Raw genomic sequence first — 65,000 nt, forward strand, 5'->3', positions numbered from 1 at the left:
TGGACAATTGAGGACTTTATGTTCCTTCCTGCCTTTGATCTGAGAATTCTGACGTCTGGTAACCACGGCAACCGCGGCTAGCAAACAGTTAGGCGCGGTTACCACAATTACCTGGGCACATGCACCTTCCGTTTTTTTGGTCTTTGATGGACAAAGAAAGCAAGACGTGCATAAAATCCACCATAATTGAGGACTTTATGTTCCTTCCTGCCTTCGATCTGAGAATTCTGACGTCTGGTAACCACGGTAACCGCGGCTAACAAACAGCTAGGCGCGGTTACCACAATTACCTGGGCACATGCACCTTCCGCTTTTTGCTCTTTGATGGACAAAGAAAGCAAGACGTGCATAAAATACACCATAACTGATACCAAAGCAGGTGACAAAAACTACACAAGGCAGGCCACAAAAGTGGTTTACTGGCTACAACAGATGTTTAGTGGACACACACACGTGCGAGAAAAGAGGCAAAGTGTCTTTTCTTTTTGTAAACATCTGCTCAGCACTGCAGCGCAGCGCCTTCACGGCACCAGGGGCACGAGGACTTTCCCGGCGCGGTTTGCTTGGTTTAGCCCGGGGAGGGGGGATTAAGAGTGGGTGAACAGGTTGTAGCGGTGCGCAAGGTGGCGGTAAGGTCAGCGGGAGGATGCGTGGGTGAGCAGGAGAGCGTGGGCATTGTTGGACGGCAGCGCGCAGGGCAGAGCTGACAGAGAGCGTCTCTACATCTGCTCATCACAGCAACACAACCACATGTCAGAGTCACAGCGTGACTACGCAAGCATGACACGCGTCAAGACACGCCGCAGCTGACGAGAAAGCAGCTCACGGCCACACTACTCCAGAAGCGCCCGATCTCGGAAGCTAAGCAGAGTCGGGCCTGGTTGGTTAGTACTTGGATGGGAGAGCGCCTGGGAGCACCGGGTGCTGTGAGCTTTTCTGTCTTTGGACAATTGAGGACTTTATGTTCCTTCCTGCCTTTGATCTGAGAATTCTGACGTCTGGTAACCACGGCAACCGCGGCTAGCAAACAGTTAGGCGCGGTTACCACAATTACCTGGGCACATGCACCTTCCGTTTTTTGGTCTTTGATGGACAAAGAAAGCAAGACGTGCATAAAATCCACCATAATTGAGGACTTTATGTTCCTTCCTGCCTTCGATCTGAGAATTCTGACGTCTGGTAACCACGGTAACCGCGGCTAACAAACAGCTAGGCGCGGTTACCACAATTACCTGGGCACATGCACCTTCCGCTTTTTGCTCTTTGATGGACAAAGAAAGCAAGACGTGCATAAAATACACCATAACTGATACCAAAGCAGGTGACAAAAACTACACAAGGCAGGCCACAAAAGTGGTTTACTGGCTACAAAGGCTACAACAGATGTTTAGTGGACACACACACGTGCGAGAAAAGAGGCAAAGTGTCTTTTCTTTTTGTAAACATCTGCTCAGCACTGCAGCGCAGCGCCTTCACGGCACCAGGGGCACGAGGACTTTCCCGGCGCGGTTTGCTTGGTTTAGCCCGGGGAGGGGGGATTAAGAGTGGGTGAACAGGTTGTAGCGGTGCGCAAGGTGGCGGTAAGGTCAGCGGGAGGATGCGTGGGTGAGCAGGAGAGCGTGGGCATTGTTGGACGGCAGCGCGCAGGGCAGAGCTGACAGAGAGCGTCTCTACATCTGCTCATCACAGCAACTGTCAGGGTTGCGTGTCAGTGCGGACACAGATGCAGAAAGCAGAGCATGTATAGCAAAAGCGTCTTTTATTTTACGCCCGCAGGGAAAAAAAAACCCAAAATCAACAACAAACTAAGGGTAACACTAAGCGTGGCAAAAACGAAGTTCTAGCACAGATTCATAACAGTCAAAAAAAACCAAAGCAAGGCTTAGTCACCGGGAGATCACTGGAGTCAATGCTGGCAAGGCACACGCACAATCCCAAAGCGACGAGACGAACTAGCACCGAGTGCAGGGAGGACAGAGACTAAATACAAAAGGATCAGGGTGGACAATTGGACACAGGTGGGACACATGAGGGAGGAGCAGGTAATCACCGGGAGGAGGAGGGAGAACACAAGGAGGGGGAAGTCAAGACGCCTGCAACGAGAGGAGAGTCAGTGAACAACAAAACAGGAAATGCCAAAATAAAACAGGAAATAACACAGGCAAAACCAAAACACAAAACAAAAGCCCTGGCTCAAACCTGAAACCCTGACAGCAACACAACCACATGTCAGAGTCACAGCGTGACTACGCAAGCATGACACGCGTCAAGACACGCCGCAGCTGACGAGAAAGCAGCTCACGGCCACACTACTCCAGAAGCGCCCGATCTCGGAAGCTAAGCAGAGTCGGGCCTGGTTGGTTAGTACTTGGATGGGAGAGCGCCTGGGAGCACCGGGTGCTGTGAGCTTTTCTGTCTTTGGACAATTGAGGACTTTATGTTCCTTCCTGCCTTTGATCTGAGAATTCTGACGTCTGGTAACCACGGCAACCGCGGCTAGCAAACAGTTAGGCGCGGTTACCACAATTACCTGGGCACATGCACCTTCCGTTTTTTGGTCTTTGATGGACAAAGAAAGCAAGACGTGCATAAAATCCACCATAATTGAGGACTTTATGTTCCTTCCTGCCTTCGATCTGAGAATTCTGACGTCTGGTAACCACGGTAACCGCGGCTAACAAACAGCTAGGCGCGGTTACCACAATTACCTGGGCACATGCACCTTCCGCTTTTTGCTCTTTGATGGACAAAGAAAGCAAGACGTGCATAAAATACACCATAACTGATACCAAAGCAGGTGACAAAAACTACACAAGGCAGGCCACAAAAGTGGTTTACTGGCTACAACAGATGTTTAGTGGACACACACACGTGCGAGAAAAGAGGCAAAGTGTCTTTTCTTTTTGTAAACATCTGCTCAGCACTGCAGCGCAGCGCCTTCACGGCACCAGGGGCACGAGGACTTTCCCGGCGCGGTTTGCTTGGTTTAGCCCGGGGAGGGGGGATTAAGAGTGGGTGAACAGGTTGTAGCGGTGCGCAAGGTGGCGGTAAGGTCAGCGGGAGGATGCGTGGGTGAGCAGGAGAGCGTGGGCATTGTTGGACGGCAGCGCGCAGGGCAGAGCTGACAGAGAGCGTCTCTACATCTGCTCATCACAGCAACACAACCACATGTCAGAGTCACAGCGTGACTACGCAAGCATGACACGCGTCAAGACACGCCGCAGCTGACGAGAAAGCAGCTCACGGCCACACTACTCCAGAAGCGCCCGATCTCGGAAGCTAAGCAGAGTCGGGCCTGGTTGGTTAGTACTTGGATGGGAGAGCGCCTGGGAGCACCGGGTGCTGTGAGCTTTTCTGTCTTTGGACAATTGAGGACTTTATGTTCCTTCCTGCCTTTGATCTGAGAATTCTGACGTCTGGTAACCACGGCAACCGCGGCTAGCAAACAGTTAGGCGCGGTTACCACAATTACCTGGGCACATGCACCTTCCGTTTTTTGGTCTTTGATGGACAAAGAAAGCAAGACGTGCATAAAATCCACCATAATTGAGGACTTTATGTTCCTTCCTGCCTTCGATCTGAGAATTCTGACGTCTGGTAACCACGGTAACCGCGGCTAACAAACAGCTAGGCGCGGTTACCACAATTACCTGGGCACATGCACCTTCCGCTTTTTGCTCTTTGATGGACAAAGAAAGCAAGACGTGCATAAAATACACCATAACTGATACCAAAGCAGGTGACAAAAACTACACAAGGCAGGCCACAAAAGTGGTTTACTGGCTACAAAGGCTACAACAGATGTTTAGTGGACACACACACGTGCGAGAAAAGAGGCAAAGTGTCTTTTCTTTTTGTAAACATCTGCTCAGCACTGCAGCGCAGCGCCTTCACGGCACCAGGGGCACGAGGACTTTCCCGGCGCGGTTTGCTTGGTTTAGCCCGGGGAGGGGGGATTAAGAGTGGGTGAACAGGTTGTAGCGGTGCGCAAGGTGGCGGTAAGGTCAGCGGGAGGATGCGTGGGTGAGCAGGAGAGCGTGGGCATTGTTGGACGGCAGCGCGCAGGGCAGAGCTGACAGAGAGCGTCTCTACATCTGCTCATCACAGCAACTGTCAGGGTTGCGTGTCAGTGCGGACACAGATGCAGAAAGCAGAGCAGGTATAGCAAAAGCGTCTTTTATTTTACGCCCGCAGGGCAAAAAAAACCCAAAATCAACAACAAACTAAGGGTCACACTAAGCGTGGCAAAAACGAAGTTCTAGCACAGATTCATAACAGTCAAAAAAAACCAAAGCAAGGCTTAGTCACCGGGAGATCACTGGAGTCAAGGCTGGCAAGGCACAGGCACAATCCCAAAGCGACGAGACGAACTAGCACCGAGTGCAGGGAGGACAGAGACTAAATACAAAAGGATCAGGGTGGACAATTGGACACAGGTGGGACACATGAGGGAGGAGCAGGTAATCACCGGGAGGAGGAGGGAGAACACAAGGAGGGGGAAGTCAAGACGCCTGCAACGAGAGGAGAGTCAGTGAACAACAAAACAGGAAATGCCAAAATAAAACAGGAAATAACACAGGCAAAACCAAAACACAAAACAAAAGCCCTGGCTCAAACCTGAAACCCTGACAGCAACACAACCACATGTCAGAGTCACAGCGTGACTACGCAAGCATGACACGCGTCAAGACACGCCGCAGCTGACGAGAAAGCAGCTCACGGCCACACTACTCCAGAAGCGCCCGATCTCGGAAGCTAAGCAGAGTCGGGCCTGGTTGGTTAGTACTTGGATGGGAGAGCGCCTGGGAGCACCGGGTGCTGTGAGCTTTTCTGTCTTTGGACAATTGAGGACTTTATGTTCCTTCCTGCCTTTGATCTGAGAATTCTGACGTCTGGTAACCACGGCAACCGCGGCTAGCAAACAGTTAGGCGCGGTTACCACAATTACCTGGGCACATGCACCTTCCGTTTTTTGGTCTTTGATGGACAAAGAAAGCAAGACGTGCATAAAATCCACCATAATTGAGGACTTTATGTTCCTTCCTGCCTTCGATCTGAGAATTCTGACGTCTGGTAACCACGGTAACCGCGGCTAACAAACAGCTAGGCGCGGTTACCACAATTACCTGGGCACATGCACCTTCCGCTTTTTGCTCTTTGATGGACAAAGAAAGCAAGACGTGCATAAAATACACCATAACTGATACCAAAGCAGGTGACAAAAACTACACAAGGCAGGCCACAAAAGTGGTTTACTGGCTACAACAGATGTTTAGTGGACACACACACGTGCGAGAAAAGAGGCAAAGTGTCTTTTCTTTTTGTAAACATCTGCTCAGCACTGCAGCGCAGCGCCTTCACGGCACCAGGGGCACGAGGACTTTCCCGGCGCGGTTTGCTTGGTTTAGCCCGGGGAGGGGGGATTAAGAGTGGGTGAACAGGTTGTAGCGGTGCGCAAGGTGGCGGTAAGGTCAGCGGGAGGATGCGTGGGTGAGCAGGAGAGCGTGGGCATTGTTGGACGGCAGCGCGCAGGGCAGAGCTGACAGAGAGCGTCTCTACATCTGCTCATCACAGCAACACAACCACATGTCAGAGTCACAGCGTGACTACGCAAGCATGACACGCGTCAAGACACGCCGCAGCTGACGAGAAAGCAGCTCACGGCCACACTACTCCAGAAGCGCCCGATCTCGGAAGCTAAGCAGAGTCGGGCCTGGTTGGTTAGTACTTGGATGGGAGAGCGCCTGGGAGCACCGGGTGCTGTGAGCTTTTCTGTCTTTGGACAATTGAGGACTTTATGTTCCTTCCTGCCTTTGATCTGAGAATTCTGACGTCTGGTAACCACGGCAACCGCGGCTAGCAAACAGTTAGGCGCGGTTACCACAATTACCTGGGCACATGCACCTTCCGTTTTTTGGTCTTTGATGGACAAAGAAAGCAAGACGTGCATAAAATCCACCATAATTGAGGACTTTATGTTCCTTCCTGCCTTCGATCTGAGAATTCTGACGTCTGGTAACCACGGTAACCGCGGCTAACAAACAGCTAGGCGCGGTTACCACAATTACCTGGGCACATGCACCTTCCGCTTTTTGCTCTTTGATGGACAAAGAAAGCAAGACGTGCATAAAATACACCATAACTGATACCAAAGCAGGTGACAAAAACTACACAAGGCAGGCCACAAAAGTGGTTTACTGGCTACAAAGGCTACAACAGATGTTTAGTGGACACACACACGTGCGAGAAAAGAGGCAAAGTGTCTTTTCTTTTTGTAAACATCTGCTCAGCACTGCAGCGCAGCGCCTTCACGGCACCAGGGGCACGAGGACTTTCCCGGCGCGGTTTGCTTGGTTTAGCCCGGGGAGGGGGGATTAAGAGTGGGTGAACAGGTTGTAGCGGTGCGCAAGGTGGCGGTAAGGTCAGCGGGAGGATGCGTGGGTGAGCAGGAGAGCGTGGGCATTGTTGGACGGCAGCGCGCAGGGCAGAGCTGACAGAGAGCGTCTCTACATCTGCTCATCACAGCAACTGTCAGGGTTGCGTGTCAGTGCGGACACAGATGCAGAAAGCAGAGCAGGTATAGCAAAAGCGTCTTTTATTTTACGCCCGCAGGGCAAAAAAACCCAAAATCAACAACAAACTAAGGGTCACACTAAGCGTGGCAAAAACGAAGTTCTAGCACAGATTCATAACAGTCAAAAAAAACCAAAGCAAGGCTTAGTCACCGGGAGATCACTGGAGTCAAGGCTGGCAAGGCACAGGCACAATCCCAAAGCGACGAGACGAACTAGCACCGAGTGCAGGGAGGACAGAGACTAAATACAAAAGGATCAGGGTGGACAATTGGACACAGGTGGGACACATGAGGGAGGAGCAGGTAATCACCGGGAGGAGGAGGGAGAACACAAGGAGGGGGAAGTCAAGACGCCTGCAACGAGAGAAGAGTCAGTGAACAACAAAACAGGAAATGCCAAAATAAAACAGGAAATAACACAGGCAAAACCAAAACACAAAACAAAAGCCCTGGCTCAAACCTGAAACCCTGACAGCAACACAACCACATGTCAGAGTCACAGCGTGACTACGCAAGCATGACACGCGTCAAGACACGCCGCAGCTGACGAGAAAGCAGCTCACGGCCACACTACTCCAGAAGCGCCCGATCTCGGAAGCTAAGCAGAGTCGGGCCTGGTTGGTTAGTACTTGGATGGGAGAGCGCCTGGGAGCACCGGGTGCTGTGAGCTTTTCTGTCTTTGGACAATTGAGGACTTTATGTTCCTTCCTGCCTTTGATCTGAGAATTCTGACGTCTGGTAACCACGGCAACCGCGGCTAGCAAACAGTTAGGCGCGGTTACCACAATTACCTGGGCACATGCACCTTCCGTTTTTTGGTCTTTGATGGACAAAGAAAGCAAGACGTGCATAAAATCCACCATAATTGAGGACTTTATGTTCCTTCCTGCCTTCGATCTGAGAATTCTGACGTCTGGTAACCACGGTAACCGCGGCTAACAAACAGCTAGGCGCGGTTACCACAATTACCTGGGCACATGCACCTTCCGCTTTTTGCTCTTTGATGGACAAAGAAAGCAAGACGTGCATAAAATACACCATAACTGATACCAAAGCAGGTGACAAAAACTACACAAGGCAGGCCACAAAAGTGGTTTACTGGCTACAACAGATGTTTAGTGGACACACACACGTGCGAGAAAAGAGGCAAAGTGTCTTTTCTTTTTGTAAACATCTGCTCAGCACTGCAGCGCAGCGCCTTCACGGCACCAGGGGCACGAGGACTTTCCCGGCGCGGTTTGCTTGGTTTAGCCCGGGGAGGGGGGATTAAGAGTGGGTGAACAGGTTGTAGCGGTGCGCAAGGTGGCGGTAAGGTCAGCGGGAGGATGCGTGGGTGAGCAGGAGAGCGTGGGCATTGTTGGACGGCAGCGCGCAGGGCAGAGCTGACAGAGAGCGTCTCTACATCTGCTCATCACAGCAACACAACCACATGTCAGAGTCACAGCGTGACTACGCAAGCATGACACGCGTCAAGACACGCTGCAGCTGACGAGAAAGCAGCTCACGGCCACACTACTCCAGAAGCGCCCGATCTCGGAAGCTAAGCAGAGTCGGGCCTGGTTGGTTAGTACTTGGATGGGAGAGCGCCTGGGAGCACCGGGTGCTGTGAGCTTTTCTGTCTTTGGACAATTGAGGACTTTATGTTCCTTCCTGCCTTCGATCTGAGAATTCTGACGTCTGGTAACCACGGCAACCGCGGCTAGCAAACAGTTAGGCGCGGTTACCACAATTACCTGGGCACATGCACCTTCCGTTTTTTGGTCTTTGATGGACAAAGAAAGCAAGACGTGCATAAAATCCACCATAATTGAGGACTTTATGTTCCTTCCTGCCTTCGATCTGAGAATTCTGACGTCTGGTAACCACGGTAACCGCGGCTAACAAACAGCTAGGCGCGGTTACCACAATTACCTGGGCACATGCACCTTCCGCTTTTTGCTCTTTGATGGACAAAGAAAGCAAGACGTGCATAAAATACACCATAACTGATACCAAAGCAGGTGACAAAAACTACACAAGGCAGGCCACAAAAGTGGTTTACTGGCTACAAAGGCTACAACAGATGTTTAGTGGACACACACACGTGCGAGAAAAGAGGCAAAGTGTCTTTTCTTTTTGTAAACATCTGCTCAGCACTGCAGCGCAGCGCCTTCACGGCACCAGGGGCACGAGGACTTTCCCGGCGCGGTTTGCTTGGTTTAGCCCGGGGAGGGGGGATTAAGAGTGGGTGAACAGGTTGTAGCGGTGCGCAAGGTGGCGGTAAGGTCAGCGGGAGGATGCGTGGGTGAGCAGGAGAGCGTGGGCATTGTTGGACGGCAGCGCGCAGGGTAGAGCTGACAGAGAGCGTCTCTACATCTGCTCATCACAGCAACTGTCAGGGTTGCGTGTCAGTGCGGACACAGATGCAGAAAGCAGAGCATGTATAGCAAAAGCGTCTTTTATTTTACGCCCGCAGGGAAAAAAAAACCCAAAATCAACAACAAACTAAGGGTCACACTAAGCGTGGCAAAAACGAAGTTCTAGCACAGATTCATAACAGTCAAAAAAAACCAAAGCAAGGCTTAGTCACCGGGAGATCACTGGAGTCAAGGCTGGCAAGGCACAGGCACAATCCCAAAGCGATGAGACGAACTAGCACCGAGTGCAGGGAGGACAGAGACTAAATACAAAAGGATCAGGGTGGACAATTGGACACAGGTGGGACACATGAGGGAGGAGCAGGTAATCACCGGGAGGAGGAGGGAGAACACAAGGAGGGGGAAGTCAAGACGCCTGCAACGAGAGAAGAGTCAGTGAACAACAAAACAGGAAATGCCAAAATAAAACAGGAAATAACACAGGCAAAACCAAAACACAAAACAAAAGCCCTGGCTCAAACCTGAAACCCTGACAGCAACACAACCACATGTCAGAGTCACAGCGTGACTACGCAAGCATGACACGCGTCAAGACACGCCGCAGCTGACGAGAAAGCAGCTCACGGCCACACTACTCCAGAAGCGCCCGATCTCGGAAGCTAAGCAGAGTCGGGCCTGGTTGGTTAGTACTTGGATGGGAGAGCGCCTGGGAGCACCGGGTGCTGTGAGCTTTTCTGTCTTTGGACAATTGAGGACTTTATGTTCCTTCCTGCCTTTGATCTGAGAATTCTGACGTCTGGTAACCACGGCAACCGCGGCTAGCAAACAGTTAGGCGCGGTTACCACAATTACCTGGGCACATGCACCTTCCGTTTTTTGGTCTTTGATGGACAAAGAAAGCAAGACGTGCATAAAATCCACCATAATTGAGGACTTTATGTTCCTTCCTGCCTTCGATCTGAGAATTCTGACGTCTGGTAACCACGGTAACCGCGGCTAACAAACAGCTAGGCGCGGTTACCACAATTACCTGGGCACATGCACCTTCCGCTTTTTGCTCTTTGATGGACAAAGAAAGCAAGACGTGCATAAAATACACCATAACTGATACCAAAGCAGGTGACAAAAACTACACAAGGCAGGCCACAAAAGTGGTTTACTGGCTACAACAGATGTTTAGTGGACACACACACGTGCGAGAAAAGAGGCAAAGTGTCTTTTCTTTTTGTAAACATCTGCTCAGCACTGCAGCGCAGCGCCTTCACGGCACCAGGGGCACGAGGACTTTCCCGGCGCGGTTTGCTTGGTTTAGCCCGGGGAGGGGGGATTAAGAGTGGGTGAACAGGTTGTAGCGGTGCGCAAGGTGGCGGTAAGGTCAGCGGGAGGATGCGTGGGTGAGCAGGAGAGCGTGGGCATTGTTGGACGGCAGCGCGCAGGGCAGAGCTGACAGAGAGCGTCTCTACATCTGCTCATCACAGCAACACAACCACATGTCAGAGTCACAGCGTGACTACGCAAGCATGACACGCGTCAAGACACGCCGCAGCTGACGAGAAAGCAGCTCACGGCCACACTACTCCAGAAGCGCCCGATCTCGGAAGCTAAGCAGAGTCGGGCCTGGTTGGTTAGTACTTGGATGGGAGAGCGCCTGGGAGCACCGGGTGCTGTGAGCTTTTCTGTCTTTGGACAATTGAGGACTTTATGTTCCTTCCTGCCTTTGATCTGAGAATTCTGACGTCTGGTAACCACGGCAACCGCGGCTAGCAAACAGTTAGGCGCGGTTACCACAATTACCTGGGCACATGCACCTTCCGTTTTTTGGTCTTTGATGGACAAAGAAAGCAAGACGTGCATAAAATCCACCATAATTGAGGACTTTATGTTCCTTCCTGCCTTCGATCTGAGAATTCTGACGTCTGGTAACCACGGTAACCGCGGCTAACAAACAGCTAGGCGCGGTTACCACAATTACCTGGGCACATGCACCTTCCGCTTTTTGCTCTTTGATGGACAAAGAAAGCAAGACGTGCATAAAATACACCATAACTGATACCAAAGCAGGTGACAAAAACTACACAAGGCAGGCCACAAAAGTGGTTTACTGGCTACAAAGGCTACAACAGATGTTTAGTGGACACACACACGTGCGAGAAAAGAGGCAAAGTGTCTTTTCTTTTTGTAAACATCTGCTCAGCACTGCAGCGCAGCGCCTTCACGGCACCAGGGGCACGAGGACTTTCCCGGCGCGGTTTGCTTGGTTTAGCCCGGGGAGGGGGGATTAAGAGTGGGTGAACAGGTTGTAGCGGTGCGCAAGGTGGCGGTAAGGTCAGCGGGAGGATGCGTGGGTGAGCAGGAGAGCGTGGGCATTGTTGGACGGCAGCGCGCAGGGCAGAGCTGACAGAGAGCGTCTCTACATCTGCTCATCACAGCAACTGTCAGGGTTGCGTGTCAGTGCGGACACAGATGCAGAAAGCAGAGCAGGTATAGCAAAAGCGTCTTTTATTTTACGCCCGCAGGGAAAAAAAACCCAAAATCAACAACAAACTAAGGGTCACACTAAGCGTGGCAAAAACGAAGTTCTAGCACAGATTCATAACAGTCAAAAAAAACCAAAGCAAGGCTTAGTCACCGGGAGATCACTGGAGTCAAGGCTGGCAAGGCACAGGCACAATCCCAAAGCGACGAGACGAACTAGCACCGAGTGCAGGGAGGACAGAGACTAAATACAAAAGGATCAGGGTGGACAATTGGACACAGGTGGGACACATGAGGGAGGAGCAGGTAATCACCGGGAGGAGGAGGGAGAACACAAGGAGGGGGAAGTCAAGACGCCTGCAACGAGAGAAGAGTCAGTGAACAACAAAACAGGAAATGCCAAAATAAAACAGGAAATAACACAGGCAAAACCAAAACACAAAACAAAAGCCCTGGCTCAAACCTGAAACCCTGACAGCAACACAACCACATGTCAGAGTCACAGCGTGACTACGCAAGCATGACACGCGTCAAGACACGCCGCAGCTGACGAGAAAGCAGCTCACGGCCACACTACTCCAGAAGCGCCCGATCTCGGAAGCTAAGCAGAGTCGGGCCTGGTTGGTTAGTACTTGGATGGGAGAGCGCCTGGGAGCACCGGGTGCTGTGAGCTTTTCTGTCTTTGGACAATTGAGGACTTTATGTTCCTTCCTGCCTTTGATCTGAGAATTCTGACGTCTGGTAACCACGGCAACCGCGGCTAGCAAACAGTTAGGCGCGGTTACCACAATTACCTGGGCACATGCACCTTCCGTTTTTTGGTCTTTGATGGACAAAGAAAGCAAGACGTGCATAAAATCCACCATAATTGAGGACTTTATGTTCCTTCCTGCCTTCGATCTGAGAATTCTGACGTCTGGTAACCACGGTAACCGCGGCTAACAAACAGCTAGGCGCGGTTACCACAATTACCTGGGCACATGCACCTTCCGCTTTTTGCTCTTTGATGGACAAAGAAAGCAAGACGTGCATAAAATACACCATAACTGATACCAAAGCAGGTGACAAAAACTACACAAGGCAGGCCACAAAAGTGGTTTACTGGCTACAACAGATGTTTAGTGGACACACACACGTGCGAGAAAAGAGGCAAAGTGTCTTTTCTTTTTGTAAACATCTGCTCAGCACTGCAGCGCAGCGCCTTCACGGCACCAGGTAAACACACACGCACACAGAGAGCTGCTTGTTCATTTTCATTAAACACGTTATGAGGGGAGAGCGCGAACGCAGTCCCCCACTACCAGAAATTATGCAGTCGAGATTCCCACATTTGGGGAATTCGCAGGGGTCAGCACAACCTAGAGTGCAATGGCTGAGCCTCGCCCTGGGTGAACCACCTTCTTGATCATGGTATCTCCCCTGCCAGGTAAGTATGAGTTGGGCACGTCACAAACAGGGGAGCCTTTCACACAGATGCCCCCCTGAACAATGGTACCTGACAATCTACAAACCATCAAAACCACACACACACAGCTCAGGCTGCATCTTCATAGACTGTCATTATAGAGTAACTAGGTTTTGGCACAAATGCCAGTCAAGATTAACTGTTTATTTGGAGCACACACCCTGCACTTTCCATCATACTTTAACATTCTGATTACCCCTACAAGTCTTTCTATCCTTACAAAAAAAAGACGAAAGAAATCTGCCAGCAAATCCAGGTGAAACAAAGCTGTATGACAATATCAAGACAGAAGACTATCTGATATACATGTGACATTCAGAGGAAGGAATATAACAGCTAATTGTTTTCTCCTCACAGTACAATCACTTCCTTTTTTTTGTCTAAATCTTGCTTAGCCATCTGGCTTTTCTGCTGCTGCCACCTGCTGGTGCGGAGTGTGAACTACGCTTCATACACAATACAGTTCCATAACAGGGAAGATTTCTTGCAGGTCTGTCATGTTTATCATACTACTTTGTACAGTAAGGTACACATTTTGTTCCCTAAAAGGTTGCTTATTGTTCATTTCCTAATTTCTATTTTATTTATTAAGTATTTATATGTTTGCACACGCCCCAGAGCTCATCCTGAAGCCACATCTCCCTTTCACACAGAAGCTCATTTTTCCTGGTCACTGAAGATGAGAGTTGGGTGCTTCGTGTTTCAAGGAGAGCAGCATCCACGCATGTCAAACTACTACGGTAAATCTTCTCCGTGTATTTTTCTACAGCAAAAGGAGGGGGTGCACCATTCCTGGAAGTACTGCAATACCAGGTTGATGCGTGGAGTGTACGGAGCAAGCACCAATTCCATCTCCCTTGTCCAAAAAGCAATCTAATATATGGTCCCCGGGTAGGGGACGTATCAGATATTAAACTGATAAGAACAGATACTACACTTGATCTTAGCCAAAAGGCCGAGAAGCGATGCCACGCTGGGGCCAGAGGAAAGCGAGCCATGCACGGCGCCGTCTCTCTCACTGATGGTTCCGAAGACGAACAGCGACTCCGATTTTAGCTTTCAGCTAGAAACTGCCCTTCTACAACTTGACTAAAGGGCCCAACACAAATCAAAGTGAAAAACTAAATTATAATGCAGTCAGCAAATCTTTAATCCACACATGAGGCCTAGAGAAAAGAATAGGAGTGCAAATTTCATGCTGAACAAACCACTGGAAGGTGCTGAGAGAGAGCACCAGGTAAACACTCACATCCTTGTTCATTTTCATTAAATTCAGCTGCTGCCACCTGCTGGTGTGGAGTGTGAACAACTTTTTCAAACAACCAGGAGAAACAGGAGGCCATTATCGAGCACATCATCAAAAGGAACCTGTGCATGTCAGCCATACTGGGGTGGAGGCAGAGGCACACAACTAGACACAGTTTAACTCTGAAAGTGTTGAAATTACACTTTCGGAGTTGAAATCAACTTAAAATCAACTCCTTAACCTTTAACTATGAAATTTCAACTGTCCAATTTTGCTGTGTATAGAGCAGACGGACTACTGCAAAACATATTATTGTATTGCTCTGTTGTATGTAGTATTTGGTTCACACTGAAATGTGCTTACTGGACACTGATGGACATATAAAATATTGTTAAGTACAGTGGGGAAAAAAAGTATTTAGTCAGCCACCAATTGTGCAAGTTCTCCTATTTAAAAAGATGAGAGAGCCCTGTAATTTTCATCACAGGTATATCTCAACTATGAGAGACAAAATGAGAAACAAAAATCCAGAAAATCACATTGTAGGATTTTTAAAGAATTTATTTGCAAATTATGGTGGAAAATAAGTATTTGGTCAATAACAAAATGTCATCTCAATACTTTGTTATATACCCTTTGTTGGCAATGACAGAGGTCAAACGTTTTCTGTAAGTCTTCACAAGGTTTTCACACACTTTTGCTGGTATTTTGGCCCATTCCTCCATGCAGATCTCCTCTAGAGCAGTAATGTTTTGGGGCTGATGCTGGGTAACACGGACTTTCAACTCCCTCCAAAGATTTTCTATGGGGTTGAGATCTGGAGACTGGCTAGGCCACTCCAGGACCTTGCAATGCTTCTTACGAAGCCACTCCTTTGTTGCCCGGGCGGTGTGTTTGGGATCATTGTCATGTTAAAAGACCCAGCCACGTTTCATCTTCAATGCCCTTGCTGATGGAAGGAGGTTTTCACTCAAAATCTCACGATACATGGCCCCATTCATTCTTTCATTTACACGGATCAGTCGTCCAGGTCCCTTTGCAGAAAAACAGCCCCAAAGCATGATGTTTCCACCCCCATGCTTCACAGTAGGTATGGTGTTCTTCGGATGCAACTCAGCATTCTTTCTCCTCCAAACACGACAAGTTGAGTTTTTACCAAAAAGTTCTATTTTGGTTTCATCTGACCATATGACATTCTCCCAATCCTCTTCTGGATCATCCAAATGCTCTCTAGCAAACTTCAAACGGGCCTGGATATGTACTGGTTTAAGCAGGGGGACACGTCTGGCACTGCAGGATTTGAGTCCCTGGCGGCGCAGTGTGTTACTGATGGTAGCTTTTGTTACTTTGGTCCCAGCTCTCCGGAGGTCATTCACTAGGTCCCCCCGTGTGGTTCTGGGATTTTTGCTCACAGTTCTGGTGATCATTTTGACCCCACGGGGTGAGATCTTGCGTGGAGCCCCAGATCGAGGGAGATTATCAGTGGTCTTGTATGTCTTCCATTTTCTAATAATTGCTCCCACAGTTGATTTCTTCACACCAAGCTCCTTACCTATTGCAGATTCAGTCTTCCCAGCCTGGTGCAGGTCTACAATTTTGTTTCTGGTGTCCTTTGACAGCTCTTTGGTCTTGGCCATAGTGGAGTTTGGAGTGTGACTGTTTGAGGTTGTGGACAGGTGTCTTTTATACTGATAAAGACTCCAAACAGATGCCATTAATACAGGTAACGAGTGGAGGACAGAGGAGCCTCTTAAAGAAAAAGTTACAGGTCTGTGAGAGCCAGAAATCTTGCTTGTTTGTAGGTGACCAAATACTTCTTTTACTGAGGAATTTACCAATTAATTCATTAAAAATCCTACAATGTGATTTTCTACATTTTCTTTTCTTATTTTGTCTCTCATAGTTCAGGTATACATATGATGAAAATTACAGGCCTCTCTCATCTTTTTAAGTGGGAGAACTTGCACAATTGGTGGCTGACTAAATACTTTTTTTCCCCACTGTATATTGACTTCTGTCACCTAGCTGATACTCATTTCGACTTTTAATTCTTCTCATTAGACCTGTGGATATGCATCGCCTTTGTCTGGCACAGAAAAAAGGACGGGCCAATCAGCTTCCGGGAAGAGACTGATTTACATTTTAAGCACATTCTAAGAGCACCGTGACTTACAGGTTCCGGTGACAGAGAAGCTGTACATAAACACACCTGTACGAAGGTACAAATGTGTTATTTCGGTAGCACATATACTAAAATTGGAACGATACAGAGAAGATTAGCATGGCCCCTGCGCAAGGATGACACGCAAATTCGTGAAGCGTTCCTCATTTTTTACATTTTTTAATTTTTTTTTTATAAAGAATTTCAGTTTTCTGATGTAGCTACGACTACTACTGCACCTACAGATTCTGTCAACACTCCGTTGACTGGAAACTTAAAAATACTAACTACTGGAGAGGCCTGGGTGTGGAGCTTCTCACAGACAAGAGACAGACACCACTGATCTCCACACAAAGAGGCTGTCAATCATGTATTTCAATGGCGATGTCTCTGGTCAGATTCAGAATTCCTTTATCTATCCTTGTTCATTGTTTTCTCCTTACTTGCTTAGTTCAAGAGTTGAGGAGCTAGGTCAGAATGACCAGGCTTGTCCTCGGTTGAACTGGCTATGTGCTTAAAAACAAGTCAGTTGATAGGAAACAGATGTGGAAGCACACACAATGCCAGAATTAGTTGCCTAATTTAGACACACACCTTCACCCACACACACACAGACAGGCTTGACTATAAAAGATCTTCAGTTTGAGGTTCGGGGGATTTTATCTGAATTGGCTGGCTGATACGTGTCAACAATTGATCTGAACAAAATCCTGCTGAAGGCTGACTTCTGGCTCTTGAATTTTTGTTCGATTCAAATTGACAATAGTCTGTCATGTATATCACACTTCTTTGTACAGTAATGTACACATTTTGTTCCCTAAAAGGTTGCTTATTGTTCATTTCCTAATTTCTATTTTATTTATGAAGTATTTATATGTTTGCACACGCCCCAGAGCTCATCCTGAAGCCACATCTCCCTTTCACACAGAAGCTCATTTTTCCTGGTCACTGAAGATGAGAGTTGGGTGCTTCGTGTTTCAAGGAGAGCAGCATCCACGCATGTCAAACTACTACGGTAAAACTTCTCCGTGTATTTTTCTACAGCAATAGGAGGGGGTGCACCATTCCTGGAAGTACTGCAATACCAGGTTGATGCTTGGAGCGGACGGAGCAAGCCCCTATTCCATCTCCCTGGTCCAACAGCCAATTTAACATATGGTCCACGGGTAGGGGACGTATCAGATATTAAACTGATAAGAACAGATACTACACTTGATCTTAGCCAAAAGGCCGAGAAGCGATGCCACGCTGGGGCCAGAGGAAAGCGAGCCATGCACGGCGCCGTCTCTCTCACTGATGGTTCCGAAGACGAACAGCGACTCCGTTTTTAGCTTTCAGCTAGAAACTGCCCTTCTACAACTTGACTAAAGGGCCCAACACAAATCAAAGTGAAAAACTAAATTATAATGCAGTCAGCAAATCTTTAATCCACACATGAGGCCTAGAGAAAAGAATAGGAGTGCAAATTTCATGCTGAACAAACCACTAGGAGTGCAAATTTCATGCTAAACAAACCACTGGAAGGTGCTGCGAGAGAGCACCAGGTAAACACACACGCACACAGAGAGCTGCTTGTTCATTTTCATTAAACACGTTATGAGGGGAGAGCGCGAACGCAGTCCCCCACTACCAGAAATTATGCAGTCGAGATTCCCACATTTGGGGAATTCGCAGGGGTCAGCACAACCTAGAGTGCAATGGCTGAGCCTCGCCCTGGGTGAACCACCTTCTTGATCATGGTATCTCCCCTGCCAGGTAAGTATGAGTTGGGCACGTCACAAACAGGGGAGCCTTTCACACAGATGCCCCCCTGAACAATGGTACCTGACAATCTACAAACCATCAAAACCACACACACACAGCTCAGGCTGCATCTTCATAGACTGCCATTATAGAGTAACTAGGTTTTGGCACAAATGCCAGTCAAGATTAACTGTTTATTTGGAGCACACACCCTGCACTTTCCATCATACTTTAACATTCAGATTACCCCTACAAGTCTTTCTATCCTTACAAAAAAAGACTAAAGAAATCTGCCAGCAAATCCAGGTGAAACAAAGCTGTATGACAATATCAAGACAGAAGACTATCTGATATACATGTGACATTCAGAGGAAGGAATATAACAGCTAATTGTTTTCTCCTCACAGTATAATCACTTCCATTTTTTGTCTAAATCTTGCTTAGCCATCTGGCTTTTCTGCTGCTTCCACCTGCTGGTGCGGAGTGTGAACTACGCTTCATACACAATACAGTTCCATAACAGGGAAGATTTCTTGCAGGTCTGTCATGTTTATCATACTTCTTTGTACAGTAATGTACACATTTTGTTCCCTAAAAGGTTGCTTATTGTTCATTTCCTAATTTCTATTTTATTTATTAAGTATTTATATGTTTGCACACGCCCCAGAGCTCATCCTGAAGCCACATCTCCCTTTCACACAGAAGCTCATTTTTCCTGGTCACTGAAGATGAGAGTTGGGTGCTTCGTGTTTCAAGGAGAGCAGCATCCACGCATGTCAAACTACTACGGTAAATCTTCTCCGTGTATTTTTCTACAGCAAAAGGAGGGGGTGCACCATTCCTGGAAGTACTGCAATACCAGGTTGATGCGTGGAGTGTACGGAGCAAGCCCCAATTCCATCTCCCTTGTCCAAAAAGCAATCTAATATATGGTCCCCGGGTAGGGGACGTATCAGATATTAAACTGATAAGAACAGATACTACACTTGATCTTAGCCAAAAGGCCGAAAAGCGATGCCACGCTGGGGCCAGAGGAAAGCGAGCCATGCACGGCGCCGTCTCTCTCACTGATGGTTCCGAAGACGAACAGCGACTCCGATTTTAGCTTTCAGCTAGAAACTGCCCTTCTACAACTTGACTAAAGGGCCCAACACAAATCAAAGTGAAAAACTAAATTATAATGCAGTCAGCAAATCTTTAATCCACACATGAGGCCTAGAGAAAAGAATAGGAGTGCAAATTTCATGCTGAACAAACCACTAGGAGTGCAAATTTCATGCTAAACAAACCACTGGAAGGTGCTGCAAGAGAGCACCAGGTAAACACACACGCACACAGAGAGCTGCTTGTTCATTTTCATTAAACACGTTATGAGGGGAGAGCGCGAACGCAGTCCCCCACTACCAGAAATTATGCAGTCGAGTTTCCCCCATTTGGGGAATTCGCAGGGGTCAGCACAACCTAGAGTGCAATGGCTGAGCCTCGCCCTGGGTGAACCACCTTCTTGATCATGGTATCTCCCCTGCCAGGTAAGTATGAGTTGGGCACGTCACAAACAGGGGAGCCTTTCACACAGATGCCCCCCTGAACAATGGTACCTGACAATCTACAAACCATCAAAACCACACACACACAGCTCAGGCTGCATCTTCATAGACTGCCATTATAGAGTAACTAGGTTTTGGCACAAATGCCAGTCAAGATTAACTGTTTATTTGGAGCACACACCCTGCACTTTCCATCATACTTTAACATTCAGATTACCCCTACAAGTCTTTCTATCCTTACAAAAAAAAGACTAAAGAAATCTGCCAGCAAATCCAGGTGAAACAAAGCTGTATGACAATATCAAGACAGAAGACTATCTGATATACATGTGACATTCAGAGGAAGGAATATAACAGCAAATTGTTTTCTCCTCACAGTACAATCACTTCCTTTTTTTGTCTAAATCTTGCTTAGCCATCTGGCTTTTCTGCTGCTGCCACCTGCTGGTGCGGAGTGTGAACTACGCTTCATACACAATACAGTTCCATAACAGGGAAGATTTCTTGCAGGTCTGTCATGTTTATCATACTTCTTTGTACAGTAATGTACACATTTTGTTCCCTAAAAGGTTGCTTATTGTTCATTTCCTAATTTCTATTTTATTTATGAAGTATTTATATGTTTGCACACGCCCCAGAGCTCATCCTGAAGCCACATCTCCCTTTCACACAGAAGCTCATTTTTCCTGGTCACTGAAGATGAGAGTTGGGTGCTTCGTGTTTCAAGGAGAGCAGCATCCACACATGTCAAACTACTACGGTAAATCTTCTCCGTGTATTTTTCTACAGCAAAAGGAGGGGGTGCACCATTCCTGGAAGTACTGCAATACCAGGTTGATGCGTGGAGTGGACGGAGCAAGCCCCAATTCCATCTCCCTTGTCCAAAAAGCAATTTAATATATGGTCCCCGGGTAGGGGACGTATCAGATATTAAACTGATAAGAACAGATACTACACTTGATCTTAGCCAAAAGGCCGAGAAGCGATGCCACGCTGGGGCCAGAGGAAAGCGAGCCATGCACGGCGCCGTCTCTCTCACTGATGGTTCCGAAGACGAACAGCGACTCCGATTTTAGCTTTCAGCTAAAAACTGCCCTTCTACAACTTGACTAAAGGGCCCAACACAAATCAAAGTGAAAAACTAAATTATAATGCAGTCAGCAAATCTTTAATCCACACATGAGGCCTAGAGAAAAGAATAGGAGTGCAAATTTCATGCTGAACAAACCACTAGGAGTGCAAATTTCATGCTAAACAAACCACTGGAAGGTGCTGCGAGAGAGCACCAGGTAAACACACACGCACACAGAGAGCTGCTTGTTCATTTTCATTAAACACGTTATGAGGGGAGAGCGCGAACGCAGTCCCCCACTACCAGAAATTATGCAGTCGAGATTCCCACATTTGGGGAATTCGCAGGGGTCAGCACAACCTAGAGTGCAATGGCTGAGCCTCGCCCTGGGTGAACCACCTTCTTGATCATGGTATCTCCCCTGCCAGGTAAGTATGAGTTGGGCACGTCACAAACAGGGGAGCCTTTCACACAGATGCCCCCCTGAACAATGGTACCTGACAATCTACAAACCATCAAAACCACACACACACAGCTCAGGCTGCATCTTCATAGACTGCCATTATAGAGTAACTAGGTTTTGGCACAAATGCCAGTCAAGATTAACTGTTTATTTGGAGCACACACCCTGCACTTTCCATCATACTTTAACATTCAGATTACCCCTACAAGTCTTTCTATCCTTACAAAAAAAGACTAAAGAAATCTGCCAGCAAATCCAGGTGAAACAAAGCTGTATGACAATATCAAGACAGAAGACTATCTGATATACATGTGACATTCAGAGGAAGGAATATAACAGCAAATTGTTTTCTCCTCACAGTACAATCACTTCCTTTTTTTGTCTAAATCTTGCTTAGCCATCTGGCTTTTCTGCTGCTGCCACCTGCTGGTGCGGAGTGTGAACTACGCTTCATACACAATACAGTTCCATAACAGGGAAGATTTCTTGCAGGTCTGTCATGTTTATCATACTTCTTTGTACAGTAATGTACACATTTTGTTCCCTAAAAGGTTGCTTATTGTTCATTTCCTAATTTCTATTTTATTTATTAAGTATTTATATGTTTGCACACGCCCCAGAGCTCATCCTGAAGCCACATCTCCCTTTCACACAGAAGCTCATTTTTCCTGGTCACTGAAGATGAGAGTTGGGTGCTTCGTGTTTCAAGGAGAGCAGCATCCACGCATGTCAAACTACTACGGTAAATCTTCTCCGTGTATTTTTCTACAGCAAAAGGAGGGGGTGCACCATTCCTGGAAGTACTGCAGTACCAGGTTGATGCGTGGAGTGGACCGAGCAAGCCCCAATTCCATCTCCCTTGTCCAAAAAGCAATTTAATATATGGTCACCGGGTAGGGGACGTAGCAGATATTAAACTGATAAGAACAGATACTACACTTGATCTTAGCCAAAAGGCCGAGAAGCGATGCCACGCTGGGGCCAGAGGAAAGCGAGCCATGCACGGCGCCGTCTCTCTCACTGATGGTTCCGAAGACGAACAGCGACTCCCGATTTTAGCTTTCAGCTAGAAACTGCCCTTCTACAACTTGACTAAAGGGCCCAACACAAATCAAAGTGAAAAACTAAATTATAATGCAGTCAGCAAATCTTTAATCCACACATGAGGCCTAGAGAAAAGAATAGGAGTGCAAATTTCATGCTGAACAAACCACTGGAAGGTGCTGAGAGAGAGCACCAGGTAAACACTCACATCCTTGTTCATTTTCATTAAATTCAGCTGCTGCCACCTGCTGGTGTGGAGTGTGAACAACTTTTTCAAACAACCAGGAGAAACAGGAGGCCATTATCGAGCACATCATCAAAAGGAACCTGTGCATGTCAGCCATACTGGGGTGGAGGCAGAGGCACACAACTAGACACAGTTTAACTCTGAAAGTGTTGAAATTACACTTTCGGAGTTGAAATCAACTTAAAATCAACTCCTTAACCTTTAACTATGAAATTTCAACTGTCCAATTTTGCTGTGTATAGAGCAGACGGACTACTGCAAAACATATTATTGTATTGCTCTGTTGTATGTAGTATTTGGTTCACACTGAAATGTGCTTACTGGACACTGATGGACATATAAAATATTGTTAAGTACAGTGGGGAAAAAAAGTATTTAGTCAGCCACCAATTGTGCAAGTTCTCCTATTTAAAAAGATGAGAGAGCCCTGTAATTTTCATCACAGGTATATCTCAACTATGAGAGACAAAATGAGAAACAAAAATCCAGAAAATCACATTGTAGGATTTTTAAAGAATTTATTTGCAAATTATGGTGGAAAATAAGTATTTGGTCAATAACAAAATGTCATCTCAATACTTTGTTATATACCCTTTGTTGGCAATGACAGAGGTCAAACGTTTTCTGTAAGTCTTCACAAGGTTTTCACACACTTTTGCTGGTATTTTGGCCCATTCCTCCATGCAGATCTCCTCTAGAGCAGTAATGTTTTGGGGCTGATGCTGGGTAACACGGACTTTCAACTCCCTCCAAAGATTTTCTATGGGGTTGAGATCTGGAGACTGGCTAGGCCACTCCAGGACCTTGCAATGCTTCTTACGAAGCCACTCCTTTGTTGCCCGGGCGGTGTGTTTGGGATCATTGTCATGTTAAAAGACCCAGCCACGTTTCATCTTCAATGCCCTTGCTGATGGAAGGAGGTTTTCACTCAAAATCTCACGATACATGGCCCCATTCATTCTTTCATTTACACGGATCAGTCGTCCAGGTCCCTTTGCAGAAAAACAGCCCCAAAGCATGATGTTTCCACCCCCATGCTTCACAGTAGGTATGGTGTTCTTCGGATGCAACTCAGCATTCTTTCTCCTCCAAACACGACAAGTTGAGTTTTTACCAAAAAGTTCTATTTTGGTTTCATCTGACCATATGACATTCTCCCAATCCTCTTCTGGATCATCCAAATGCTCTCTAGCAAACTTCAAACGGGCCTGGATATGTACTGGTTTAAGCAGGGGGACACGTCTGGCACTGCAGGATTTGAGTCCCTGGCGGCGCAGTGTGTTACTGATGGTAGCTTTTGTTACTTTGGTCCCAGCTCTCCGGAGGTCATTCACTAGGTCCCCCCGTGTGGTTCTGGGATTTTTGCTCACAGTTCTGGTGATCATTTTGACCCCACGGGGTGAGATCTTGCGTGGAGCCCCAGATCGAGGGAGATTATCAGTGGTCTTGTATGTCTTCCATTTTCTAATAATTGCTCCCACAGTTGATTTCTTCACACCAAGCTCCTTACCTATTGCAGATTCAGTCTTCCCAGCCTGGTGCAGGTCTACAATTTTGTTTCTGGTGTCCTTTGACAGCTCTTTGGTCTTGGCCATAGTGGAGTTTGGAGTGTGACTGTTTGAGGTTGTGGACAGGTGTCTTTTATACTGATAAAGACTCCAAACAGATGCCATTAATACAGGTAACGAGTGGAGGACAGAGGAGCCTCTTAAAGAAAAAGTTACAGGTCTGTGAGAGCCAGAAATCTTGCTTGTTTGTAGGTGACCAAATACTTCTTTTACTGAGGAATTTACCAATTAATTCATTAAAAATCCTACAATGTGATTTTCTACATTTTCTTTTCTTATTTTGTCTCTCATAGTTCAGGTATACATATGATGAAAATTACAGGCCTCTCTCATCTTTTTAAGTGGGAGAACTTGCAATTGGTGGCTGACTAAATACTTTTTTTCCCCACTGTATATTGACTTCTGTCACCTAGCTGATACTCATTTCGACTTTTAATTCTTCTCATTAGACCTGTGGATATGCATCGCCTTTGTCTGGCACAGAAAAAAGGACGGGCCAATCAGCTTCCGGGAAGAGACTGATTTACATTTTAAGCACATTCTAAGAGCACCGTGACTTACAGGTTCCGGTGACAGAGAAGCTGTACATAAACACACCTGTACGAAGGTACAAATGTGTTATTTCGGTAGCACATATACTAAAATTGGAACGATACAGAGAAGATTAGCATGGCCCCTGCGCAAGGATGACACGCAAATTCGTGAAGCGTTCCTCATTTTTTACATTTTTTAATTTTTTTTTTTATAAAGAATTTCAGTTTTCTGATGTAGCTACGACTACTACTGCACCTACAGATTCTGTCAACACTCCGTTGACTGGAAACTTAAAAATACTAACTACTGGAGAGGCCTGGGTGTGGAGCTTCTCACAGACAAGAGACAGACACCACTGATCTCCACACAAAGAGGCTGTCAATCATGTATTTCAATGGCGATGTCTCTGGTCAGATTCAGAATTCCTTTATCTATCCTTGTTCATTGTTTTCTCCTTACTTGCTTAGTTCAAGAGTTGAGGAGCTAGGTCAGAATGACCAGGCTTGTCCTCGGTTGAACTGGCTATGTGCTTAAAAACAAGTCAGTTGATAGGAAACAGATGTGGAAGCACACACAATGCCAGAATTAGTTGCCTAATTTAGACACACACCTTCACCCACACACACACAGACAGGCTTGACTATAAAAGATCTTCAGTTTGAGGTTCGGGGGATTTTATCTGAATTGGCTGGCTGATACGTGTCAACAATTGATCTGAACAAAATCCTGCTGAAGGCTGACTTCTGGCTCTTGAATTTTTGTTCGATTCAAATTGACAATAGTCTGTCATGTATATCACACTTCTTTGTACAGTAATGTACACATTTTGTTCCCTAAAAGGTTGCTTATTGTTCATTTCCTAATTTCTATTTTATTTATGAAGTATTTATATGTTTGCACACGCCCCAGAGCTCATCCTGAAGCCACATCTCCCTTTCACACAGAAGCTCATTTTTCCTGGTCACTGAAGATGAGAGTTGGGTGCTTCGTGTTTCAAGGAGAGCAGCATCCACGCATGTCAAACTACTACGGTAAAACTTCTCCGTGTATTTTTCTACAGCAATAGGAGGGGGTGCACCATTCCTGGAAGTACTGCAATACCAGGTTGATGCGTGGAGCGGACGGAGCAAGCCCCTATTCCATCTCCCTGGTCCAACAGCCAATTTAACATATGGTCCACGGGTAGGGGACGTATCAGATATTAAACTGATAAGAACAGATACTACACTTGATCTTAGCCAAAAGGCCGAGAAGCGATGCCACGCTGGGGCCAGAGGAAAGCGAGCCATGCACGGCGCCGTCTCTCTCACTGATGGTTCCAAAGACGAACAGCGACTCCGTTTTTAGCTTTCAGCTAGAAACTGCCCTTCTACAAATTGACTAAAGGGCCCAACACAAATCAAAGTGAAAAACTAAATTATAATGCAGTCAGCAAATCTTTAATCCACACATGAGGCCTAGAGAAAAGAATAGGAGTGCAAATTTCATGCTGAACAAACCACTAGGAGTGCAAATTTTATGCTAAACAAACCACTGGAAGGTGCTGCGAGAGAGCACCAGGTAAACACACACGCACACAGAGAGCTGCTTGTTCATTTTCATTAAACACGTTATGAGGGGAGAGCGCGAACGCAGTCCCCCACTACCAGAAATTATGCAGTCGAGATTCCCACATTTGGGGAATTCGCAGGGGTCAGCACAACCTAGAGTGCAATGGCTGAGCCTCGCCCTGGGTGAACCACCTTCTTGATCATGGTATCTCCCCTGCCAGGTAAGTATGAGTTGGGCACGTCACAAACAGGGGAGCCTTTCACACAGATGCCCCCCTGAACAATGGTACCTGACAATCTACAAACCATCAAAACCACACACACACAGCTCAGGCTGCATCTTCATAGACTGCCATTATAGAGTAACTAGGTTTTGGCACAAATGCCAGTCAAGATTAACTGTTTATTTGGAGCACACACCCTGCACTTTCCATCATACTTTAACATTCAGATTACCCCTACAAGTCTTTCTATCCTTACAAAAAAAGACTAAAGAAATCTGCCAGCAAATCCAGGTGAAACAAAGCTGTATGACAATATCAAGACAGAAGACTATCTGATATACATGTGACATTCAGAGGAAGGAATATAACAGCTAATTGTTTTCTCCTCACAGTATAATCACTTCCTTTTTTTGTCTAAATCTTGCTTAGCCATCTGGCTTTTCTGCTGCTGCCACCTGCTGGTGCGGAGTGTGAACTACGCTTCATACACAATACAGTTCCATAACAGGGAAGATTTCTTGCAGGTCTGTCATGTTTATCATACTTCTTTGTACAGTAATGTACACATTTTGTTCCCTAAAAGGTTGCTTATTGTTCATTTCCTAATTTCTATTTTATTTATTAAGTATTTATATGTTTGCACACGCCCCAGAGCTCATCCTGAAGCCACATCTCCCTTTCACACAGAAGCTCATTTTTCCTGGTCACTGAAGATGAGAGTTGGGTGCTTCGTGTTTCAAGGAGAGCAGCATCCACGCGTGTCAAACTACTACGGTAAATCTTCTCCGTGTATTTTTCTACAGCAAAAGGAGGGGGTGCACCATTCCTGGAAGTACTGCAATACCAGGTTGATGCGTGGAGTGGACGGAGCAAGCCCCAATTCCATCTCCCTTGTCCAAAAAGCAATTTAATATATGGTCCCCGGGTAGGGGACGTATCAGATATTAAACTGATAAGAACAGATACTACACTTGATCTTAGCCAAAAGGCCGAGAAGCGATGCCACGCTGGGGCCAGAGGAAAGCGAGCCATGCACGGCGCCGTCTCTCTCACTGATGGTTCCGAAGACGAACAGCGACTCCGATTTTAGCTTTCAGCTAGAAACTGCCCTTCTACAACTTGACTAAAGGGCCCAACACAAATCAAAGTGAAAAACTAAATTATAATGCAGTCAGCAAATCTTTAATCCACACATGAGGCCTAGAGAAAAGAATAGGAGTGCAAATTTCATGCTGAACAAACCACTAGGAGTGCAAATTTCATGCTAAACAAACCACTGGAAGGTGCTGCGAGAGAGCACCAGGTAAACACACACGCACACAGAGAGCTGCTTGTTCATTTTCATTAAACACGTTATGAGGGGAGAGCGCGAACGCAGTCCCCCACTACCAGAAATTATGCAGTCGAGATTCCCACATTTGGGGAATTCGCAGGGGTCAGCACAACCTAGAGTGCAATGGCTGAGCCTCGCCCTGGGTGAACCACCTTCTTGATCATGGTATCTCCCCTGCCAGGTAAGTATGAGTTGGGCACGTCACAAACAGGGGAGCCTTTCACACAGATGCCCCCCTGAACAATGGTACCTGACAATCTACAAACCATCAAAACCACACACACACAGCTCAGGCTGCATCTTCATAGACTGCCATTATAGAGTAACTAGGTTTTGGCACAAATGCCAGTCAAGATTAACTGTTTATTTGGAGCACACACCCTGCACTTTCCATCATACTTTAACATTCAGATTACCCCTACAAGTCTTTCTATCCTTACAAAAAAAAGACTAAAGAAATCTGCCAGCAAATCCAGGTGAAACAAAGCTGTATGACAATATCAAGACAGAAGACTATCTGATATACATGTGACATTCAGAGGAAGGAATATAACAGCAAATTGTTTTCTCCTCACAGTACAATCACTTCCTTTTTTTGTCTAAATCTTGCTTAGCCATCTGGCTTTTCTGCTGCTGCCACCTGCTGGTGCGGAGTGTGAACTACGCTTCATACACAATACAGTTCCATAACAGGGAAGATTTCTTGCAGGTCTGTCATGTTTATCATACTTCTTTGTACAGTAATGTACACATTTTGTTCCCTAAAAGGTTGCTTATTGTTCATTTCCTAATTTCTATTTTATTTATTAAGTATTTATATGTTTGCACACGCCCCAGAGCTCATCCTGAAGCCACATCTCCCTTTCACACAGAAGCTCATTTTTCCTGGTCACTGAAGATGAGAGTTGGGTGCTTCGTGTTTCAAGGAGAGCAGCATCCACGCATGTCAAACTACTACGGTAAATCTTCTCCGTGTATTTTTCTACAGCAAAAGGAGGGGGTGCACCATTCCTGGAAGTACTGCAATACCAGGTTGATGCGTGGAGTGGACGGTAGGGGTGGGCGAATCGATCTAAATATCGATAGTATCGATACCAAAGTTAGGATCAGTAATTACTCTAAGACATGCAATTTAAGCAGAATGACTGAACCGTCATCATATCACCAGCGGAAATGAATCTCGTTTTTCTCAAATTCCAAAATATATCTAATAATGTAATTTTTTTTTTTTTTAGATGTATAAAATTGTATTAATCCCAGAGGGAAATTCGTTACGGCTGCTGCACAAGCAGTGTCATACAATGACTAGCAAGGCGCGCCACAGGCTAGGGTGAAGTGTCTTGCCCAAGAACACACAACAGTGACTAGAATTTATTACAAAATTTATTATATAAGTTTATATAACGATATGTATTACAGTATGATTAATATAATTATGCTTTGGTGATAACTGTTGAAGGATCTTTATTCTTCATATTTAGGCTACATTATTAGCTTCCGGCTCGGCCTCGCGGTAGCAGCCAGCCAGAGAAGCTCCGCACACCGCGGGTGTATTAAGTTGTTTTTCGTAATTTATTTCTACTCTAAACACTCTACTTTGTACTAAATCGAAGTATAAGCGGTCAGGCACTTCAATAATGCGTCTTTTTCGGACTTTCTTCGTGGTCTTCATCGCTTTTGGAGCACTTTTATCATGCCGCGTCTCGGCCGTGACGGAAACACGCCAGGGCTCCATTGTTTACACCAGGGATCAGCTGATGAGTCTCCAGCACAGCGGGATGTATGGCCAGCGACACGAAATCCCCAAAGAACTAAGAAGGAAACAACGTGGAAGCAGAGGGGGCAAAAGAAGACAGCTGAGGAAAAGAAGATACAAGCCGTATCTTCCTTCTATCGTCATGGGTAATGTTAGATCACTGGGTAATAAGATGGAAGAGTTAACATCTCTCACAAAGAGCGAGTGTGTGTTTCGTGAGGCGTCTGTAATGTGCTTTACAGAGACGTGGCTGCACGCAAACATACCGGACTCTACCGTGAGTTTAGCCGGCTTTCAGTTGGTACGGGCGGACAGGAACTGCACCGAGAGCGGCAGGAAGAAAGGAGGGGGACTTGCGCTCTACGTGAACAACCGGTGGTGCAGCCCTGGACACGTTACGGTAAAGGAGCGTGTGTGCAGCCCGGACATTGAACTGCTAGCGGTGAGTCTACGTCCGTATTATTTGCCCAGAGAGTTCTCTCACGCCATTGTACTCGTTGTTTACATTGCTCCCTCGGCTGAGGCGTCGCGGGCTACTGACGTCATCAGCTCTGTGACCGCGAGGCTTCAGACCCAGCACCCTAATGCCTTCATAGCGATTTCTGGCGATTTTAACCATGTTAATCTGAAATCAACTCTGCCCACTTTCAAGCAGTTTGTGGACTGTAAAACAAGAGAAAATAAAACTCTAGATTTACTGTATGCTAATGTTAAAGAGGCATACAGCTCCATAGCTCTCCCTCCCTTGGGCAGATCAGACCATAGCCTAGTCCACCTCAAACCCCAGTATATACCAGCAGTACAGCGGCAGCCGGTGACCACCAAAACTGTACGGAGGTGGACACCGGAAGCCCTGGAGACCCTGCAGGGATGTTTTGAGGTGACTGACTGGGATGTGTTCTGTGACACTCACGGTGAGGATGTAGACACACTCACAGACTGTATCACAGAATATGTTAATTTTTGTACAGATTCTCTAATCCCCACCAGGTCAATACGCTGCTTTCCAAACAATAAACCATGGGTGACAAAGGACATCAAGGCATCACTCAACAGAAAGAAGACAGCCTTCTTGAGTGGAGACAGAGAGGAGATGAGGAGGGCCCAGGCAGAGGTGAAGGAGAAGATTGGAGAGGGCAAGGAGAGCTACAGGAGGAAGCTGGAGAGCCAACTTGCCCGGAACAACTTGAGGGAGGTATGGAGTGGCATGCGAACCATCACCGGCCACAATAGGATCTCCGACCAGCTGATGGATGGAGATCTGCAGGAGGCCAACCAGCTGAACCTGTTTTTCAACAGGTTTGATAGTCCACTCCCTGACCACCCTCCCCCTCCCCCTCCCTGTGATGCACCATTAACACCTGTCAATAACAACAATGTACCTCCTCCTCCCCCTCCCCCTAACCATACTAACCAGTTTCACCTTCCCATCAATAACATCACCCTGCCCCCCTTACCCCAACTTCCATTAACAACCCCCCACCCTCCCCCATCAGATCTCTCTCTCTCTGCTCTTCTGTGTCCACAGTTGCCATCACCACAGAAGATGTGAGGAGGGAGTTCAGTCGACTACGACCGGGAAAAGCTGCAGGACCGGACGGACTCAGCCCCAGAGTACTCAGGGACTGCGCCACACAGCTGTGTGGGGTCTTCCAGCACATCTTCTCCCTGAGTCTGAGCCTGATGACTGTCCCATCCCTGTGGAAGACAACATGCCTTGTTCCTGTGCCCAAGACCAAACATCCAAGCACACACAGCGACTACAGACCAGTTGCTCTGACTTCACATGTGATGAAGTCTCTGGAGAGGCTGGTCCTGAAACACCTGCGTGCTGTTGTGGAACCATCGCTGGACCCCCTGCAGTTTGCTTACCAGCCCCGTATTGGAGTGGAGGACGCCATCATCTACCTGCTGCACAGAGCACACACCTACTTGGAGGAGGCAGGTAACACTGTTAGAATCATGTTCTTTGATTTTTCCAGTGCGTTTAACACCGTGCAGCCTGCCCTTTTGAATAGGAAGCTCCTGGACATGCAGGTAGAGACCCCACTGGTCACCTGGATCACTAACTATCTTACAGGTCGACCACAATTTGTGAGGCTGAGGAACACCGTCTCGGACACGATAGTGAGCAGCACGGGGGCACCCCAGGGCACGGTACTGTCTCCATTCCTGTTCACACTCTATACATCGGACTTCAGACACTGCTCACAGTCCTGCCACCTGCAGAAGTTCTCGGATGACTCTGCCATTGTGGGCTGTACCAGCAGAGGTCGGGAGGTGGAGTATATGAGTGTGGTGGACAGCTTTGCGGAGTGGTGCGGACAGAACCACCTGCAGCTGAATGTCACAAAGACAAGAGAGCTGGTGGTGGACTTCAGGAAGCACCAGACACTCCCTAACCCGGTCAGCATCAAGGGTACCAATGTGGACATTGTGGACAGCTACAAATACCTGGGTGTCCACATTGACCACAAACTGGACTGGTCCACAAACGCAGAGGCAATATACAGGAAGGGACAGAGTCGCCTGTATCTACTGAGGAGACTCAGGTCCTTTAACGTCTGCCAGACCATGCTGCAGATGTTTTACCACTCGGTGGTCTCCAGCGTCATCTTCTACGCTGTAGTGTGCTGGGGCAGCAGGATGAAGGCGGCCGACACCAACAGATTCAACAAGCTCATTAGGAAGGCTGGCTCGGTGCTGGGAGTGGAGCTGGAGTCTGTGGTGGAGGTGACGGAGAGGAGGATACTGAGGAAACTCCTCAGTATTCGTAACAACACGTCTCACCCCCTGCACGACACACTGCTGTCCTACAGGAGCACATTCAGTGGTAGACTGAGACTACCGAGGAGCAGCACAGAACGCCACAGGAGGTCCTTCCTGCCAGTGGCCATCAGACTGTATAACTCCTCCCCTTTCTGTAGGGAGAAGCGCTAGATAATCATGTCAGGCATCACTGTCATTCCTATATTATGTTTACTTAGCACCTTACATCTCCATATTGTATCCATGTATCATATATTGTGCTCATACCGCGTACTGTACTCTTTTTGGATTATAGTGACACTTATACTCTGTACTTAACTGCATTTAATGTAACTTAATACCTCTGGCACAAGAATTTCCTTCGGGATTAATAAAGTTTTATCTTTTTTTCTTATTTTTTTTTATCTCTTATGATCATGAAATTTCAAAGTAAACGTATCGGTATTGGTATTGGTATTGGCGATACTGGCCACAAATAACAGTTAACATTACATATACACCTACCTATATACCTGGAGAGGCTCTTGCTCTTACAGTTCTTCAAGACCCTCGTAGGTATTCCCATATTGGGACATGTTGCCCCTTTATCTCCACCTACTAATTATCATAATTGGTCTAACATATTTATGACTATGAAACCCTTTGTCCCTTCTATGTTGGATGATTTATCTTAGTCCATGCCTCCTAGTGCTTCGGCCTTCACCGCATCAAAGAGTTCCTCCCTAACTCTCTGTAAGAGTTATAGATGTGTTTTTCTCAAAGTGTAAGCTTATATAATCAAATACATACGTGGTCTGTATCATGTCATTGCGTAAATAACCTTGTATACTTCACAGTATATATGTATATGTATATATATATACACTCAACAAAAATATAAACGCAACACTTTTGTTTTTGCTCCCATGTTTCATGAGATGGACTTGAAGATCTAAACTTCATTCCAGATACACAATATTACCATTCCTCTCAAACATTGTTCACAAATCTGTCTAAATGTGTGATAGTGAGCACTTCTGCTTTGCTGAGATAATCCATCCCACCTCACAGGTGTGCCACATCAAGATGCTGATCTGACATCATGATTAGTGCACAGGTGTACCTCAAACTGCCCACAATAAAAGGCCACCCTGAAATGTGCAGTTTTGTCTCACAGCAAAATGCCACAGATGCCACAAGCATTGAGGGAGCGTGCAATTGGCATGCTGACAGCAGGAATGTCAACCAGATCTGTTGCTCGTGCATTGAATGTTCATTTCTCCACCATAAGCCGTCTCCAAAGGCGTTTCAGAGAATATGGCAGTACATCCAACCGGCCTCACAACCGCAGACCACGAGTAACCACACCAGCCCAGGACCTCCACATCCAGCAGGTTCACCTCCGAGATCGTCTGAGACCAGCCACTCAGACAGCTGCTGAAACAATTGGTTTGCATAACCAAACAATTTCTGCACAAACTGTCAGAAACCGTCTCAGGGAAGCTCAACTGCATGCTCGTCGTCCTCATCGGGGTCTTAACCTGACTCCAGATCGTCGCCGTAACAGACTTGAGTGGGCAAATGCTCACATTCGATGGCGCCTAGCACGTTGGAGAGGTGTTCTCTTCACGGATGAATCTCGGTTTACATTGTTCAGGGCAGATGGCAGACAGCGTGTGAGCGTCGTGTGGGTGAGCGCTTTGCTGATGTCAATGTTGTGGATCGAGTGGCCCATGGTGGTGGTGGGGTCATGGTATGGGCAGGCATCTGTTATGGACGAAGAACACAGGTGCATTTTATTGATGGCATTTTGAATGCACAGAGATACCGTGATGAGATCCTGAGGCCCATTGTTGTGCCATCCATGAACATCACCTCATGTTTCAGCAAGATAATGCACGGCCCCATGTTGCAAGGATCTGTACACAATTCTTGGAAGCTGAAAATGTCCCAGTTCTTGCATGGCCAGCATACTCACCGGACATGTCACCCATTGAACATGTTTGGGATGTGCTTGACCGGCGTATACGACAGCGTGCACCAGTTCCCACTAATATCCAGCAACTTCGCACAGCCATTGAAGAGGAGTGGACCAACATTCCACAGGCCACAATAGACAATCTGATAAACTCTATGCGAAGAAGATGTGTTGCACTGCATGAGGCAAATGGTGGTCACACCAGATACTGACTGGTTCTGAGTCCCCAGACCGCCAATAAAGCAGAAACAAAATGCACATTTCAGGGTGGCCTTTTATTGTGGGCAGTTTGAGGTACACCTGTGCACTAATCATGATGTCAGATCAGCATCTTGATGTGGCACACCTGTGAGGTGGGATGGATTATCTCAGCAAAGCAGAAGTGCTCACTATCACACATTTAGACAGATTTGTGAACAATGTTTGAGAGGAATGGTAATATTGTGTATCTGGAATGAAGTTTAGATCTTCAAGTCCATCTCATGAAACATGGGAGCAAAAACAAAAGTGTTGCGTTTATATTTTTGTTGAGTGTATATATATATGTATATATATGTATATATTTGTATATGTATATATTTGTTTTCCCCATTGTGGGACTAATAAAGGTTTCTTAATCTTAATCTTCGCAGGGGGGGGGGGGGGGGGGGGGGGTGTGATGCAGCTGGGAAACTTTTCTCCATAAAATAAATGTAAGAAACACAAAGCTAGTCAGGGTCAGACTTAATCTTGTCTAAGCAACCATCTTTGATGGTCACACCAGAGCAAAAGGCTCTTACAATTGGATATTTGAGTCCCTCATGATATCGCTTGATGGTCCGATTGGACACTGACTTGCCCATCAAATGTTACAAGGAAAAAAAATGAACGTTTCTAGCTTTCGCGGTTTGCTTGGTTTAGCCCGGGGAGGTGGTGCTTAAGAGTGGGTGAGCAGGCTGCAGCGGTGCGCAAGCTTGCGGTAGGGTCATCGGGAGGATGCGTGGGTGAGCAGGAGAGTGTGGCCATTGTTGGAAGGCAGTGTGCAGGGGCAAAGCTGACAGAGAGCGTTTCTACATCTGCTCATCACAGCAAAACAACCACATGTCAGAGTCACAGCGTGACTACGCCAGTATGACGTGCATAAAAGCACATCATAGCTGATGAGAAAGCAGCTCACGGCCATACTACTCTAGAAACACACAGAGGAGGAGGTCGCACAGCGGAGCAGAGCGTCGGAGAGAACAGCAGAAAAATTGCAAAAGGATTATTGTGCCTTTTTTGTTGGTTTTTGGACTATTGAAATTATTTTTCGTTAAAAGACAATTTTTACCTCGCTCCCCGCAGTCTGTCGGGGAGTAGTTTTTTGTTTGGGATTTATTTTTTTTTGAAAGACTTTTTCCGGAGTGGAAAAAGCACGCAAACATTATGGGTGATACCGGTGACAAAACAAGGACTGGGAAAATGACAAGACAATCGGACAACGGACAAAAAGAAAGGGAAAACGAACAGGTAAGTATGGAAAACGAAACGAGACAAATAAGTTGAGAAATTAACGAAAAAGGAGAGATGGCCAGGAAGGGGACAGGCAGCCATGTTGCCAGCAGGTCGGAGTCACGGAAAGAGGGAGAAAATGAAAAATGATAAAGAACTGACTGTGCAGGTTGAACTAAAAGGAGAAGAAGTTGTTTCACCTATCGAATTAATCAGGGTGGTTCGATTGATGTGTGGGAACATTTGTGCGTGTACAAATACAGGGCCAAACAAATACGAAATTACAATGGGGAGTCGGGCAGGGAAAACGAAGCTCATTGACGGTTTTAAAATTGGCAACACAGTCGTAGAGGGAAAAGAAATTAATAATGATGAGCTGGTGGTGTCCTTCCTAGGTCTGCCAGCCTATATCAGTGATGAAGAGATTCTGGAGAAGCTGGAGTCTTGGCGTGTGTCTGCGGTGTCCCCGATAAAGCGCCAAATGTGGCCGGGGGACTAAGGTAGCTGACGGAACTCGCTTTGTTAAAGTAAAGTTTAATGAAGAGGTACAATCGCTGCCATATTCTGCAAAATTCAACACAGCAGGTGGATCAGAATTTTTTGAGTCATCCACGATCGGCAGGTCCGAGTCTGCATTCAGCCGGGTCACATCGTGAGGGATTGCCCGGAATTTCTATGCAACAAGTGTGGGGCCCAGGGGCATTATGCCAGAGAATGCACAAAAAAATACAAAAATGCAAAATATGTTATAACAAAATGGAAAATTGTATGTGTGGAGGATAGCGAGGGAGAAATGGAAACTGGTGAAAGGGATGATGAGTTTATCATGGAGGAGAGTGAAGATCAGGAGGTGGAGTCAGAGGCGATAGCCAAGCAGCCGGCAGTAAGATTGACAGGCAGTGACACAGAGGCGCTTCTGGCAAAGGAGGGAGCTCCGTGTGTGGGCTCTGCTCTGGAGGGGGTAAGGGGAGCTCCAAAAACGGGCTCTGCCTTAGGTCCCGAAAACGTTAATGTCGTCGGCATGCCTGAGCCAGGTAGTGCTGGGATCAGCGCGGCGACAGCTGTGGATGCGGGGGTGAAGTTCCCTACCTGGAGGCTGTCGCGGAGAAGGCAGGAGCTGGTGCTGGGCTCGAGTTTGGATGACGCGGACTTCAGCACCGGCTCCCAGATAAACGCCACTCCAACTGATGTGGATGCCGCCTGTCGATCTAGCGCTTTTCTGCTGGCGGAAAAGGCTAGGGAAAAAGAAGCAGCCTCTGTTTCCACACACCTAGGTCGAAGAGAGCTCTCCTCTGACTCTGACCTGGAAAGGGAAGCAGGGAAAAAACTACATCGAAAGAAATTACAGGAAAACAAACAGGGGAAACAAAGAGGGAGGAAAAAATAGGGGATTCAATAAAACACCGTTTCCACCTTACTTCTTGTAATGTTTTCTATCACGTCATTAAACATAGCAGGAACACGAACAATAGACAGGATTCTGGACATAATTAACAATATTCACACTGACATAATTTGTTTGCAAGAAGTAAGGTGGAAACAAACAATAATAGATCAAGTACGGAAAACATGGGGTGGGGATTTTTTCTTTACCCCTGGGCCCCAGCTGAGGGCGGGTACAGCAACCCTTGTAAGGCCGGGCCTCCCTCATGATATGACCTGTGTGCACGCGGGGGACGAGGGCCGGCTGGTCGTGGTTGACTCGAAAACTAATTAAAAAAAAGTAAGAATAATTAATATATGTAATAGTAATAGTGAACTAGAAAGAAAAGATTTTTATAAGAATAAATTAATTAAATGGTGACGGATTATAGTATAATAATAGGAGATTTTAATACATATATATAAACTAGTAATGATATAGCAAATAGAAATATAAGAAATGATACTAGTAGACATGAATTATTTAATATAATGGCAAAGTTGTCATGGTTTCAACCAGAGATGGACAATTTCCATTCTCCAGTGGCTCCGGTGCTCCCTGCCTGGGCCGTTCGTACAGCACCCGCTCCCTTCACGGCTTCACCACGGATAACACCACTCACTTCCGGTTCCGCCCGGAGGCGGGCTCCCGACAACGTCGCTCCTCCCGTCTCGGCCTTTCCTCAACACTAGAGGGTCTTCGACCCTGGGTTCCAGCCCAGGCCCTGATGAACCCTCAGCTCCGGGTCCCAGTCCTGACCCTGGTAGGGTTCTGTCCCCAGTTCCCTGTCCAAGTCCTGGTGGGGTTCCGTCCCCAGTTCCCTGTCCTCAGCCTGGTGGTGTTCCGTCCCCGAGCTCCAGTCCTCAGCCTGGTGGGGTTCCGTCCCCGAGCTCCAGTCCTCAGCCTGGTGGGGTTCCGTCCCCGAGCTCCAGTCCTCAGCCTGGTGGGGTTACGTCCCCGGCTTCCTGTCCTGACCTTAGTGGTCCACCGCTCTCCAGTTTGGACCCTGGAGGGTCTCCTGCCTCGTCTTCAGCTCGGGCTTCCTGTCCGGACCCTGGAGGGTCTTCTGCCTCGTCCTCGGCTCTGGTTTCCTTTCCGGACCCTGGAGGGTCTTCTGCCTCATCCTCGCCGGCGTTCTGCCCGGACCCTGGAGGGTCCGCAGCCTAGTCTCCGCCGACCTTCTGCCCCGACCCTGGTGGGTCAGCCTCATCGTCTCCGCCAACCTTCTGCCCTGACCCTGGAGGGTCAGCCTCCTCGTCTGGTGGGTCAGCCTCCTCGTCTCCGCCGACCTTCTGCCCTGAACCTGGTGGGTCAGCCCCATCGTCTTCGCCAGTCTTCTGCCCGGACCCAGGAGGGTCCGTCTCACCTTCCATCTCTGTTGTTTTCCCGCCCGTCTCTATCTCTGCTGTTCTTCCGCCCAGACCCTGGAGGGTCTGCAACCTCGTCTCTGGTGTTCCCCTGCTGTTTCTCTCGACCCTGGGAAATCTCGGCCTTCTCAGCCTCTGGCCTTGCTCTCTGAGCCCCCCCAGACTTCGTCACGCTGAGTTTTCGTTTTCTGGACCCTTATTAGACTGATTTTTTGCTCCCTGTATTTTTGTTCAGACTTGTGGTTTCTAGTGGAACGTCTGGGAGCCGTTCCTTGAGGGGAGGAGGGGTACTGTCATGGTTTCAACCAGGTCTTTTATTTTGTAGTTCATTTTCTGTTTGTATTAGTTTTAGTTTTACTAGTCACTTCCTGTTTTATTTTGAAACTTGATCTCCCCCTTGTGTTTCAGTTCTTCATGTGTGCTCCCTTCCCCCTCCTGTGATTACCTGCTCCGCCCTAATGTGCTTCACCTGTGTCCAATTGTCTTCCCGCCCTCCTGTGTACAAAGCCTGTGTGTTTCCTGCCCCTTGTTGCCAGTTCGTTTTGTGAGTTATCCATGCGACACAGCCGTCCAAGTAGCCTTCTGCTCTTGTGATTTCCCCAGTGAGTTTTCGAGTAAGTTTTTTCGATTTTCCTGTGTATCACCTGTTTTGATCGGACTACTGTTTTTGCCTTGCCCTTTGTGTTACCTCTGCCTCGCGGACTGAACTTCTGTGTACCGAACCTAGCCTGCAATAAAACACTGAGTTTGCTTTCACCTCTGGCTAAGTCTGCATTTGTGTCTCCCATCTTACAATTCCTCTGACAAAAGTATAATATAGTGGACATGTGGCGAGTCCTCAACCCTGGTGTGTGCGACTACTCCAGGAGACAACTAGTTAAAGGAACACTGAAACAAACAAGAATTGACCTGGCGCTGGTGTCTCCTGGGGTGGTCGCAGATGTGGACACCGTCAGATTCTTCTTCCGGCTTCCGGCGCTGTAGGAGACGGCTGCCTTACCAGTGTCTCCTACGCACCCAAGTGTTTCTTACTTTCTTTAAACGTTTTTCTCTACTTATTTTACGTATCCTGTGGATATATTTTATTTCTAATATGGCACCACCATGCGACAGTCGTCTTGTTTATTCAAGAGAAGAACTTTTTGCACTGCAGACTGACATCGGAATGCAGCACAATGTCCCAGCAGAGCTGAGGAGGAAGTACAGGGGCTGCAAGGCAGGAGTAAAAGTAAAGGCTGCACATAGACGTTTTAAGCCAGCGATCCCCTCAGTAATAATGGGGAACGTGAACTCACTACCGAATAAGATGGACGAGCTGTCTGCGCTGAACAATCAACGGAGTTACCGTGAGTGCAGCTTATACATCTTTACCGAGACGTGGCTCACTGATGTGATACCGGATGCTAACGTGGATCTACCGGGCTTTACTGCTGTGAGAGCCGGCAGAGACACGAATTCTTGCAGGAAGAGCAGAGGTGGGGGGGGCTCATCATATACGTGAACAGGCGTTGGTGTTGCCCAGGACATGTCTCGGTGAAAAAGGTACTGTGTTGTTAGGACTTGGAACTGTTAGCGGTTAGCCTGCGGCCATATTACTTGCCGAGGGAGCTAAGTCACATGATCGTGCTCTGTGTTTACGCCCCACTGAGCACGGACGCATCAGCTGCCTGTGAGAAGATGCACAGAGTAACAGCAAAGCTGCAGACAAAGCACCCCGAGGCGTTTATGGTCATATCTGGGGACTTTAACCATGCTTCCCTGGACTCCACCTTGACCTCCTTCCACCAGGCTGTAGACTGTCCCACAAGGCAGAACATAACAATAGACCTGCTGTACACCAACGTGAAGGACGCCTACAGAGCCACCCCCCTACCCCCACTTGGAAAGTCTGACCATAACCTGGTCCACCTGCAGCCACAGTACACTCCCCCTGGTCAAAAGGATGTCCAAAACCACTTGTTTAATCAGGAAGTGGTCACCTGAAGCAGAGGATGCTCTGAGGGACTGCTTTGACACCACTGACTGGGATGTACTGCTGAAAACACATGGCGAGGACATAGAGGAGCAGACTCACTGTCTGACAGACTACCTTAACTTCTGCCTGGACGTAGTCTCCCCAAACAAGTCTGTCCGCTGTTACCCAAATAACAAACCTTGGGTAACACAAGATGTTAAAGCTGCCCTCAACAGGAAGAAGGTGGCCTTCATGAACAGAGACAGAGAGGCTATTCAATCAGCACAGCGGGAGGTGAAACAACGCCTGAAAGAGGCAAAAGACAGCTACAGGAGGAAGGTTGAGAAGAAACTGAGTGAGAGACGCATGAAGGAGGTCTGGGATGGTGTCAACACCATCACAGGCTACAGATCAAAGGCCAAAACAGAAGGGGGGACAGTGGAGGAAGCAAACAGGCTGAACAACTTCTTCAACCGCTTTGACCAGCCCACTATCCCCCCCTCCTCACTGCAGTGTATGACCCCCCTGACTCCACCCCCTGTGCAGCCCTCTCCCCACCTATCACCCCCTCCCCCCATCTCAACACCCTTCACCCCCCCCCCCCCCCATCTCAACATCCATCCATTACAGCAGACCAGGTGAGGAGAGAACTGAGGAGGCTCGACCCAAGGAAAGCGGCGGGCCCAGACAGGGTGCCTTCTCGTCTGCTGAGGACCTGCGCTGCTGAACTGGAGGAACCAACTCCAGCATGTCTTCAATCTCAGTCTCAGTCTGGGGAGAGTGCCTACCCTGTGGAAAACATCCTGTGTTGTTCCAGTTCCAAAGAGAATCTGCCCTCAGGAGCTGAACGACTACAGACCGGTGGCACTCACATCACAGCTGATGAAGACAATGGAGCGGCTCATCCTCGACCTCAAGCCCCAAGTGCATCAGGCTCAGGACCCCCTATAGTTTGCCTACCGGGCAGGTGTGGGTGTGGAGGACGCCATTCTCTACCTCCTACACCGTGTTCAAGCACATCTGGACAAAGGGAGGGGCACAGTGAGGATTATTTTCTTGGACTTCTCAAGTGCCTTCAACACCATCCAGCCCCTGCTGCTACTGGACAAACTGAGGGAGATGTCAGTGGACCACTACTTGGTGTCCTGGATTGCTGACTACCTCAAAGAGAGACCGCAGTACGTCAGACTAAAGGACACCACATCAGACGCTGTCATCAGCAGCACTGGAGCTCCCCAGGGGACGGTGCTGGCCCCCCTCCTCTTCACCCTTTACACCTCAGATTTCTGCTACAACTCAGAACTGTGTCACATCCAGAAGTTTGCAGATGACACAGCCATCGTGGGGTGTATCAGGGATGATGGAGAGGATGAGTACAGAAGTGTAGTCAGCGACTTTGTCACCTGGAGTCAGGTGAACCATCTCCAGCTTAACACCTCAAACACTAAGGAGCTGGTCCTCGACTTCAGGAAGTCCAGCCCACAGCCACGTCCAGTGACCGTCAGGGACGACGAGGTGGAGATCGTAGGCAACTACAAGTATCTCGGGTTGTGGCTGGACAACAAGCTGGACTGGACATGCTGTACAGATCACCTGTACAAGAAGGGCCAGAGCCGTCTGTACTTCCTGCGAAGACTGGGAGCCTTCAACATCTGCAGGAAACTCCTGTGGATGTTCTACCAGTCTGTGGTGGCCAGTACACTTTTTATGCTGTTGTCTGTTGGGGGGGTAACATAAACAAAAGTTGTGCTAACAGGCTGGACAGACTTATCAGGCGGGCTGGCTCTGTGGTCGGCATGAAGCTGGACTCCCTGGTGACAGTGGCAGAGAGGAGAACACTAAGAAAACTCCTGGCTATTGTGGACGATGCCAGTCATCCTCTGCACACTGTCATCAGCGCAACAGTGAGTGACCACTCGCTTCTCCGGGTGATTCTGAGAGGGGCAAGCAGGCTCAGGAACGGAGGATTATGGATATTAAATAATGAAATATTAGAAATATTAGAAAATGAAATAAAATAAATAATTATATAGAAATGATTAAAAACGAAATAGATGAAGTAGAGGATCCACTAGTATGGTGGGAGGACGTTAAAAATCAATTGAAAAAATGTGCATCAGAGAGTGCAAAAGAAAGAAATGGGAAGAGAACGAGGAGGAAAAAGAATTATTGGAAATCATTAAAACAGAAACGGAAAAAATAATGAAAGATCCGGGGAGGGATACGGGAATTTTAGCAGGTGCGCAGGGAAAACTGCACAACTTAACCATTCAGAAATGCAAAGCAGCAGCAATTAGGGCCAAAACAAAGTATTTAGTGGAGGGGGGAAAGTCATCAAGCTATTTTTAAGGATTAGAAAAACAGAAACAGGGGAGCGCATACATACATAATTTAGTAAACAGTGAGGGAGGGCAAGAAACGTTTTAAAAACACAGGAATTTTATAAGAAACTATACAGCAGCGAAGGAACGGATGAGGAGAAATCAAAAAACATATACAATTGTTGGAGAGAAAATTGGATGAAGCGGACAGGAATTTCTGTGACTCCGACCTCACCACTCAACAAATCGGATGCAATAAAATCACTTAACACCAAACGAAGCCCGGGATGGGACGGGTTAACGGCTGAATTCTATCAAGCGTTCGGCCGTTGCCTTGCTCCCATCCTGGGCAAAGTATTCACACATATTGAACAGACACAGAGAGTCACAGAGGGGTTTGCAAGAGGGGTGATCACTTTAGTTTACAAAAAGAAAGGTGATAGGGACAGATTAGAAAATTATAGTAATAATTATATAATAATTAGTTTACTAAACACAGATTACAAGATAGTTGCACGGGTGTTAGCAAATAGATGAGGTGGTGGGAAGCACTCGGGTAAATGATTCCGAGTGCTGCAAAATTGTGCAGTACGCGGATGATACCAATATTATGGTTAGAGATAGGGACAGTGTTAGCGAGGTGGTGGACACTATTAATAATTACTGTAAAGCATTGGGTGCAAGAATGAATTTAATTAAATCACAAATTTTGATGTGTGGGGATGTACAGGGCACTGATAACACGTGGGGTTTTAAGGTAGCTGAAGGGGAACTAAAGGTGCTTGGGGTGTGGTGTGGACATGATGAGGTGAGGGCAAATGAAAAAAACTGGGGGATTTTAACAGACAATATTAGAAACATCATAAACTTATGGAAACAAAGACAGCTTGGAATAAGGGGAAAAATAACAATAATTAACTCACTAATAATGTCAACCGTAAATCATACACTGGCTGTCTGTCCCCTGTCCCCGCAGCAGGAAGCAAACATCAACAGAGCCATCAGCGGCTTCCTGTGGAGGTCCACGATGAACCAAGTGGCCCACGCTGTCATGATCCAGCCCGAGGAAAGAGGCGGTCTGAGACTAGTCAGCATAGGAGAAAGGAAAAAGGCACTCAGAATTAAACTAATACAAAAACTTATATCACCACACCACAATAAAATCTGGAAAACATTCATACAGAAAGACATGTGTCTCGGGCCGCCTCTGAACCTCTGGGCACTCTGCCAGAGGAGACCCCTGAAAAGGACGGGAGTGACAGATCCTCTGGCGGAGGAGATCGTGACAGCGTGGGCTGAGCTGAGACCTCTGCTGGAAGCCAGGGTCGACAGTGTCCTCCAGGCAGCCGCGCAGCCCCTCTTCCACAACCCAGAAGTTACCTGGGGAGGGGAGGAGGTGGTCTGCGCGGTGATGGAACGGGCCGGACTAGTCCGGCTCGGGGACGTTGTCGGCCCAGCCGGTGGCATCCAAGCTGCGGGGATCCTGGCCATCTTGAGGGAGGGGAAAAGGAAGCATAATAAAAAGAACATCATTGACACATCATTACACCCCCCAAGGCTGTGTACTTTCCCCTCTGCTCTTCTCCCTGTACACCAACTGCTGCACCTCCAGCCACCAGACTGTCAAGCTGATTAAGTTTGCTGACGACACCACCCTCATTGGACTCATCTCAGACGGGGATGAGTCTGCCTACAGGATGGAGGTGGACCGTCTGGTGTCCTGGTGTGCTGACAACAACCTGGAGCTGAATGCCCAGAAGACAGTGGAGATGACAGTAGACTTTCGGAAAGTGCCAGCTCCATCACCCCCCCTCACCCTGACAGACACCCCCATCTCCACAGTGGACTCTTTCCGCTTCCTGGGTACCACCATCACCCAGGACCTCAAGTGGGAGCTCACCATCAGCTCCCTCATCAAAAAGGCCCAGCAGAGGATGTACTTCCTGCGGCAACTGAGGAAACTCAAGGTGCCAGCCAGGATGATGGTTCAGTTCTACACGGCCATCATTGAGTCCATCCTCACCTCCTCCATCACAGTGTGGTACGCTGGGGCCACTGCCAGGGACAAGCACAGACTGCAGCGTGTTGTGCGCTCTGCTGAGAAGGTGATCGGCTGCAGCCTGCCATCTATCGAGGACCTGTACGTCTCCAGGACTCTGAGGCGTGCAGGTCGGATCACAGCTGACCCTTCTCACCCTGGACACGGACTCTTTGAGCCACTCCCCTCAGGCAGGAGGTTACGGTCCATTCGGACCAGAACCTCACGCCACAAGAACAGCTTCTTCCCCTCTGCTGTTGGACTGTTAAACTGTAATTAATGCACTGCTCTGCACTGTCTTCAGAAGGTCACTTTAGTATAGTCACTGCACAATGACGACTATTTGCACTGTTTACTCCATCTTGCACTACTTGCACACGAGTACCACCTCACCGATCCATGTGGTACCTGTTACATTATTACATTATTACACTGTTCCATTCGATCATATAAGGGTCTATGTTTACCATTTCATCTGCACAGTATTTTATGTTCTGTTCATTGTATGTCTGTTACGCCATGTCTGTCATGTAAATTTAGCCTTACTTTAGTTTATTTACTTAATTTTATCTTAGTTTTTATCTTATTGCATGTTAATTATTATATGTTCTTTGTATGCACCAATCACTAAGGCAAATTCCTAGTAATGTGAACCCCCTTCACTTACATGGCAATAAACATGATTCTGATTCTGATTCTGATAAGCTGGAAGCTGCCATTCCTCAGTGCTGGCTACAGCTGCTGAGGAGGGGTGGGGGAGGGGGGGGGCCCAAATAACGCCATCTGCAGCTTCTCTCTTCCTCAGGCCGGGGAAAACTTGGAGGAGCTGAGGAGTGGCGCGGCCCCTGGAAACGTCCTGACCACCGACTTCCGGCTGAGACACAGAAGGTTGTTCTCCGGGGTAGTACTACACCAGATCAGCGGGGCGTTGGACAGGGGCTGCGCCACATGCGGGGCAGCCGAGGAGACATTGGAACACCTCTTCCTCGACTGCCCCGCCATCAACAACTTCCTGGCGTGGCTCAGACAGACTTTGGAAGAAAAAGCACACGGGAAATGGGCATCACAGGAAGAATGGAGACGGTTCACACTGTTTGGAGACCACATTAATAACAAAGGACAAAAAATCAGAAACATAACCGGACTTTTCGCAAAACACACCATATACACCATCAGGAACGCACGGAGGAAGGGAAACACTGGGTTGGCACTGAGAGGGTTTTTCACTCACAACTTGCAGATGTACATAAGCACAATGGTGAAGGGGCTAAAGGGGAAAAAGAGGGACGCACTTTTAGAGGGGCACAGTTTGTTTTATGAAGAGGGTGGTAGGGTGTATTTTAATTTTTAGGAAAATATCTTTTTGTTGTTTGTCGTTAAATTAGAAAATAGATGATTTTGTGTTTAAAATAGTCTTTTGTGAATTATGATGTGTCGATTTTTCATGTATATATTTTAATGAATATTTTGAGAATAAAAGATAAAAAAAAAGAAACGCCCGATCTCGTCTGATCTCGAAAGCTAAGCAGAGTCGGGCCTGGTTAGTACTTGGATGGGAGACCGCCTGGGAATACCAGGTGCTGTGAGCTTTTCTATCTTTGGACAATTGAGGACTTTAGGTTCCTTCCTGCCTTTGATCTCCCAATTCTGGGCATTTGGTAACCACGGTAACCGCGTCTCACATACAGTTAGACGCTCTCCCCACCATTACCTGCTAACCGACATCTTCACTTTTGGTCTCTGATGGACAAAAAGAAGCAAGACGCGCATAAAAATACATCATGACTGATACCAAAGCAGGCGACAAAAACTACAGAAGACAGGCTACAAAAGCTACAAAGGTTGTTTATTGGCTACAAAGGCTACAACAGATGTGGTTTGGACACACACACACGTGTAAGAAAAGAAGCAAAGCTGACAGAGAGCGCTTTTCTCTTACACGTGTTTCCTTTTTTCTTCAAACATCTGCTCATCACTGCAACACAATGACCTTGACGGTACCAGGGGCACGACTATCTGGTGGAGCACGGCACCAAAGACTACATCCTGGTGTCGTGCTCCACCAGATAGACGGGGCGTTGGAGAGGGGCTGTGCCACATGCGGGGCAGCCGAGAAGACCTTGGAACACCTCTTCCTCGACTGCCCCACCCTCAACAACTTCCTGGGCTGGCTCAGGGGGACACTAGAGGAGAAGGCACACGGGAGATGGAGGACAGAGGAAGAATGGAAACTCTTCACACTATTCGGAGATAACATCCAGAACAAAGGACAGAAAATAAGAAACATCGCCGGACTTTTTACAAAACACACAATATATACTGTCAGTAATGCACGGAGAAAGGGAAACACCGGGTTAGCACTGAAGGGGTTTTTCACTTTTTCATTTTCAGATGTATATAAGCACAATGGTGAAGGGGTTAAAAGGGAAGCAAAGGGATGCACTGTTAGAGGGGTACAGTTTGTTTTATGAAGAGGGTGGTAGGGTGTATTTTAATTTCTAGGAAAATAGTTTATTCTTTATTTTGTTGTTATTTTCAAGTTAGATGATTTTTCTTTGAATTATAGTGTGATGATTTTTCATGTATATATTTTAAGAGTATTTTGATAATAAAAGATAAAAAAAGAGAAAGAAATGCCCGATCTCGTCTGATCTCGGAAGCTAAGCAGAGTCGCGCCTGGTTAGTACTTGGATGGGAGACCGCCTGGGAATACCAGGTGCTGGCAGCTTTTCTATCTTTGGACAATTGAGGACTTTAGGTTCCTTTCTGCCTTTGATCTCAGAATTCTGGACATTTGGTAACCATGGTAACCGCGTCTGACATACAGTTAGACGCGGTCCCCACAATTACCTGGGAACTAACATCTTCAGTTTTGGTCTTTGATGGACAACAAGAGTAAGACATGCAGAAAATACACCATAACTGATACCAAAGCAGGTCACAAAACCTACAGAAGACAGGCTACACAAGCTACGCAAGCTGTTTATTGGCTACAGAGGCTACAACAGATGTTTATTGGACACACATGCAAACACAGGTGTTACGACCCTGGCTCAAGAAGTAGCAACATGACAGCATAGCAAGTGGTTTAAAATAAGATTTATATTTATTTACAAAATTAATTTACAACAGAAGTAACAAAATAAACAAGATGGTGTGGTGTGGCTCTGCTCCTGCTGGCTGAAAGAGAGAGAGTGAAGAGTGGAGGAAGGGCCTTCTTATACCCTCAGCAGATGACCAGGTGCAGCTGATCAGTAGAAGGTCCCTGTTGATTGGGCATCTGAAACAAAGCACAGAACAAACAAAAAAATGGACACCCCAGTGGACGTAACACCTCCCCCCATAGAAGAGATGCCACACAAGGCTTTCCCCTTACATTATTCAAATTTCAGCCCCAGCAGAATTTTAATTAACTCAAGTTTTCATACGCCATTTCAACACCACATCTACTTAATTTAAAAGGGCATATGCCAAAATACTTAGTCAGAAAGACCTTGAACAAAATGGACAGTTTTATCATCACAATGTGTCTTTTTCAACACCAAGTGTCTGAACGAAGTAGTATTACTACACACAAAGCGGCAACATCATGTGCTCTCTTCACTGGATACCAAGATGGCTTTAAACCAAATGAACCATAGGTTTCCTTGAATGAATGGCATAACTGCCTACGAATCATCTTTAGATGCACAAAAAACGAAAACCCATAACACTAAAAGACCTACACGAAAGGGTTTTCAGAAACAAAATAGCATTATTGCCCACGAATCATCTGAAGATGCACACAAAAGGAAAACCTAGCTACACAAAGTTCATTGGTAGAAGCCAAACAAAACTAAAGCACCATAATGAAGCCGCAGAACTCCCTGACAAGTTGCAGACACTCAACACAACAGTTCACGCCAGCCACAGTCCTCCTAAGAAACAAAATTGAAAACGGAGTACTAACAAAACTGAAAAAGGTAAACCCCAGTCCCTGACATCTTTCAGGACTACCTTATGCCTAACTGTGTTCTGTGACACAGGGCTACACAGTGTGTCCAGCTAGTCTTAAGTAGCCACACTGTGCAACATACCCCCAACAGGAACTGATGTTCCCACCCAGGATTACCTCAAAACAAAAAAGGCAAAATAATAAAGTAGTGAACCAATGGAAGAGCTGGACAGATCAGTCCAGCTGGTTCACTCGGCGCCTACCTTACCTGGGTTTACCACAGAACACAAAGGGAAGGACAACCTACACACCACATCACATAAGTAAAATAAACTCAGCAACACTTGCCATTCCTTAAAAGGTAACAAAATGTTCCCAGAAAGTCCCGGATGAGCCACCATATGTTACGACCCTGGCTCAAGAAGTAGCAACATGACAGCATAGCAAGTGGTTTAAAATAAGATTTATATTTATTTACAAAATTAATATACAACAGAAGTAACAAAATAAACAAGATGGTGTGGTGTGGCTCTGCTCCTGCTGGCTGAAAGAGAGAGAGTGAAGAGTGGAGGAAGGGCCTTCTTATACCCTCAGCAGATGACCAGGTGCAGCTGATCAGTAGAAGGTCCCTGTTGATTGGGCATCTGAAACAAAGCACAGAACAAACAAAAAAATGGACACCCCAGTGGACGTAACACCTCCCCCCATAGAAGAGATGCCACACAAGGCTTTCCCCTTACATTATTCAAATTTCAGCCCCAGCAGAATTTTAATTAACTCAAGTTTTCATACGCCATTTCAACACCACATCTACTTAATTTAAAAGGGCATATGCCAAAATACTTAGTCAGAAAGACCTTGAACAAAATGGACAGTTTTATCATCACAATGTGTCTTTTTCAACACCAAGTGTCTGAACGAAGTAGTATTACTACACACAAAGCGGCAACATCATGTGCTCTCTTCACTGGATACCAAGATGGCTTTAAACCAAATGAACCATAGGTTTCCTTGAATGAATGGCATAACTGCCTACGAATCATCTTTAGATGCACAAAAAACGAAAACCCATAACACTAAAAGACCTACACGAAAGGGTTTTCAGAAACAAAATAGCATTATTGCCCACGAATCATCTGAAGATGCACACAAAAGGAAAACCTAGCTACACAAAGTTCATTGGTAGAAGCCAAACAAAACTAAAGCACCATAATGAAGCCGCAGAACTCCCTGACAAGTTGCAGACACTCAACACAACAGTTCACGCCAGCCACAGTCCTCCTAAGAAACAAAATTGAAAACGGAGTACTAACAAAACTGAAAAAGGTAAACCCCAGTCCCTGACATCTTTCAGGACTACCTTATGCCTAACTGTGTTCTGTGACACAGGGCTACACAGTGTGTCCAGCTAGTCTTAAGTAGCCACACTGCACAACATACCCCCAACAGGAACTGATGTTCCCACCCAGGATTACCTCAAACCAAAAAAGGCAAAATAATAAAGTAGTGAACCGATGGAAGAGCTGGACAGATCAGTCCAGCTGGTTCACTCGGCGCCTACCTTACCTGGGTTTACCACAGAACACAAAGGGAAGGACAACCTACACACCACACAAGTAAAATAAACTCAGCAACACTTGCCATTCCTTAAAAGGTAACAAAATGTTCCCAGAAAGTCCCGGATGAGCCCCCATATGTTACGACCCTGGCTCAAGAAGTAGCAACATGACAGCATAGCAAGTGATTTAAAATAAGATTTACATTTATTTACAAAATTAATTTACAACAGAACTAACAAAATAAACAAGATGGTGTGGTGTGGCTCTGCTCCTGCTGGCTGAGAGAGAGAGAGTGAAGAGTGGGAAGGGCCTTCTTATAACCTCAGCAGATGACCAGGTGCAGCTGATCAGTAGAAGGTCCCTGTTGATTGGGCATCTGAAACAAAGCACAGAACAAACCAAAAAAAATGGACACCCCAGTGGACGTAACACACGCACATGTGCAAGAAAAGAAGCAAAGCTGACAGAGAGCGTTTTCTTTCCTTCCTCCTGTTTTTAACATCTGCTCATCACTGCAACACAACAACGTGTCAGCGCATTCACAGTACCAGGGGCGCGAGGATTTCCCCGGCGCAGTTTGCTTGGTTTAGCCCTGGGAGGTGGTGCTTAAGAGTGGGTGAGCAGGCTGCAGCATTGCGCAAGCTTGCGGTAGGGTCAGCGGGAGGATGCGTGGGTGAGCAGGAGAGTGTGGCCATTGTTGAAAGGCAGTGTGCAGGGCAAAGCTGACAGAGAGCGTTTTCTTTCCTTCCTCCTGTTTTTAACATCTGCTCATCACAGCAACACAACGACACGTCAGAATCACAGCGTGATTAGTTTCCTTCAACAATTCCCGGTGACACTGACAGATGAGCCACCATCAAAAAGGAAGATTACAGAAGCTGGTTTCCCAGATAGCCGTAATCTCTCCCACCGCTGGGGGTATTGGCAGCGACAGGAGCGCATCAAATACATATTGAGTATGTTTTTGCACTTGTTTTCTTGGAAATACTCTTATTGTGTTATTATTTGCCACTTATTCCCATTTGTCATCGATCTCCTGCTGCCCAGCTCATTCCACCAGCAGGAAGGGCAAAGCCCCCCTCAAGACCGGCATCCAGGCAGCGCTGGACAAAGAAACCAGGTGGGAGGGGAACAAACCCACTTGCGAAGAGGTTTTGGCTGCCTGGGTCCCTCCCAAGCAGAACACAGAGGAGGAGGAGAAAATCAAGTCCTAGGCCAGAGCTATCACGGAGCAGGACTGGAGAGGCCTGGCTGTGAAAGACTTTGGCATGGCAAAGGCCAAGGGTAAATTGTCCTCCATCAATGCTGTATCCTCCACTGGTGAGGCAAATGGTGATTTGCGCATGCTGACAGCTCTCTGTTCATCCCTGCAGGTGTGGTCGCAGCCATCGCCTTCAGCAAAGGGGACGTTGTCTGCGACTACCATGGTGAAACAATCACAGAAGCTGAGGGGAAGCAGAGGCAACAGTCGGGGTACTTGTTGTTTTTCAAGGATGAGGGAGGAGTAGGCCTCTGCATTGATGCCACTGCGCCCCATTGTCAGTGCCATCCAGAAATGCAGACCTTCGGGAGGCTGATAAATCACTCCCGCAAAAATCCTAATGTCGCACCGCGCAGGACTTCGGTTGATTTTCCCAGTGGGCCGCAGGAAGTCATCCTGTTTGTTGCGCTCAAGAAAATCGACATTGGCGATGAGCTGCTGTGGGATTATGGGGTTACCAGGAGGTCCTTTGGTGGGGAAGGGCATGATCTGCCCTGGCTTGACAGCTGAGGCCCCACACCCCCACAGACAATTGCACGGTGGTACGAGTGGATGTATGATGTATATAGTTTGGTGTAATAAATTACTTTGTTAGACAAAATGCAGTGTTTGTAGTCGTTCATTTCTGATGTCTTGCTTTAATTGGTCACAGAGCATGGAAAAACTGAAAACATTTTATTTAGCACATTATTCCTCACAGAAGTGGGAGAGGGAGTCGCATGCACAGCCTCATTTAAAAATTATTATTATTATAAATATAAATAATTACTACAAACTGGAATTGAAAATCTGTGGACTGTGATGACAGAGACAGATAAGTGACGTGCTCCCCAGCTCCAAGATACACTCAATAAAACAAGATAACTGAGCACATGTTAAAAACGAACTGCACTGTCACACAACAGTTGGGGAGCTAAACGATCTGCTTGCACAGCAGTTTGAACTTGTGTCAACTAGATATTGAGCACCCAGTTATTGTTAAACATATGAATGAAAAAAACTACAAAACACACAAAAAGATCACTTTAAAAACGTAAAATGAAATGGCAACTTTCAATATGTAAATAAAATAACAGATCAAATATGTTCTAATGAAAATACTTACAAAGGTTAACAAGTAAGCATAACTAAATAATATAAATAATATAAACATCTTTACATTATGGTTCCCCTTTGTTTTTTTTTGGTCTTTAAGGGGTAACATTTGGGGAGCCATGCTGCATCACCTCGGATGCTCTCCTTTTCTGTTTCAATGATGTCTTTATCTTTTCAGTCAAAAAATCCAGCATGGAGCTGCAGCCCTCTGGCTTCCAACCAGGCAGCCAGATATTGGCAGAGGTACCCTCCTGCAATATGCGGTCCGCCTTCTTATGAAGCTCCCATGTATCTGTTATGAAACAAGACCAAGACAGTTTGTGACCTGTGCTGCATGAGGGCAACATGTGGATGCTGCAATAAGCTCTGATTTCTGCCGAGTGTTTTTCAGCAATTTAATACAACAGTTACCTGAAATCTGGAGCTTCTCCATCTGGTATTTGAAGAAGGCAAGTTGCAGTGGTGACAGCTTCTCCCGAGGGGAATGTGGGCTTTTTTTAATATAGCGACGGAGCAGAGGCCAGCTGTGGTGGCAGGTCACGTGGACATGTAGCTGCAGTGCCCCTGCTGAGCTCTTCATCTGTTATCCTTTTCATGGGTGACACGAGACGCTCCTGCTGGGATGTACCAGCAGCCTCCGTTACACCTGGACAGGGAGGAGAAATGGTTGCTTTCTCGTGAACATCCATGCTGGGCAGTGGGGTTGACGCACACTGCGTGGGCTTTGTCTCCTTTCACTCCAGGTGCATCAGGATGTCAGTGTGAACATCCTTCATCCTTCGCTCCACAAGCATGATCATTTGTCCCTCCAGATTCCCCATGCGCTCTTCTACTCTGCCCATGGCCCTGCTCTGCAAAGTTGCCACTAAGCTCTCTGCTAACCGCATCCAAGTGCTCCCTCAGCTTGGTCACCTCTGCCACCAAGAGCTGACCATATACTTCATATTAGACCTGCGCTTCTTTGAAAGAATCCAAGCTGCCACTGCTGTCCTCTTCTTGGACTTCTTCTTGCACTGTCCATTTGTTCTTGATACAACTCCTAGTGTAGACTGCTGATTGGCTGAGGTGTGACCTTTGTGAACTTTGGCCTTTCTGATGGGGGGGGGGGGGGGAGTCAATAGACTGCGGGGAGTAGTTTTGTGTTTGAAAGACTCTTTGGATGGAAGGAAAACAGGCCGATAAAACAGGATGGACAACACTGGTAAAGAAAACAGGACTGGAAGAATGGCAAACCGAACGGAAAACGGACAAAAAAGTTAAAGAAACAATGAACGAGCAGGTGAGTATAGAAAAAGACATGAGACAGGTAAATGAAAGAATGAATGGAAGAGAGAGAGAGATGGCTGGGAGGGGGGCAGACAGCCACGAAGCCACGAGGTCGGAGTTGCAGAGAGAGGGAGAGAGGGATAAAACAATTAACTATGAAAAAGATCTGACTGTGCAAGTGGAATTGAAAGGGGAAGAGATAGTGTCACCAATAGAACTAATCAGAGTGCTGAGACTGATGTGCGGAAACATATGTGCATGCAGAAGCACGGGGCAAAATAAATAAAAAAATCACGATGGAAAGCCAGGCGGGGAAACTAAAATTGATAGACAGGTTTAAAATAGGGAACACAGTGGTGCAGGGGAAGGAGATCAGTAATGATGAACAGGTGGTGTCGTTTCTGGGTCTGCCTGTATATGTTTCTGACGGGGAGATCCTAGAGAAGCTTGAGTCGTGGCGTGTATCAGAGGTGTCCCCCATAAAGCGCCGTATGTGGCCGGGGACAAGGGTGGCTGATGGGACTCGTTTTGTCAAGGTAAAAGTAAATGAAGATGTGCAATCATTGCCATACTCGTCCATTCAATACGGTGGGAGGAGCTGAATTTTTCAGAGTGATACACGACCGGCAGGTCCAAGTCTGCTGGATTTGTATCCAGCTGGGTCATATTGTGAGGGACTGCCCGGAATTCCTGTGTAATAAATGTGGGGCTCAGGGGCACTATGCGAGAGAGTGCATGAAAAAAGTTGAAAAATGCAGAGTGTGCTACAACAGAATCGAGAGGTGCATATGTGTGGAGGAAAGCGATGAAGGGGATGAGATGGATGAAGGGAATGATGAGTCTAATACTGAGGAAGACGAGGACCAGGAAGCGGAGACTGGGGCAGAGCCAATGGCTCAGACAGAAGAGCCAGCTGTGAGCGAGGCAGGTGGAGAGACAGAGGCACTCCCTGCGAGTGAGGGAGCTCTGAGGGCGGGCTCTGCTCCCGAGAGGGCGAGGGGAGCTCAAAAAATGGGTTCTGCCTTGGATCCCAAAGAGAAGGAAATAATGTGCACGCCTGAGCCAGGTAGTGTGAGGATCAGTGCAGCGACTGCTGTGGATGGGGGGGGCGAAGTTCCCTGCCCGGAGGCTGTCGCGGAGACGGCAGGAGCTGGTGCTCGGCTCGAGTCTAGATGACGCAGACGTCGGCACCGGCTCCCAGTTAGAGGCCTCTCCAATGTCCGTTGATTCCACCTGTCGCTCCAGCGCCTTCCTGCTGGCTGAAAAAGCCAGAGAAAAGGAGGCTGCCCCTGTCTCTGCTTTCCTGGGCCGGAAAGAGCTGTCCTCCGACTCTGACCTGGAAAGGGAAGCGGGGAGAAGATTGAGCAAGAGAAAAGGCACAAGAGGCAAAACAGGGCAAACTCAAAGGGAAAAAGAAATAAAGAAAAAATGATAATAAGACAAAAATCCCACCTTACTTCTTGCAATGATAACAATCACATCACTAAATATAGCAGGGGTAAGGGCAACAGAAAAAATAACAGGGATCTTGCAAAACATTCAAGCCGACATAATTTGCCTGCAAGAAGTAAGGTGGGATCAGCAAAAGGAAGAGCATGCAAGGAAGACATGGGGGGGATTTCTTTTTTGCCCCTGGGCCCCAGCTAAAGGCAGGCACAGTGGTGCTGGTGAGACCGGGCCTCCCTCAAAATATGACCTGTGCGCATGCACGGTGATGAGGGCCGGCTGGTAGTAGTCGATTTGAAATTAAATAAAAAAGTAACTCGTATTATCAATATATATAATAGTAACAGCGAAATAGAAAGGAAGGATTTTTATAAAAATAAACTAGCTAAATGGATAACAGATTATTGTATTATAATAGGGGATTTTAACACAATATTAACAAATAACGATATAGCGCATAATGATATATGTAACGATATTAGTAGAAATGAATTATATAATATAATGGCAAAACATAATCTAATAGATATTTGGAGAACCCTCAACCTGGGAGTCCGTGATTACTCCAGGAGACAACTAGTAAAGGGAAAACTAAAACAACTAAAACAAACTTGTATTGATCTGGCTCTGGTGACTCCTGGAGTGGTCACGGACGTGGACGCCGTCGAATACGCGCCGAATGGATGGAGCGATCATTCTCTCCTCCGGGTGACTCTGGGAAAGGCAGGCAGACCCAGAAACGGGGGACTGTGGGTATTAAATAACGAAATTTTGGAGACGGATAATTTTAAAAACAAAATATATGATTATTTAGAGGATCAAAATTGATCAAAATTATTACAACAGAAACGAAAAAAATCACGATAGATACAGGGAGGGGGACGGGGATTTTAGCAGCGGCGCAAGGGAAACTTCACAGCGTAACCATTAAAAAATGCAAAAGCACATTATTTGGTAGAGGGAGAAAAATCAACTAGTTATTTCTTAAGGCTGGAAAAGCAAAAGCAGGGGAGGGCATATATACATTCGTTAATAAATAGTGAGGGAGGGCAAGAAATACATTTGGAGGGGATTTTAAAAACAATGCAAGCTTTTTATGGAAAATTATTTGAAAGTGAAGGAACAAACTTAGAAGAAATGCAAAAACATGTAGAATACCTGGAGAAAAAATTAGACACAACGGACAGGGATCTCTGCGACTCCGACCTCACAACACAACAAATCATGGATGCAATAAAGTCACTAAATACAAGGAAAAGCCCAGGGTGGGACGGGTTGACGGCCGAATTCTACCAAGCGTTCGGCCGTTGCCTTGCTCCCATCCTGGGACAAGTATTCAGATACATAGAGCAGAGACAGGAGGTCACAGAGGGGTTTGCTAAGGGAATAATCGCGCTGGTGTACAAAAAGAAGGGGGATAAAGGTAAATTAGAGAATTATAGGCCAATTAGTTTGTTAAACACAGATTATAAAATAGTAGCACGGGTGTTAGCCAATAGACTTAGAGTAGTGATAGAAGAGGTGGTGGGGGGCACTCAGGCATATGGCGTGCCAGGTAGAGACATTGCGGACTCGATCCTGGCCGTCAGATGCCTGATCAAGCACATGTGCACAACCACCAGGTATATAATTAGTGTAGATTTCGAGAAGGCTTTTGACCGCGTGGAACACTCCTTTCTATTGCAAGTCATGGAAAGAATGGGTTTCGGAGAGCGGTACATAAATTGGATAAAGATTCTGTACAAAGGAGCCACGAGCTGTGTCAAGATAAATGGCACATGCACCAGTGCGTTTCCGTTGAGCAGGTCTATCCGACAGGACTGTCCGCTGTCTGCCATGCTCTTCACTCTAGTGACCGAGCCCCTGGCGGCAGCGGTCGCTCATAATGTAAATATCAGAGGGATTAGTGTAGGTGAGTCCGCATGCTGCAAAATTGTGCAGTACGCGGACGAAGGATGAATTTGAATAAATCACAGATTATGATGTGTGGGGATGCACAGAGCATGGGTAACACGTGGAGGTTTAAGGAAGCAGAGGGGGAACTAAAGGTGTTAGGGGTGTGGTATGGGAAGGATGAGGTGAAGGTGAACGAAAAAAACGTTCACCTTCAACGACCCAAACAACGCCATCTGCAGCTTCTCTCTTCCACAGGCCGGGGAAAACTTGGAGGAGTTTAGGACCAAAAAGACATATGACATCCTGGTGAAGGAGAGGAGGAGACCGCCAGCAGCAGACCAGGCATGGAGAGGAGTTTTTCCCGGCCTGAGGGGAGACCGAGTCTGGGCCATGCTCAGGAGTGGCGCGGCCCCTGGAAACGTCCTGACCACCGACTTCCGGCTGAGACACAGGAGGTTGTTCTCCGGGGTAGTACTACACCAGATCAGTGGGGCGTTGGACAGGGGCTGCGCCACATGCGGGGCAGCTGAGGAGACATTGGAACACCCCTTCCTTGACTGCCCTGCCCTCAACAGCTTCCTGGCGTGGCTCAGACGGATTCTGGAAGAGAAAGCAAACGGAAAATGGGCAACAGAAGAAGAATGGAAACTTTTCACGCTGTTTGGGGACCACATCAATAACAAAGGACAAAAAATCAGAAACATAACCGGACTTTTTGCAAAACACACCATATACACCATCAGGAACGCACGGAGGAAGGGAAACACTGGGTTGGCACTGAGAGGGTTTTTCACTCACAACTTGCAGATGTACATAAGCACAATGGTGAAGGGGCTAAAGGGAAAAAAGAGGGACGCACTTTTAGAGGGGCATAGTGTTGGCGCAGCCATTCTTTAAATAAACTTAAAGTGCCGGAATAACATGATGAAGGAAACATACAACACCAGGTTCACTTTGACCTGCGCACACACGTTGCAGCAGTGGCCATTTATTAAGAATTGCACACCGGTGTGTGACCACGCCCACTTCCAAAAACTAGGTCACTGGGTCAATTAAGAGAACACAATGACATAGCTCAACACCCCCACTTGCTCTTACATTGACAACAGAGAACAGTAACACAGTGCATCATACATTCAATACAATATTTCATTTATACACCAAATAGAAAACACACAATTTCTCCATTCTGATTCTGGTGACAGGTTTAGTTAGTACATCAGCCACCATATCCTCTGTAGGACAGTAATGAAGAGTGATTTTACCATCATTGACTACAGATCGGACAAAGTGATATCTAATATCAATATGTTTACATCTTTGCCGACATACGGGGCTCTTTGAAAGCGCAATAGCACCCTGATTGTCCTCAAAAACTGTCACTGGTGCATAGTTAAGTACATTGTCCATTTCATTGATTAAATTGACAAGATACAGGCTTTCTTGTGCAGTAGCTGACAAAGCCATGTATTCAGCTTCACATGTTGATAGAGAAACAGTTTGTTGTTTCTTAGACTTCCAGGCAATAACAGGTCCACTCTGAGATAGACTGAAACAGTAACCAGTGATGCTACGCCTATCATTCTGGTCTGCTGCCCAGTCTGCATCACTATAAGATACAAGTTTGAGATTTACATTGTATTTCTTGTAACACAATTCCAGGTCTAAAGTGCCTTTCAAATACCTCAACACATGTTTAGCTGCAACCCAATGTTGCTCTTTTGGTTCAGATAGATACTGTGACAGCTTACTGACAATAAAGCTCAAGTCTGGGCGAGTACTTGTCATTACATAGATTAAACTTCCAACCAATTCACGATACCTTTTTGGATCAATAGGTTCACCATCATTGTCAAATTTAAGTTTCACTTCACATGGTGTTGACCTTGGTTTGCAGTGAGTCATATCAAATCTCTCCAGAATGTTTGTGATGCATCTTTTCTGGTTCATTTTTATCTCACCCTCTTTTTGTGCAAAATCAATGCCCAGGAAATGTCTAAGGTTTCCAAGATCTTTAATTTTGAATTTTGCTCCCAACATTTCCTTCACGGTTTTAATCACTTGGCCTTCACTAGCTGCAATGTCATCTACCCAAATGATCAATATGCATCTTTCTTTGTCAGTTTGTTTGCTGTACACGCAATGGTCAGCTGAGTTTTGAACAAAACCATTTTCAATTAGAAAATCATGCATTTTGTTCCAGTTTCTCCCCGATTGTTTCAGTCCATACAATGACTTATTAAGTCTGCACACTAACTTCTCTCCTGTTTTTGACTTTACTTCAAACCCTTCAGGCTGCTCCATATATATTTCACAGTCTATGGGTGCATGTAAATATGCAGTTTTGACATCCATCTGATGTAAATCTAAGTCATACTGTGCTGCAAGCTGCATTAAGACACGTACAGAAGTCATATCTGCAGTAGGTGAAAATGTTTCTTTATAATCAATACCAGCTACTTGACTATAACCTTTTGCGACATATCTGGCCTTATATATTGTTTCGGATGGATTCTCTTTTATAGCATAAACCCATCTGCCCCCCACTGCATGATTACCTTCAGGCAGAGATGTCAATGTGAAGGTATCGTTCTCTTTTAGAGAGTCCATCTCCTCCTTCATAGCTTTTACCCCGTGATCTGATTCTGAAGAGCTCAAAGCTTCCTTCAGTGTCTGGGGGACATCACATGCAACACGATAGCAGTAGTCAATTGTTAAGTCCTGATCCTCATCACATTTTATTTTATAGTCATAGTCTGTATAGTACTGAGGGGGTCTCCTCTCTCTTGTTGGATATCGAGTACTCTGAATACTCTCACCTTCACCTTTTAAATTGGTATTACCATCACATTCTACTTTTATTTCTTGAGGGATTACCTCAGGTACATCAGTTTTTGATAACTGGGTCTCAACTCTCTTCCTGTGATTAAGGGGTTCATACAGGTCCTCATCTACCTGAGTGTCACACTCACTGGTATTCTTTGTGACAAACTTCACCAACCTATTTTTGAGTACTTTGCCTGTATCTGGATGGAAAACAAGATATGCAGGACTGTTTTTATCATAACCCACAAATATCCCCTTTTCACAACGTGCTTCCAACTTTTTCTTGTTATATTTATATGCATAACATTCTGACCCAAATGGTCTCATTTTGGATAGGTCAGGCTTCTTCCCAGTTATCAGGTAATATGGGGTCTGACCGAGACGTCTGTTGTAACATCTATTCCTGATTATGGAAGCTGTTTGTACGGCATATGTCCACAACTCTTTTGGTAATTTGCTATCAATTAGCATGCATCTTGCCATTTCAAACAGGGTTCTCCAAGCTCTTTCAGCTGTCCCATTTTGATGGGGTGAATAAGGAGCTGAGGTTTCATGTCTGATGGCATTTCTACTGAGCAGTGACTGGAAAACAGAAGATGTAAACTCAGTTCCATTGTCTGATCTTATACATTTGATCTTACCATAGGGTGCAACATCAGCAATGAACCTCTCTGTGGCTTTGGCAGTATCACTCTTGTTTTTCAGGAAATATGTGAACACAGCTCCTGAATAATCATCTGTGAATGCTAAAGCAAATCTGAAACCATCTTTCGCTGCTGGCTCTATAGGTCCAGCAAGATCTGCATGAACAAGTTCAAGTATATGTTTAGCTTTCTCATCTGGATCTCTGTTTCTGCTCTGAGCAAATTTACCTTGTATACACACTTCACATTTCAGATTGGACTTATCAGTTTTACCTTGAATTTTCATTCCATCTGTAACACTCTCCAACTTTACCAAATCATCATAATTACAGTGGCCTAATATCTCATGCCACGTCTGAATGTCTAAACAGGCGTCACACTCATCAACCTCATCTGGAATAGTACTCAAATAAAACAGTCTATCACAGGTATGAATATTAAATGTTGTACCACTTTTGTGAATGAGCCGGTTCTGTCCATCTTTGAAGACGACTGTCGCTCCATGCGCAATTGCTGCTTTGACAGAAAAGATGTCTTGGCAAAAGGATGGCACGTAAAGCGCGTCCATCAGCATCATGTCCACAATACGACCTCTGCTGTCTTTCAGGCGCACTTTAGCTGTGCCCTTCTTCAGCGCAATACCGCTGGCCCGCTTTCCATCAGCCAACTCCAGAATATGGCTCTGAGGTTTAAAACATGGGTCAAACTCCTTGAATTTCCCGATGTCTGTAATAATGTGTTTAGTGGCTCCCGAGTCAATCATGAGACCTTTCACCTTCATTGCACTAACCGGGACATCTTCCACCTTGAATGCGAACGTGTGGTCCTCCTCTTCATCCACCGTTTGCTTCACCTTGTCTCTCTTTCTTCGCCGGCAGTGTGTGTCACTGTGTGTGGAACTTTTACAAAAATTGCACCACTGTCTCCGCTCTCTTCGTTCCCCAGCGGATGACGTGCATTCGGCGGCTTTGTGGCCTTTCTGTCCGCAGTTGTAACAGGTGAGTTTCACACTCCACATGTTTCTTTCTTTAACTTTCATTATGCTGTCCTCTCCAGAACCAGCTGCAGCAAACGCCTCTGTGCTCTCAAAGCTCCTCAGTTTAGTTTTAAAGTTAGCAAATGTTAATTTCTCATCACTTTGCGTAACATAAACAGAGAATGGTTTAAATGCATCAGGCAGGCCCTTTAAAATCATTGCAATCAACAGGCCATCACTCATAGTCTCTCCCGCATTCCGCAGTGCTGTGATGGCAGTCTCTGCACGAATAATGTAATCTGTGACGCTCTCATTCACACCTTTCTGAAGCGACGTCAGCTCCGTGTACAAACTTATCACTCGTGGCGTCCCCTTACCAGCATAATGGTCTCTCAGTATCCGTAGCGCCTTCCTGCCATCATCGGCCGCATCTCTCATCACCAGAGACAGACTTTTGTCATCCAGCAGTTGAATTAAAGTTGCATATGCTTCTTCATTTTTGTTGGCGTCTTCCTCCGCATCCTCATCTTCCCCATCAGGTGCTTCACCCAGTATGGTGGTTTTCAAATTGAGCAGACGCAAATGCGCCAAAAACTTTGTTTCCCACAGTTCATAATTCTTTTCATCTCCATCGAAACATAAACGGTTCCATCGGCTTCCAAGTTCTTGCCTGGGCCAATAACCTGTTGGCGCAGCCATTCTTTAAATAAACTTAAAGTGCCGGAATAACATGATGAAAGAAACATACAACACCAGGTTCACTTTGACCTGCGCACACACACGTTGCAGCAGTGGCCATTTATTAAGAATTGCACACCGGTGTGTGACCACGCCCACTTCCAAAAACTAGGTCACTGGGTCAATTAAGAGAACACAATGACATAGCTCAACACATAGTTTGTTTTATGAAGAGGGTGGTAGGGTGTATTTTAATTTTTGTTGTGGTTGAAATTAGAAGATAGATGATTTTGTGTTTAAGATACTCTTTTGTGAATTATGATGTGTCGATTTTTTATGTATATATTTTAATGAACTTTTTGATAATAAAAGATAAAAAAAAAAAAGAGACGCCCGATCTCGTCTGATCTCGGAAGCTAAGCAGAGTCGGGCCTGGTTAGTACTTGGATGGGAAGGGGGATAAAGGTAAATTAGAGAATTATAGGCCAATTAGTTTGTTAAACACAGATTATAAAATAGTAGCACGGGTGTTAGCCAATAGACTTAGAGTAGTGATAGAAGAGGTGGTGGGGGGCACTCAGGCATATGGCGTGCCAGGTAGAGACATTGCGGACTCGATCCTGGCCGTCAGATGCCTGATCAAGCACATGTGCACAACAACTGGGTTTGTAATTAGTGTGGATTTTGAGAAGGCGTTTGACCGCGTGGAACACTCCTTTCTGTGGCGAGTCATGGAAAGAATGGGTTTCGGAGAGCGGTACATCAATTGGATAAAGATCCTGTACAAAGGAGCCACGAGCTGTGTCAAGATAAATGGCACATGCACCGGTGCGTTTCCGCTGAGCAGGTCTATCCGACAGGGCTGTCCGCTGTCTGCCATGCTCTTCACTCTGGTGACGGAGCCCCTGGCGGCAGCGGTCGCTCGCAATGTAAATATTAGAGGGATTAGCGTAGGTGAGTCCGCGTGCTGCAAAATTGTGCAGTACGCGGACGACACAAATATCACAGTTAAGGATAGGGATAGCGTTAGTGAGGTGGTGGGCACTATTAGGAACTATTGTAAAGCATCGGGTGCAAAAATGAATCTAAATAAATCACAGATCATGAGGTGTGGAGATGCACAGAGCACGGACAACACGTGGGGGTTTAAAGAGGCAGAAGGGGAACTGAAGGTGCTAGGGGTGTGGTGCGGGAGGGATGAGGGGAAGGCGAACGAAAAAAACTGGAACGTTTTAACAGAAAAAATCAAAAAAATCATAAACTTATGGAAACAAAGGCAATTGGGAATAAGAGGGAAAATAACAGTAATCAACTCACTTATCATGTCAACACTAAATCACACACTGGCTGTCTGTCCCCTGTCCCCGCAGCAGGAATCCAACATCAACAGAGCCATCGGTGGCTTCCTGTGGAGGTCCACTATGAATCAGGTGGCCCACGACGTCATGATCCAGCCCGAGGAAAGGGGCGGTCTGAGACTCGTTTCAATCAACGCAAGAAAAAAAGCACTACGAATAAAATTGGTCAAAAAACTAATAGACAGAAACAATAATGCAGCATGGAAACAAGCAATAACACAGGATCTGGGTCTCGGGCCGCCCCTGGGGATCTGGGCACTCTGCCAGAGGAGGCTGCCAAAGAGTAGAGCGGGAATGGACCCTCTGGCGGAGGAGATCATGACGGCGTGGGCCGAGGTGAGACCTCTGCTGGAGGCCAGGGTCGACGGCATCCTACAGGCGATCGCGCAGCCCCTCTTTAACAACCCAGAAGTTACCTGGGGAGGGAAAGAGGTGGTTTGCGCGGCCCTGGAACGAGCTGGAGTAGTCCGGCTCGGGGATGTTGTCGACCCAACCGGTGGCTTTGAAGCTGCGGGGACCCTGGCCAGCTTGAGGGAGAGGAAAGTAAGATTCAACAAAAACGTTATCATTGATGTATTTGATAAGCTGGCTGCTGCTGTTCCCCGGCGCTGGATAAGGGCGCTGGGGAACAGGAGACAGCCAGCCGAGGCTGGCGAAACGTGTGCCTTCTCCTCTGTGCAGGGCGGGGAGGACTTACAGGAAACAACAACTCGGCAGCTGTATGAGACGTTCATCAAAAGGAGAAGAAGACCACCGGCAGCTGACCGAGCATGGAGGGAGGTCTTCCCCGCCCTGCGAGGGGACAGGATCTGGGCCACGCTCAGGAGTGGCGCGGCCCCGGGAAACGTCCTGACGACGGACTTCAGAGCACGGCACCGAAGACTACATCCCGGTGTCGTGCTCCACCAAATTGACGGGGCGTTGGAGAGGGGCTGCGCCACATGCGGGGCAGCCGCGGAGACATTGGAACACCTTTTCCTCGACTGCCCCGCCATCAACAACTTCCTGGGCTGGCTCAGACGAACTCTGGAGGAGAGGGCACACGGGAAGTGGAGAACAGAGGAAGACTGGAAGCTATTCACACTGTTTGGAGACAACGTCAATAACAAGGGACAAAAAATAAGAAACACAGCCGGACTCTTTGCAAAACACACCATATACACCATAAGAAATGCACGCAGGAAGGGAAACACTGGGTTGCAACTAAAAGGGTTTTTCACTCACAACTTCCAGATGTACATAAGCACGATGGTGAAGGGGCTAAAGGGGAAAAAGAGAGATGCACTGTTAGATGGGCATAGTTTGTTTTATGAAGAGGGTGGTAGGGTGTATTTTAATTTTTAGGAAAATATCTTTGTTGTTGTTGTGGTTAAAGAAGAGTTAGAAGTTAGAAGAGAGATAAT

The 65,000-nt window shown here is 46.8% G+C and overlaps 15 non-coding genes across 15 annotated transcripts; 2 read left to right on the forward strand and 13 right to left on the reverse strand.

The window, feature by feature from the left end:
- Positions 1–12,675: 12,675 nt before the first annotated feature.
- LOC114429420 (U1 spliceosomal RNA) lies at positions 12,676–12,840 on the reverse strand. Its single transcript, XR_003669701.1, has one exon. It is a non-coding gene; the product is annotated as a U1 spliceosomal RNA (small nuclear RNA).
- Positions 12,841–13,647: 807 nt separating this feature from the next.
- On the reverse strand, positions 13,648–13,838 carry LOC114429428 (U2 spliceosomal RNA). The gene has a single exon (XR_003669708.1). It is a non-coding gene; the product is annotated as a U2 spliceosomal RNA (small nuclear RNA).
- A 2,506-nt stretch (positions 13,839–16,344) lies between these two features.
- LOC114429434 (U6 spliceosomal RNA) lies at positions 16,345–16,450 on the forward strand. The gene has a single exon (XR_003669714.1). It is a non-coding gene; the product is annotated as a U6 spliceosomal RNA (small nuclear RNA).
- Positions 16,451–17,329: 879 nt separating this feature from the next.
- Positions 17,330–17,520, reverse strand: LOC114429432 (U2 spliceosomal RNA). The gene has a single exon (XR_003669712.1). It is a non-coding gene; the product is annotated as a U2 spliceosomal RNA (small nuclear RNA).
- A 356-nt stretch (positions 17,521–17,876) lies between these two features.
- On the reverse strand, positions 17,877–18,041 carry LOC114429421 (U1 spliceosomal RNA). Its single transcript, XR_003669702.1, has one exon. It is a non-coding gene; the product is annotated as a U1 spliceosomal RNA (small nuclear RNA).
- An 805-nt stretch (positions 18,042–18,846) lies between these two features.
- LOC114429430 (U2 spliceosomal RNA) lies at positions 18,847–19,037 on the reverse strand. The gene has a single exon (XR_003669710.1). It is a non-coding gene; the product is annotated as a U2 spliceosomal RNA (small nuclear RNA).
- Positions 19,038–19,393: 356 nt separating this feature from the next.
- On the reverse strand, positions 19,394–19,558 carry LOC114429419 (U1 spliceosomal RNA). Its single transcript, XR_003669700.1, has one exon. It is a non-coding gene; the product is annotated as a U1 spliceosomal RNA (small nuclear RNA).
- Positions 19,559–20,364: 806 nt separating this feature from the next.
- On the reverse strand, positions 20,365–20,555 carry LOC114429426 (U2 spliceosomal RNA). Its single transcript, XR_003669706.1, has one exon. It is a non-coding gene; the product is annotated as a U2 spliceosomal RNA (small nuclear RNA).
- Positions 20,556–20,911: 356 nt separating this feature from the next.
- LOC114429422 (U1 spliceosomal RNA) lies at positions 20,912–21,076 on the reverse strand. The gene has a single exon (XR_003669703.1). It is a non-coding gene; the product is annotated as a U1 spliceosomal RNA (small nuclear RNA).
- Positions 21,077–21,881: 805 nt separating this feature from the next.
- Positions 21,882–22,072, reverse strand: LOC114429433 (U2 spliceosomal RNA). Its single transcript, XR_003669713.1, has one exon. It is a non-coding gene; the product is annotated as a U2 spliceosomal RNA (small nuclear RNA).
- A 2,505-nt stretch (positions 22,073–24,577) lies between these two features.
- On the forward strand, positions 24,578–24,683 carry LOC114429435 (U6 spliceosomal RNA). Its single transcript, XR_003669715.1, has one exon. It is a non-coding gene; the product is annotated as a U6 spliceosomal RNA (small nuclear RNA).
- An 880-nt stretch (positions 24,684–25,563) lies between these two features.
- LOC114429431 (U2 spliceosomal RNA) lies at positions 25,564–25,754 on the reverse strand. The gene has a single exon (XR_003669711.1). It is a non-coding gene; the product is annotated as a U2 spliceosomal RNA (small nuclear RNA).
- Positions 25,755–26,110: 356 nt separating this feature from the next.
- LOC114429423 (U1 spliceosomal RNA) lies at positions 26,111–26,275 on the reverse strand. Its single transcript, XR_003669704.1, has one exon. It is a non-coding gene; the product is annotated as a U1 spliceosomal RNA (small nuclear RNA).
- Positions 26,276–27,080: 805 nt separating this feature from the next.
- LOC114429427 (U2 spliceosomal RNA) lies at positions 27,081–27,271 on the reverse strand. Its single transcript, XR_003669707.1, has one exon. It is a non-coding gene; the product is annotated as a U2 spliceosomal RNA (small nuclear RNA).
- Positions 27,272–27,627: 356 nt separating this feature from the next.
- On the reverse strand, positions 27,628–27,792 carry LOC114429425 (U1 spliceosomal RNA). The gene has a single exon (XR_003669705.1). It is a non-coding gene; the product is annotated as a U1 spliceosomal RNA (small nuclear RNA).
- Positions 27,793–65,000: the final 37,208 nt, after the last annotated feature.

This window comes from Parambassis ranga, unplaced genomic scaffold, assembly GCF_900634625.1.
Source record: "Parambassis ranga unplaced genomic scaffold, fParRan2.1 scaffold_132_arrow_ctg1, whole genome shotgun sequence".
Taxonomy (NCBI): Eukaryota; Metazoa; Chordata; class Actinopteri; family Ambassidae; genus Parambassis; species Parambassis ranga.